The sequence below is a fragment of the Bufo gargarizans genome, chromosome 3 (genome assembly GCF_014858855.1).
Source record: "Bufo gargarizans isolate SCDJY-AF-19 chromosome 3, ASM1485885v1, whole genome shotgun sequence".
In the NCBI taxonomy this organism is placed as follows: domain Eukaryota; kingdom Metazoa; phylum Chordata; class Amphibia; order Anura; family Bufonidae; genus Bufo; species Bufo gargarizans.
The window spans coordinates 105,878,586-105,950,674 of NC_058082.1; the positions used below are offsets into that span (position 1 = coordinate 105,878,586).

Consider the following 72,089-nt stretch of genomic DNA (forward strand, 5'->3'; position numbering starts at 1 on the left):
GGGTGGCGGTTGAGAGGTGTAGGAGGACGATTAATGCCCGTATTTCCCGTTTTGTGAGGTCCCGGGGTGGTGTGGTTGTCAGACACCGGCAGCTTGAGGGCGATAACCGTTCGTTGATGAGGCCTGATGGGGTACACCTGAATGATATAGGTTTGGACATTTTCCTTTCAGGTATTCAGGATGGGGTGGAGCAGGCCCTGTTTTTGTTGGGTGGTGGTCGGAGCCCCGTTTGAGGGCGGTGCTCCTTCTTGGCGGCTAGTTATTGCATCGTAAAGGTGCTGGAGGAAAAATGGGCGGATCCGCCCTGCTGGGATACCAGCGGCTGGCGGAGAGCACGGCTCAAGGTTATGGTTTTGCCGTTTGAATAAAGCTGTGGCCGATTACCACCCAACAAAATAAAAGGTTAAAAGTTGAACGTTGTCAGTGTCGTTATTGCAGGGGTTAGTTGGGGTGGATATGCGGGGCTAGAGGAAGGCTTGGAGTTCCCCTTCCCATTCCCTATGGTGTCAACAGTCTGGTGGCCACCCGACGGCTTAGGGAGGGTGGACAGGGACTGGTGGCCCCCCCCCCCCCTGTTTTCCTCCCTCCCTTTAGTTATATCTCCTCTAGTGCCCGTTCCGTTCGGCATTCAGGGGTTAACATAGGGATCCGGTGGGGAGAGTGGGCGGTCAGCCAGGAGGGCATATATGCCGCTGTCCCGCCTTTCCTCTTCCTCTTTGAGCGGAAGCGCTTTGTCCCTCCCTCCCTCCCTGGTGTGTTGTTAGCGTGGGGCTTTGTTCGGATGGTGTACTCAGAAGTGTTTCTGGGGTACGGTTATGGGGGCAGAGTTCCACTCTGGAGTTGTTTTGAAGTCACAGCTGGCGGCTAGTTATTGCATCGTAAAGGTGCTGGAGGAAAAATGGGCGGATCCGCCCGCTGGGATACCAGCGGCTGGCGGAGAGCACGGCTCAAGGTTATGGTTTTGCCGTTTGAATAAAGCTGTGGCCGATTACCACCCAACAAAATAAAAGGTTAAAAGTTGAACGTTGTCAGTGTCGTTATTGCAGGGGTTAGTTGGGGTGGATATGCGGGGCTAGAGGAAGGCTTGGAGTTCCCCTTCCCATTCCCTATGGTGTCAACAGTCCGTGTGTGAAGAGAGCTCCGTGACTAGACTCAGGAGAACAAGCAAAGACCGCTCCCCTACTTGCCTCTCCTGGCCATGACTAGAGGGAGACGATTGAGGAGTCAGCCTGCGGTCCCCCCTGAGCAATCCATCGGCCGCTGCTTCCTTCGTTCCAGCCAGCAGGGAGGTTGTGACTCGCCCACAATGGCCGCCGCTCCCTCGTCTCTGCGCCCAGCAGCACCGCCGTTCTCACTGGCGCCAGCATTGGAGATTGCCCGCCCACAAGATCGGCACCTGGGCGATGAAAGTACCCACCATGCGGTCACTGTCGTGAGTAGCCAGGACGCCTGCCCGAGTCCTCCATGGCGCCACGCTGCACCATCCCAGCCGGATCCCGCAGGTACCGCCAATCAGGCCAGTTCGGGGCCTACTGAAACAGAGGGCCTGCGTACCACTGCCGCTTCTCCCTATGCGGTAAGCCGACATACTGCCGAACCTAGGCAGCCCATGGACAGGGCCTCAGCTCACTTGTTGTCCCCTGTTACTGACTCCAAGAAGAGCCCTACGGTGGACAAGACGCCGCCCTTGATGGCCGCTATCCACACTCCAGGCCACACTCCAGGCCGCATGGGCCCAGTCCCAGCTACCCAGTCCCTCAGCCAAAGCGTGCCGGCCATCTTCACCACGCTGACACAGCAACCAGAGGAGCCCCAGGGGTCCCCCCTACCCCCACCCTCCATTGATTGCACGCTGGCAGAACTCTGGGAAATGATAAGGGCACTGCCCACTAAATCGGACCTGGAGGCACAGGTGGCCCGCATTGAGAACAAGCAGGCCCAGGCCTTGCAAGCTGTCCGAGATGACGTCCATCAACTGGATGACCGCTTATCCTCGCTAGAGCACCGCTACGCAGTTACCGCTTCCGTGGTTCATTCCCACTCAGAGTCACTATCTGCACATACTCTTCAAATGCAGGACTTCTCTCTACACCTCGACGACGTGGAAAATAGAGGTCGCCGAAATAATCTTAAGCTTCGCAACATCCCGGAGTCTGTTCCTAATGACCAACTACACTCTGTCGTGGTCGGCATTTTTAATTCAGTTTTGGACAATTCTCCTCAGACCAAAATTGAGCTGGATAGAGTCCATAGGACTGCAGGTCCCAGAAACCGTGATGTAGACAGACCACATGATGTCATATGCCGGGTCCATTTTTATACAGTCAAAGAGCGTATCCTGCGCAAGGCCTGGGAAAAGAAGGAGATTTACTTTGAGGATATATCAATCTCCATCCTGCCTGATGTATCCCGTCTAACCTTATCTATGAGAAGAATGGTCAGGCCCCTGTTGGAGGCAATTAAGGACGCAGGAGCATCCTATCGCTGGGGACACCCATTCCATATTATTGTCAGATACCCTAACGGCCAATCCATGCAGGTTCGTTCTCCGGCGGACCTTCCGGAACTGTTCAGGTTCCTTGATGTCCGCCCCTTCACAGTTTCTGACTGGACACTGCCTCCGTCTTTGCAAGGTCTGCATCAGGATCTGGATTTTCCGCAAAGAGCATCATCCACCTCCCCGAGACGGTTGTCTCCTGGCCGTTCCAGCTCTCTCCGCGGCCACCTTTCCAGACCGCAATACCAGCCTCCACGGCGCCTTCCTCCACCTCCTCGCTGATCCACTGGGGTGACCTCGTCTGATGAGACTGTCTGTCTGCATTATTAAGGGTGGCCCAGCTGAGCTGTTCTCGACGTCCCTTTAATCTTCATGGACTCATGTGGTCTTAAGATAGTCTCAGCACCTCCTCTCATGTGTTTCTGTCTTGTCCTTGAGATGACTTCCATCCCTCTATCTTGTGTGTCTCTGCTCCTACCACTTCCCTCCTCTATTCCTCCTAGTTAAAGTTCCACAACCTCTGGGGAAGGGGTCTTTGGTATGCTATTCTGTCCTTGTTTTTTTTTCTGGTCACGAGTTGCTCTCCGTGTGACATGTGTTCTTTTTCCTTTGTAGACGCCAGCTGTTCCTCTCCCCCCACTAGGGCACTGTGAGTTCTTGCCTCTGTGAATTCTAACAGACAGGTTACTCGCAGTTACTTTTACCTTGATAAGTTTTTGTCCCTCGGCTGAGGGCTAGGTTTCCTCCTTCTCTCCGTCCCGGTGTTCCTACCCTCCTCCCTCGCCTCTCCCCTATCCCCGCTGTCAGCACTCCTTGCTCTCACTGAGAAATTCTGTTTGTCTCTGTTCTCTATCTCACAGTATTGCACCATGTATGATGTTTTATTGGTCTCCCTTAATGTACAGGGGTTGAACTTGCCTGAGAAGAGATCGTCCCTTCTGTGTCTCCTCTGGAAGAAACTGCGCGCACGTGGCGTTTATCCAGGAAACTCATTTTCGTTCATCTTCCACCCCGAAGCTCTCTGACATGCGCTTTCCACATGTCTACCATAGTACTGATCCTGATACCAAGACGAAAGGCGTCTCTATTCTCATCTCCAACGCTATCTCATGGGACCTGATTGACTCTCGCACTGATGGAGCAGGCAGGTACCTATTTGTAAAGGGTAACTTAGCGGGTTCTAAAGTTACATTGCCATCAGTTTATGCCCCCAACAATGGTCAGGTGGGATTTTTATCTAGAACCCTCAGGGCCTTGGAGGATTTCACGGAGGGTCTACTAATTCTCAGTGGGGATTTTAACATTGTCCTGAATCCTCGCTTGGACTCCTCCAAGGGCCAGGTTTCCTTCCCTCTCTCCGCCATTGCCAGACTTAAGGAGCTCTTATTTTCCCACCAACTTGCTGATACCTGGCGTATCCTTCATTCAACATCCCGGGACTGCACATTCTTTTCACATCCCCACAACTCCTACTCCAGACTGGATTATTTCTTCCTGAACCATGCTAGACTAGACCTTCTCTCTAAATCAGAGATTGACCCTATTACATTCTCGGACCATGCCCTAGTCTCCATATCCCTCTCCCTCCCAGCCCACCAATCCAGAGCCTGGCATTGGCAGCTAAATGACTCACTTCTCCAGGATCTAGTATTTTGCGACTAATGTAACTCCCGAGAGCGACCCTCTTACCATATGGGAGGCCCATAAATGTTATATCAGAGGCACCTTTATTAAACTAGGGTCTCGTTTGAAGAAGGAAAGGGCAGCAAAGATATCTACTCTCTTAACGTGCATACACGCGATAGAACAGCAGCATAAACGGACACTGGACTTGCAGCTGGGAGCGGAGCTTACCCAGCTGAGGGATCAGGTTCGCTCTTTATGCCTTTCAAAAGCCAAAGCGACCTTAATTAAGTGCCGTAGACATTTCTATGAACATGGTAACAAACCAGGCAGAACCCTTGCACGGGCGTTACAAAAGACCAGGCTGCGCTCCTTTGTCCCGAAGGTAGAAGGACCTCTCTCCCGAAGGAAATAGCAGAAGCATTCAGATCCTACTACCACACCCTGTACAATCTTGACGACTCTCATCAATCCGTTAGCCCTGAATCCAGGCCCTCAGTGAGAACTTATCTTGAATCTGCGGGCTTGCCATCTATGCCCCCAGAAACGGTTTCTGACTTGGAGTCACCCATATCATTGTCTGAGTTACAGGCAGCTATTAAGGGCTCCCAGACAGGGAAGGCGCCGGGTCCGGACGGACTTACACTTCCCTACTATAAACAGTTTAAGGACATTTTGCCTGCTCATTTTATAGCTGCCTTTAACTCACTGGATAGGGCCCGCACGCTTCCAAATGACACCCTTAGGGCGCATATCACAGTAGTCCCCAAGGAAGGGAAGGACCCCTCATGTTGCCAAAGCTACCATCCCATTTCCCTGATCAATGTGGATCTAAAATTATTTTCCAAAATACTCGCCACTCGCCTGCTACCTCACTTACAGAAATTAATCCATTTAGATCAAACTGGTTTTTTTACCTCTAAGAAGAAGCCCGTGATAGTACCACGAGAGCAATTAACATGATCTACCGTGCCGTTACTTCTAAGACTCCAACTTTATTCCTATCTACCGACGCCAAGAAGGCGTTCAATAGGGTCAATTGGGAATTTATGTTCGAAACCCTACGCTGCGTGGGAATGGGGGACAAAATGATGGCTCGAATTACTAACCTCTACTCCAACCCCACGGTGGTGGTCAAGGTGAATGGTCAGTTCTCCATGTCCCTGTCCATCCGTAATGGTACGAGGCAGGGCTGCCCCCTATCCCCTTTAATATTCGGGATTTGTCTAGAGCCGCTTCTATGTCATATAAGGGGGAACCCCGATATTTCAGGGCTACGGATTCATGAGACTTCTCACAAGGTTGCAGCTTACGCTGATGATCTTCTGTTCTTTCTTACCAATCCCAGGGTTACCCTCCCAAACCTTTTTCAGGAGCTAAAAATATATCCTCACCTCTCGAACTTTAAAATTAATTATCAAAAATCTGAAGCCTTAAACATAACTCTTTCCCCCTCCACGGGCCAATCTATTTCAGAGAACTTTCCATTTAAGTGGGCTCGCTCATCCTTGAAATACCTGGGGATTTTACTGACCCCCACACTCGCGGAGCTCTACCAGGTCAACTATCCACCTCTTCTTCGAACCATAAAAGCAGATTTGGACAGGTGGCATACTGGTACGTTCTCTTGGTTTGGTAGGATATCTATTTTTAAAATGAATATGCTGCCAAAGATTCTATTTTTCTTCCAAGCCCTACCGATTCACATCCCCAGACTCTTCTTCCACACTCTCTTGAAAATGCTGACCCACTTCATATGGGCAGGCAAACCGTCCAGGATAGCCAGGTCAATACTCTTTCGTCCCAAGCTGGAGGGTGGTCTAGGGCTCCCTGACTTCCTTTCATACCATAGGGCATCACATCTTCTTAGGATAGTTGATTGGTGTCGACACCAAGCATATAAACAATGGGTCTCAGTTGAGCAGTCTTTCCTGTCTGCTCCATTGTCAGCCATTCCTTGGTTGTCCACCCAGGTCCCATTGGAGGCTCGCCTACACCCAACAATTGGCCCCTCCTTGAAAGCCTTAGCCTGCATTCAGAATCGCCCGGGTATCTCTCCATCCCCCTCTCCTATGTTCCCTATTCTGGGAAACCCTCAATTCCCCCCAGGGTTAGAGCGCGGTCCTTTCAAAGAGCTAGTAAACTGCAATAAATTCAGGGCCCACCATCTGATTACCTCGAATCAATGGCTCACCCCACAACAGATCTCAGAGAAAGTGGGACTGCCTACCCTCAACCCGTGGCAGTCTAGACAACTCACACACTTCCTGTCTACACTTCCTCCTGCGACTACATACGTCCGTGCCAAGACAGATTTTGAGGCCCTCTGTGAGCAGTCTGGAGTGACTACACGTACCCTTTCCCGCACATATAGTTTGCTAATATCCCCCCCGGACCAACCTCCCCCCAATTTTGTCTCCCAATGGGAAACTGACTTAGAAATAACTCTTTCTTCAGAACAGCGGTTGAGATTATACACGTGCATTCACAAAACATCTATGGCCAGCAATGTTCAGGAGGCGTGTTTCAAACTCATGCCACGTTGGTATAGGGTCCCAACTAGACTCAACTCCATTTTTCCATCTACCTCGCCCTTGTGTTGGCGTTGTGGCTCTGAGAGGGGTACATTATTACATGTATTCTGGTCTTGTCCCCTTCTCTCGGCTTTCTGGGATTCTGTGTGGGGGATTACATCGAAGTTTACTACATACACCCTCCCGAAGACGCCGGCCTTTTTCTTGCTCCATCAGTGCGAGATTCCTCTGGCATCCTACAATAAATCTGTGGTAAGACATTTGGTAAACGCGGCAAGAGCTTGCATCCCATGCCTATGGAGGCAGTCTTCTGCTCCCTCCATATCAATGTGGATTAGTAGAGTCCAGGAGATTATGAGAATGGAGGATCTCACCTCTTCACTGATACACACTGAGAAAAGATTCTCCAAAACGTGGAGTCACTGGATGATCTTTTATGATTCGGCTGACTGTAAGGCGCTACTAGCACCTGAGTGAGAGTAGAGGTTTGCGAATGCTGTCCCCCCTCTCCTTTGCCCTTCCTCCCTTTTCTCCCTCTTCCTTCCCCTGTCTCTCCTTCTCCGTGTCTACATTATATTTGTATTCAGTTTGCATATTACTGTTCCACATTCGGTTGTGGTTTTCCCGCGTAGGGTTCTATAATTGTATGACCCGTCGATTGTCATTTATTTTGCCCATGCTTTGATACTGAGATGTATTCAACATCAGTCTCATTGCTTGTCATGCTTTGATCTGTTGAAAAATTTAAAAATTTAAAAAAAGAATTTACAAAAAAAAAAAAAATGGTACTCTCTCAGGTAGACATATAAGACAGACCGATATACTTGAAAAGTACCATCACTATGAAAATAGTTTCATGGAATGTGAAGGGACTGAGATCCCCTAACAAGCGACTAATGGTGCTACGTCACTTACAGCAGCTGAAGGCAGACGTTGCATTGCTCCAGGAGACACCTTTGACACAGCAAGACCTATAACACAAATAGGCTAGACTGGATAGAATTTAATAAGTACTTTTATTGTCACATGAAAAATATCACATAATTAAAACCATATTAAAATAGTTGGTGGTAAGAGCACATACAGGGTAATAATAAGCCCTCGCAGGAGAGAGGGACAATATTCCAAAACCAAACATCAGTCCAATGTTAGCAGCAACACAAATAGTTCTATATTCAATACATAAAGTGCCAAGTGCTTAACTCTGCATGAAAAGATACATAACCATCCACACCAGTCATTATGCAGTAATAATATGGTCGCATGCATATACAAACCGGATTCCCAAAAAGTTGGGACACTATACAAATCGTGAATAAAAACTGAATGCAATGATGTGGAGGTGCCAACTTCTAATATTTTATTCAGAATAGAACATAAATCACGGAACAAAAGTTTAAACTGAGAAAATGTACAATTTTAAGGGGAAAATATGTTGAATCAGAATTTCATGGTGTCAACAAATCCCCAAAAAGTTGGGACAAGGCCATTTTCACCACTGTGTGGCATCTCCCCTTCTTCTTACAACACTCAACAGATGTCTGGGGACTGAGGAGACCAGTTTCTCAAGTTTAGAAATAGGAATGCTCTCCCATTCTTGTCTAATACAGGCCTCTAACTGTTCAATCGTCTTGGGCCTTCTATGTTGCACCTTCCTCTTTATGATGTGCCAAATGTTCTCTATAGGTGAAAGATCTGGACTGCAGACTGGCCATTTGAGTACCCGGATCCTTCTCCATGATGTTGTGATTGATGCAGAATGTGGTCTGGCATTATCTTGTTTAAAAATGCAGGGTCTTCCCTGAAAGAGATTACGTCTGGATGGGAGCATATGTTCTAGAACCTGAATATATTTTTCTGCATTGATGGTGCCTTTCCAGACATGCAAGCTGCCCATGCCACACGCACTCATGCAACCCCATACCATCAGAGATGCAGGCTTCTGAACTGAGCGTTGATAACAACTTGGGTTGTCCTTGTCCTCTTTGGTCCGGATGACATGGCGTCCCAGATTTCCAAAAAGAACTTTGAATCGTGACTCGTCTGACCACAGAACAGTCTTCCGTTTTGCCACACTCCGTTTTAAATGATCCCTGGCCCAGTGAAATGCCTGAGCTTGTGGATCTTGCTTAGAAATGGCTTCTTCTTTGCACTGTAGAGTTTCAGCTGGCAACGGCAGATGGCACGGTGGATTGTGTTCACTGACAATGGTTTCTGGAAGTATTCCTGAGCCCATTCTGTGATTTCCTTTACAGTAGCATTCCTGTTTGTGGTGCAGTGTCGTTTAAGGGCCCGGAGATCACGGGCATCCAGTATGGTTTTACGGACCTGACCCTTACGCACAGAGATTGTTCCAGATTCTCTGAATCTTCGGATAATGTTATGCACAGTTGATGATGATAGATGCAAAGTATTTGCAATATTTTGCTGGGTAACACCTTTCTGATATTGCTCCACTATCTTTCTGCGCAACATTGTGGGAATTGGTGATCCTCTACCCATCTTGGCTTCTGAGAGACACTGCCACTCCGAGAAGCTCTTTTTATACCCAATCATGTTGCAAATTTACCTAATTAGTGTTAATTGGTCTTCCAGCTCTTCGTTATGCTCAAATTTACTTTTTCCAGCCTCTTATTGCTACTTGTCCCAACTTTTTGGGGATTCGTTGACATCGTGAAAATTTGAATCAACGTATTTTTCCTTTAAAATGATACATTTACTCGGATTAAACATTTGATCTGTTATCTACGTTCTATTACAAATAAAATATTGACATTTGCCATCTCCACATCATTGCATTCAGTTTTTATTCACAATTTGTTTAGTGTCCCAACTTTTTGGGAATCCGGTTTGTACCTAAATGGGTCCTTATCTCCGTTTCGCTTATTGCTTCATCAGGGGGATGTATGATAGTATTGTGTCCCTCAAGGTCTTAAATATCCACCCCGATTTTGTTTTATGTGGCTCACCTGGGATCGGAGATTAGGCAGGCATCATGCCGCTAGACCCGCCGGAAATGACGATTTTGCGCACCAACTTGGAACACATGTGTCATAGTTCACGGCCGAAAGTACATGAGGTCGGCGTCCCCTGCCTCTCACTCTACCATCGGGTGGATTCAGAAGCACTCCTGGCGCAAGACGCCCATACGGTAAGCCTGTTGCTTCCTCATGTTTGTTCCTATCCCTCTGTAGGGGGCAGACTCCTAGTTTTTTCCATGTTTGGCAGACCATCACCTCAGACAGGTGGGTCCTTTCCACGGTCGGAGGCTTCCAGATAGAACTAGTAGACACCCCGGACTGTATCCCCCCTCCCAATCATCCTATCGGCGTCCGACCGAGTTTTGGTCAAAGAGGAGCTCTCAACTCTGCTCCTCAAAGGAGCCATAGAACTTGCCCCTTTGAGCAATATTTTCTTGGTGGAGAAGAAGGGCGGTCAAATGCGACCAGTGATCAACCTTCACGCTTTAAATACCCTGGTACGTTATCGTCATTTCAAAATGGAGGGCATTCACCTCCTGCGGGATCTGCTCCTGCCCGGCGACTGGATGGCCAAATTGGACCTCCAGGACGCTTACTTGACGGTTCCGGTGGCGGAAGTCTCAAGAGACCTTCTCAGATTCCTCTGGGGCAACGAGATCTGGTGTTTCGCCTGCCTTCCTTTTGGCCTCTCCTCGGCTCCTTGGTGCTTCACCAAGCTTATACGTCCGGTGGTGTCCTGGCTGTGAAGCAGAGGTGTCCGGTTAATCATTTACCTGGACGATTTTCTGCTGATGGCCCAGAGTCCGGAGATTCTTCTGTCGCACACCCAATGGACAATAGATCTCCTTTCTCGGCTGGGGTTCCTTCTCAATTTGGAGAAATCGTGTCTGACCCCGTCCAGATGGATGGAGTTTCCCGGTCTCCTAGTGGACTCGGAAGAGGAATCCCTCAGTCTCCCGTTGACGAAGGTTCGCTCGATTCGCAGAGAGTTACGCCGTGCGCTTGCATGTCCCCAGCTGTCGCTTCGCCATCTGGCCCGCATTATCGGTCTCCTGGTGTCCTCCATTCAGGCGGTTTTCCCTGCCCCCCTTCATTTTCGGGCTCTCCAGCGCCTAAAGATAGCCCACCTTCGCAGAGGGGCCTCATACTCGGACATGGTGTCTTTAGATGTGGATACACAATCTGTCGGCCTGAAACGGCAGAGCCATTTTCGGTTCCCAACCGGATCTTACGGTAGACTCCGTTGCCAGCCTTGTTGGTTGGGGTGCCCACTGCAACGGGGTGTCCAAAGGAGGCCTGTGGTCAGTGGAGGAGTCGGACCTCCATATCAATGCCTTCTCGAACAACACGGTGAACGCTTGCATTCAACTCCGCATGGACAATGTGTCTGCCGTGCGCTACAACAATTATTTGGTTGGCACGCGTTCCGCTTTACTGGCTCGGCTGGCGAAGGATTTTTGGGAGTACTGTTTCTCCAGGAATCTGCTCGTCCAAGCACACTACATCCCGGGCCTCCACAATGTCCAGGCGGACTAGAGTTCTCGCCACTGGTCAGACAGCAGCGACTGGAAATTGAAAGTGGAGGTTTTCTCTGCGATCTCGTCGCTTTGGGGTCCCTTTACCGTAGACCTCTTTTCTTCCCGGCTCAACGCCCAGCTGCCATGGTTTTACAGCTGGCGCCCGGATCCCGCGGCAGAGGCGGTAGACGCTCTCTCTACTCCAGGACTGGTCCACCACGCTCCTCTACACGTTTCCCCTCTTCGCCATCATTCCCAGAGTCCTCCTCCAGGTTAGACGCCAGGAGGCAGAGTTAGTCCTTCTGACCCCGTTCTGGGGGTCCCAAGCGTGGTTTCCACAACTCCTAGAGTTGTCGACCGACATCCCCATTCAGCTAACGGCTCTTCCGGCCCCTCGGCCAATATCACCCTCTTCTTCTGGAGGCATGGAGGATCTCGGGGAACCCTGGGAACTCCAGGGCCTTCCGCTCTCGACTCGACACCTATTGGCGAGCGTATGGGCCCCCGGCACCAGACGTGCATATAGGTCCACATGGAAGGTTTGGGCTAGTTGGTGCATGGGACGGGACCTGGATCCCGTTTCGGCCCCTGTAACGGCCATGCTTCAGTTTTTGACTTCCTTATTCGAGGTCGGTCGGGCCTATTGCACCATGTCTATAGATCGGCCATCTCTTCGGCTCACCACAGGTTCTGGGGTTGTCTGGCGGGCCAACACTGTCTGGTACGCTGTCATCTTAAGGGTTCTCGCCTGGCACGTCCTCCTTGTTATCTGGCTACCTGGGATGTTTCTTGCGTACTGTCCCTTTTTTCTTCCTGGCCAGCTAACGCGGACCTATCCTTGCGCCAGCTGTCGGCGAAGCTAGTTTCCCTTTTCTGTCTGGTGTCCTGTAAACGGGTTTCCAACACACAAGCCTTGGATTTTTTGGCCAGATCCTTTACGCCGGAAGGGGTGACCTTCACAATTTCTAGACGCACCAAGACTGCGTCTCGTTTGGTTTTTTACCCCAGCTTCTCTGCTAGGTCCTGCCTTGTGTTCGGTCTCCTACCTCCGTGAATACGAGGCTCGGACGGCGGGTTATCGATCTTCTGTTTCGCCCAATCTTTTTCTTTCGTTCCGCCCGCCTTTTGCCCCAGTGTCTAGCGCACTGGGTCAAATGGGTCTTGTCGCTGGCGGGGGGGGGGACACGTCCATCTTCACTGCGCATTCCACCCGCAGCGCATCTGCCACCTCGATGTTGATTTCTGGGGCTCACTTACAAGACATCTTGAGGGCGGCCGATTGGTCACGCGAATCTACCTTTCGGGATTTCTACTTTCGCCCTCCGCCTCACGTTTTCTCTTCGGTAATCATGCAGCTTTAAACTTGCAATATGAGCCTCCGCGTCCGAGATAAAATTGTGGATTTTACTAGTTTCACGACGTAAAGTCGGGATTTTATTAAGGACACGGAGGCGAGTATTGACCCTCCCTTTACCCCCCTCTAATGTATGTATGGCTTTTCTGGGGTTCTGCTCCACTTTGCTTTCATGACTTCTCTTGATACTTTCAATAACTTTGTCCATGTATCTTAAGATGGCGTTGATGTTGGCATGTCGTTTCCGTTTCCCTTTCAGGCTGATTCTTCAGTGTTTGGACGTCCGTTGGTATGTTTCGGACACTGCAGTTATGGTCTGTTCAACTATGCAGGTTCCAGGGTCCATAGTTCCCGGTAGTTCCAGTGGAAAGTTAAAGTTGAGCAGTTCCAGTTTGGTGTTATCCGGATAGCGGTCCGTGTTTGCAAAGAAAGAGGAGGGTCGGATGGTGACAATGACTATTATACATGCTGCAGGGGGAGTGGCCTGTTACCTAAGTCACTTCTTGTTTTTTCCTCTTCCTGTTTCATTGCTGCTAATGTTGAGTAAAGAAAGAGTTAAAGCAATACTCGCCTCCGTGTCCTTAATAAAATCCAGACTTTACGTCGTGAAACTAGTAAAATCCACAATTTTAAGCTGCATTAATGCAATTCCTTTTAAATTGCATTACTGAAATAAATGAACTTTGCACGATATTCAAATTTTTCGAGTTTCACCTGTATACCTTGAACTATTCTCCAATAACTAAATCAATAGTGAAAGACCTATAAAATAAAATAAAAGTGGCAAAACTTACCCTTATCTATACTAGGAATTATGTCCTTTCCAAAGCTCGTAAATCCTCTTCTGACTATCCCCTTGCTACTGAAACAGGCTAACGTAGCCCTTCTTGAAAAAGAGTTCAAAACATTTATATGGAAATCAAAACGTAGTAGGATATCCTTATATAAACTGAAGCTTCCCATGGAAAGGCGTGGGATCTAGTCATTCTCAAGGACAACTGTTGGCTTTTGGCCAGACAAAACGTCCTACATGCACGACTTTTTGTTCAGGCCAAAAGCCAACATTTCTGCAGGAAAGTGGCCAGATCCCTGTCTGGTGCCACTGTAGTCAATGGGAATCCGGCAGTGCGCAGTATTATCAGGCTAGGTCAGATACAATGTCCATCAGCAGGCTGTTCCTCCAGTTCAGGTGTCACTGGAAGATGCAATGCTTAAAGATAGATTTTTGTACAAGGGGCCCCTAAGAAGTCACAAAGCCCCCATTTGCAACTTTTTAAAGCCAGAACTCATGTGCAGGGCTTGATAAATTTCCCCCCATGAGTCTGTTTTCATCAGCAAGGAAAGATACCACTCCCAACTCCAGGGGTCTCAGCACGCAGACACCCACTGATCAGAACTTTTGATACAATCAGATTTTACACAGATATCCCTCAGATACCATGGTCATTGGCATCCACAGCATGTGAGCAGCCATTTTGAGGCCGGGGGCTACCCCCACACGAGACGGCAGGAGCTGTTTGGTTGCAGTATGGGATCTTGTGAAGGCTCCCTGGGCTGCATAATAAAGCTCCTAGTAAGGGGCTGTTCACATCTCACACATGGATACGTTTATGCATTTGTTTTGCAGGACAGAAAAGCCTGGAATGCTACATTCAGTCCAAAAAACAACAAAAAACACTATAGAAACGTAAGCCATGACTAAAGTATGTACTTTTTAGCTATGTTTGTCCAATAATCATTTACGGGTACATAAAGCCATACATTTCTATATGTTTTTTTTTTCTGTTTGACGTACAGGAAAAATCATGATGTGAACAGCTCCTAAGCAGTTCTCAATCATTTAAATACTTGGAGGCCACAGACAAAAACTGCTGCATGAAAGTGGTCAGGCAGAGGGTGCTCCTTTTTTCTCCACTTGGACATCCCAGCACAAAATATCTGGTCTCCGTGTGGTTACTATGGCAGCCTTGTGGCAGCTCCCAGGTCTGCCATAGGAAACTGCCTGTTAAGCCCTGTTGGCAAAAATCCCACAGATTGCAATAGAATAAGTAAAGGATCACATATTCAAATCCATTTACAGGACAAAAAAAATCTATGTAAAAAAAGTTACTGTAGACATGTTTAATAAAAACTTGACCCCTATACCAATTTTACATATAAAACTACAATATATGCTATACCAAACTACATATACAGTATGCAGAAAAAAAAGGTTTCAAAGAATTCCAGCCCATTGTCTCTGGTAGCCCGAAACACGTAGACGAGACTGTTATTTTTGTAACTCTATGGATAAGATTTTATCGCAAGCAAAATAAATAATATTCCTTTATCAAAGTGGAGCTGGATTCCTTGAAACCCTTTTTTCTGCATATTGCCGCCCAGTACCTGACTTGGGTAATCCGTGCTCACAGCTGAAGGAAGGGGCAGGTGAGAGCTGCTAAACTTTCCTTTTCTTTATATACATATACAGTATATACTCACAGTTCTCCCAATTATATTTATATATACAGAACATATGTATCAAGTGTGGCCTCCATTATATCTCTGCAGAGGCTGTTAGGGCTCTTTCACATCTGCGTTCTTTTCTTCCGGCATAGAGTTCCGTCGTCGGGGCTCTATGCCGGAAGAATCCTGATCAGGATTATCCCCATGCATTCTGAATGGAGAGAAATCCGTTCAGGATGCATCAGGATGTCTTCAGTTCCGGACCGGAACGTTTTTTGGCCGGAGAAAAAAATACTGCAGCATGCTGTGCTTTTTGCTCCAGCCAAAAATCCTGAAGACTTGCCGCAAGGCCGGATCCTGAATTAATGCCCATTGAAAGGCATTGATCCGGATCCGGCTTTAAGCTAAACGTCGTTTCGGCTCATTGCCGGATCCGACGTTTAGCTTTTTCTGAATGGTTACCATGGCTGCTGGGACGCTAAAGTCCTGGCAGCCATGGTAAAGTGTAGTGGGGAGCAGTATACTTACCGTCCGTGCGGCTCCCGAGGCGCTTCAGAGTGACGTCAGGGCGCCCCACGCGCATGGATGATGTGATTGCATGGCTTGTCATCAATGCGCATGGGGCGCTCTGACGTCATTCTAGAACGTCCCGGGAGCCGCAGATTGTTAGTATGCTGCTCCCCGGCTCCCCACTACTACTATGGCAACCAGGACTTTAATAGCATCCTGGCTGCCATAGTAACACTGAACGCATTTTGAAGACGGATCCGTCTTCAAATGCTTTCAGTTCACTTGCGTTTTTCCGGATCCGGCGTGTAATTCCGGCAAATGGAGTACACGCCGGATCCAGACAACACAAGTGTGAAAGAGCCCTTACTCAGCTTTCCCTTATTTCTGAACTGCAAATTTGCCTAGCTATGTAGTGATCAACCCCATTATACAGACAGACCAACTTGCCGCTCAGTAAAAGCTAGGTGGCAATGATGTAGAGGGGCATTGGTGACAAGGTGGTGTTGCCTGGTACCATATGACAGATTCATGTAATAGGACAGCATGGTGTGCATTTTACAAAACCAATTTGTCTCCTTAGTTACCCAGCTTCCCCAGACTGCAAGATCAGCGCATTTATGAACTGGTAAATCCCCCCCCAGAGGATGGGAAAAGCTGAGTAACCTGAGACAGTCAGGTCCGTAAATATTAGGACATCGACACAATTCTAAGATTTTTGGCTCTATATACCACCACAATGGATTTGAAATGAAACGAACAAGATGTGCTTTAACTGCAGACTGTCAGCTTTAACCACCTCAGCTCCCCTAGCTTAAACCCCCTTAATAACCAGACCACTTTTTACAATTCTGCACTACACTACTTTCACGGTTTATTGCTCGGTCATACAACTTACCACCCAAATGAATTTTACCTCCTTTTCTTCTCACAATAGAGCTTTCATTTGGTGGTATTTCATTGCTGCTGACATTTTTACTTTTTTTTATATTAATCAAAATTGACCGAAATATTTTCCCAAAAATGAAATTTTTCTCTTTGTTGTAAAATTTTTCAAATAAAACTACATTTCTATATACATTTTTCTCTAAATGTATTGTTCTACATGTCTGATAAAAAAAAACTATGCAATAAGTGCATATTTATTGGTTACCCAAACCAATACCACCAAAAGTTATAGCGTTTACAAACTATGGTGCAAAAATGTGAATTTACGCACTTTGACTTTCTGAGCACCTGTCATGTTTCCTGAGGTTCTACAATGCCCAGACAGTAGAAACACCCCACAAATGACCCCATTTCAGAAAGTAGACACCCTAAGGTATTCGCCGATGGGCATAGTGAGTTCATGGAAGTTTTTATTTTTTGTCACAAGTTAGCAGAAAATGTTTTTTTTTTTTTCATCTTACAAAGTCTCATATTCCACTAAATTGTGACAAAAATATTTTTTTTACATGAACTCACCATACCCCTCACGGAATACCTTGGGGTGTCTTCTTTCCAAAATGGGGTCACTTGTGGGGTATTTATACTGCCCTGGCATTTTAGGAGCCCTAAAGCGTGAGAAGTCTGGAATATAAATGTCTAAAAATGTTTACGCATTTGGATTCCGTGAGGGGTATGGTGTGTCCATGCGAGATTTTATTTTTTGTCACAAGTTAGTGGAATATGAGACTTTGTAAGAAAAAAAAAAAAAATATATAAATTTCCGCTAACTTGTGCAAAAAAATTAAATAAATATAAAAAATAAAAATCGATGAACTCGCCATGCCCCTCAAAAGTGATCTTTATAGCGCCGCAGCGATTTTACGGTGTTTTGCAGTGATCAGAAAAAAAAAATTCGGTCACTGCGGTGGGGCGGACTGAACACAAGTGTGCGCACAAGATCAGGCCTGATCGGGCGAACAGTGCGTTTTTTGTAGAGCCTATAGAACATGTCCTATTCTTGTCCGCAATTGTGGACAAGAAAAGGCATTTTCTATTTAGTTCTGGCAATGTGCGGATCCACAAAATGCGGAAAACACATTGCCACCGTCTGTTTTTTCAGATCCACGGATCCGCAAAACACATACGGAGGTCTGAATTGAGCCTTACAGGGGGGTGATCAAGCCTGCCAGCGAATGATCGCCGCTGGCAGGCTGTAGATCAACTGGTTTACCTTCCGATCCTGTATGCGCGCGTTCACAGGAAATATCACCTCTCGCGACATGACCCGATGGGTCCACGAGGAATAACCCAGCCGCCCGCAGAGGCGGTTAATTTGAGGGTATTTACATCCAAATCAGGTGAACGGTGTAGGAATTACAACAGTTTGCATATGTGCCTCCCACTTGTTAAGGGACCACAAGTAAGGGGACAATTGGCTTCTCTGCTTTTCCATGGCCAGGTGTGTGTTATCCCCTCATTATCCCAATTACAATGAGCAGATAAAAGGTCCAGAGTTAATTTCAAGTGTGCTATTTGCATTTGAAATCTGTTGCTGTCAACATTCAAGATGAGATCCAAAAAGCCGTCACTATCAGTGAAGCAAGCCATCATTAGGCTGAAAAACACAACAAACATTAGGCGTGGCTAAAACAACTGTTTGAAACATTCTTAAAGAAGGAACGCACCGGTGAGCTTAGCAACACCAAAAGACCCGGACGACCACAGAAAACAAGTGTCGTGGATGACCGAAAGAATTCTTTCCCTGGTGAACAAAACACCCTTCACCCTTCTTGGCCAGATCAAGAACACTCTCCAGGAGGTAGGTGTGTGTGTCAAAGTCAACAATCAAGAGAAGACTTCACCAGAGTGAATACAGAGGGTTCACCATAAGATGTAAACCATTGGCGAGCCTCAAAAACAGGAAGGCCAGATTAGCGTTTGCCAAACGACATCTAAAAGAGCCTTCACAGTTCTGGAACATCCTATGGACAGATGAGACCAAGATCAACTTGTACCAGAGTGATGAGAAGAGTATGGAAAAGAAACTGCTCATGATCCTAAGCATACCACCACATCAGAGAAGCATGGCGTGGGTATGTATGGCTGCCAATAGAACTGGTTCTCTTGCATTTATTGATGTGACTGCTGACAAAAGCAGCAGGATGAATTCTGAAGTGTTTTGGGCAATATCTGCTCATATTCAGCCAAATGCTTCAGAACTCATTGGACGGCGCTTCACAGTGCAGATGGACAATGGCCCAAAGCATACTGCAAAAGCAACCAGTTTAAGGGAAAGAAGTGGAATGTTATGCAATGGCCAAGTCAATCACCGGACCTGAATCCGATTGAGCATGCATTTCACTTGCTGAAGACAAAACTGAAGGGAAAATGCTCCAAGAACAAGCAGGAACTCAAGACCATTGCAGTAGAGGCCGGGCAGAGCATCACCAGGGATGAAACCCAGCATCTGGTGATGTCTATGCGTTCCAGACTTCAGGCTGTAATTGACTGCAATGGATTTGCAACTAAGTATTAAAAAGTGAACGTTTGATTTATGATTATTATTCTGTCCCATTACTTTTGGTCCCTTAACAAGTGGGAGGCACATATGCAAACTGTTGTAATTCCTATACCGTTCACCTGATTTGGATGTAAATACCCTCAAATTAAAGCCGACAGTCTGCAGTTAAAGCACATCTTGTTTGTTTCATTTCAAATCCATTGTGATGGTGTATAGAGCCAAAAATTTTAGAATTGTGTCGATGTCCCAATATTTATGAAACAGAATGTGTCGGCAGATAAGAACCATTTGGCCCATCTAGTCTGCCCAATATACCAAATACTATGGATAGCTCCTGGCCCTATCTTATATGAAGGATGGCCTTATGCCTATCCCATGCATGCTTAAACTCCTCCACTGTATTTGCAGCTGCCACTTCTGCAGGAAGGCTATTCCATGCATCCACTACTCTCAGTAAAGTAATACTTCCTGATATTACTTTTAAACCTTTGCCCCTCTAATGTAAAACTATGTCCTCTTGTAGCAGTTTTTCTTCTTTCAAATATTCTTTCCTCTTTTACCTTGACTCCCTTTATGTATTTAAAACCTGACTGAATGTCCTCCAGGTCCCCAGAAAACACATTATGTGAAGCTGTAAATAGGGACTATTATATAAATACCAAGTAGCTAAATAAATTCCTCCTTACTCCTACATAGCACTATAAGCTAGGTGGATCTGGCTGTCATCATCTTGACCGTGTCTACAGATCCACAAGACTTGTAATCCAGTTTTCCCACTCTAATGCATGCCAGATTTGCAATGAGAAATCGTGCCCATTTCAGCAAGCTTCATATTCAGGCACCTGGGTAGTACTTTCTGTAGAATGTCAGTTTAAAAAAATAAAAAGTATTTCTCCTTTAATTGCAGCATGCAGAATAAGGTCGTGTCATTTTTAAACACAAGTAACGCCATAAAAAAAAAACCTATGTCAGAATTGCACTTTTCCGTTTCACACCAATAATTATTTTCCCATTTTTCAATACAAGATATGGTCAATTACATGGTCTTTGTCATGTTAATTGTTTGGCTCTTGGTAGACAGGAATGAAAAAAAATAAATAAAAAATACCAATGTCCTTAAGAGTGATTGGGTAAGGTCACAAGCTCTGCATTTACTTACATTTCTATTGTATGAACATTTGTTGCACTACCAATTGCACCACAATACACATTCCAACAAAATAAGTCAGGAGCAGTTAGGGGAGAGGGAAAAAATAAAATAAAAAAATATGTACATTTAAAAAAAATAAAAAATAACGCACACAATTTCAGTCCATCTTTATTTGTTTTTTGAAAAATTCCTGACATTACAGAACTAAATTGAAATGCCTTTAATACCCCACTCTTTACATTGTGACTTAAATTAAAAAAAAATATATATAGGTAACAGGACAAACTTTTATAAAACTAAAATCTGTATCAGCAGGTTTTTAATGGCAGGAAAAGGAGAAACAAAAACTGAGTTAAAATGCAGTCAAAAAATTTTTTTTTATGGACGAGTGGATAAGGAAAAGCACAATGAAACTGAAAATTTGCAAACTAGTTAAAACATGGAAGAAAAAATGAAAAAAAAGAAAAAAAAAAAACTGTTTGTAGAACTATGCAGACTGACATGATCTAAACAGGGAGAAGAGATGTTGGAAGATGTTTAACTGCTTCCCATGCCGCCAGCTTCTGAAGACAGCCTAAACAAGAGAAAAATAAATAAAAAGATTTAGTGTAAAACCAATAAGCACAAGTTCAACATATACATTTCCACAACTACCTGAAGCCCCTGCGCCAATAGACATATAATCCGTGTACAGCACCTGCACAGCCACTACAAGACAGGTATTCCATCTTAGACATGCAAGGCATACCCATAGGGGTCCCATGATCTGCTCATCACCTGGTGAGGCAGCCAGTGCATCCAAAAAAGGAGAATAAATAGAGATGGCCATGCTTGTGCACAGCTTACTCAGCTCACTTCTGCAGGCTGAGCAAGTGCACGCACAGAAGTGAAATGAGAGACCGGCACCCATGTCGCTCAACCCACATCCTGCCTGGCAAGGTGGCCACTGGCCGTCTCAGACTGAAGAATGGAGAGGTGACTGCACAAATGCAAGGCACTATAGTGTCACTTTTGTGGGGGTGACCGAGAACAGGTAAACATACTTGCTCAGCCAACTTTGCTAGAAAAGAATGGAGAGCCATTGACTGAACACCTCACCTGGCAAGACATGGATCGAGGGACTGCAGCAAGCTCGAAGGGTAGAACCCACATTTATGGTATACCCTGTAGTTATTCGTATAAATATTTAAGATGTGAATAGGCCTTTACTGCTTCAGTAGATGCTTTAAAGCGAAATTCACAAATTTCCACATGGACGATCAGGTAGTTCACATTCCTGTGAGAATGCCAACTTCAGGATTTTAATTTTTGTAACCAAACCTAGTATAGAGCCCCTTTATACCAGGCAAGTGTGGATCACTCATGAGTACGAGTATAAATCCTGCCAAGGTGTTTCAGTGACTTTCCATCCCTTTTTTCCCTAGGCCTCATGCACATGACCTGGTCTGTATTTTTTGGATCCGTTGTTTGTGCACCAAACTACAGATACTTCAGTGCGCACCATTTTTCTCACTCCCAAAGCTATTCTTTAAATCTGACATGTAATTTGCAGAACAGAAAACGGATTCAATATAAAATTATATATATCTCATGTGCAAGGCTCCTTAAATGAATGGATCAGTGTGCTGTCCACATGCACAAGGATCACAGATGAGAAATCTAGGATTTCAGCAGCTGTCCATATAACAGCTAAAGCCACAGAGCAGTATTTTGCATTAGTATTTGTAAGGGAAAACCAGGAGTGAGTCCAAAACACTGAAGTACAGAGCTTTCCAGTATACATTCTCCATAGGTCACACTTCTGGTTTCAGTTTACAATACCGATTAAAAATACTGACCAAAATATTGATTGCGGGAAACTGGTCTTAGAGGAGAAAAGCATCTGATGAGTGGGGGTCAGCTGCTGGGTCCTCACTGGTGGTGAAGGTCACATTATGGCAAACCCTAAAATGGTGACAATGTCAACAGCTCACAGGTAAACATTGAAGAGGCTGCAGCACCCAAGGGCAACAAATCCCCTTCAAACAGCTAATCGGTGGGGGACTGACACCCGGCCAATCTGATATTGATGACCCATCAGAACAGGTCATCAATATCAGAAAACCAGACAATCCCTTTAAATAAAAACCTCTTTTATAAAACATTTTATGAATAGAATCAGAATAGGGAAAGGTGACTGATGTCTATAGCCAGATGTAAAAGATAAAAAAACAAAAACATGACATTTCAAGAAATGCTTTCAGGCAATGTATAGCAACTACATAAACAAGATACAATGTACAGTGTACAACACAGACTGCTCATAAATAACGCATACGAGGGTTTGCCAACAAACTATTAGCCGTTTTATTGAAATACAGTGAAGGCTGATCAAAGCTATAAAGACAGCTAACACTATTGGTAAGGTAAAAGATGCACAAAGAGGCAGCAAACTACCCTTTAAATCAGTAATCATTAGAACCCAAAATCATTTAGATTGCTTAAAGGGAAGCTGTCGGTGGCATCACTCTGCAACCAAGCATAGTGCCAATCAAGTCCGACTCCCTTGCAGATAAAAATCTGCTTTTTTGAAATACACAAATGACACCTATAGTGTAACCAGGACAGCGTCATTACCGTCAGAGCACACAAGCTCTGCTCCATTCACAGCCAAACTCCTCCCCCAAACAGACGGGACCAGGAGAAATTACGTACCCATCGCCTAGTCCTGTCAAAGGCCGAGGGAGGGGCTGGCAGTCAATGGAGCTTCTGTGCAATGAGTGTAATGGTACCACCCTCACTATACGGGAGGCAGCACCTGCATATTAAAAAAAAAATGATATGCAGGAAGTCCACGATGGCCCCAGGAATGGCACAGCTGGAATCAGGTAAGAAAATCAGGCCAGCATATGGCAGTATGCTTGGTTGTACAGTGACGTCAGATGACAGAATACCTTCAATTTGCAGCATTATGGGGATTTACAGCAGGTCCAACATGATAAAGACAGTCCATTAAATTGTTACATAGAGAAGTAACCACAGGCTACTCAGTAGGGAGAGAAGCGCTGCTTGTCCGATTTCACTTTAGAGTATTGCTGGGCGGCAGAGGCAGGAGCAGCAGAGGAGGATGAGGTAGAGGAGGCTGTGGACACGACATTTAGAGCCAGGAGCGGGACAGGTTTCATGTCAAGCAGATTGGAGACACAAGGGGCAGTCGAGGGATTAGGGAGGCTGGAAGGTGTGTCCGAGGAGGAGGAAGAGGATGTGGAGGCTGAGGAGGGTTCGCCACCCCCGGCCGTGGAAGCGTTCACCAGAGAGGGGGCAGCGTTGGAAGAGGAAGAAGGGGTGGAGGGCTGAGAGATGCTGAGAAGGTCAGGGGTCGTGACGCTCTGGGAAGAGGAGGGTTTAGCAGTTTCTAGACTGAAACAGAGGAAAAAAAGAAAAAAAGGGAACAAAACTAAACGGGTGGGTGGGAAAACAGGAACAAACGAAGGAGTACAGGAGGACAACAATGGAGGCTGAGAGAAAGCTAAACCCAGATATTACACAACTTAGATCTTTTTGCTCAGTTTCTAAACAAAGCAATTAAAGACTAAATTTGAAGGAACACTCCAGGCATAATACACATTGTTCTATTTAGTGCAGGGCCTGAGAGGGCAGAGCATGACAAGGAACCAAGTAATGCCAAAGAAAATCCCTGTGTCATATCCAGCCCTTCACACCCTGCGCTAGACAGAGCTAGGAGACGTTTGTGCAGTGTTACTTCAGATATATTTTACCACCATGCCAATAGAAAATGCATAGTAAAAACAAAAGTTTAGTCAACCAGCCATCAGTCTGTTGCCCATGGTGGAACTGCATGAGAGGTGCACTTAAAAATGGGACACAACCGAGGGCATTTTAACACCAGTATACTTGTATGTAAACAATACCAAAAACTAGTCAACTGCAGAGCAAGCACAGGCAGGAGCTCTGCCAAGCACATCACTTCTACCTGTAACAACACAACTATAGCCTGCATTAGCAGTGGTGTGCCATGCCAGGCTTTAGCAGAGCTGGCACAGGCAGTGTTGTGTACTCCTGGCTGCACATTGCTCACCGCAGCCCCACAGTGGAATCCGTACACCGCTTACATGTTAGTGCTGTATAGGAGTACGGATTCCAAAGAGCTATAGAAACCTGAACTTCAGGTGCCTATTTTGTAATTATATATAATTTTTTTTTTTTAAGTACCGGTATATTACAAATTCATTTCATGACATTTAGAATAGGATTTAATAAAGTATATTACAAAGGTAAGGTACACACTAATTATGTGGTCAGGAGGGGGTTTACTATACTTGCCTAGTCTAAAGGGCCACAATGCTGCAAGTCTACATTTAAAGGGGTATTCCAAGTATAACAAATCACCAATCACAGGAATATCCCTTTTAGTTAAGCTTAAAGGCCATGTCCATTTTATTTATTTTTTTGTGATTGCATTGTACTTTTTAGCAATTTTTTTTTTAAATTGGTCTATTAAAAATGTGGAGTCTTGTGTACAGATCTGACCTGATCTAGGAGCACCCTTTGGATTTTCTGTCTGACTCCTCATCTCTGCCCTGACATTATAAACACTCATAGCTCAGTTCTTATCTCACGGATAAGAATGTGGCATAAGTATTTTAGAGATAGATTTAGTAGATGACCAGCACAAAGTAAAAGTACCAGTGACAGCTAGACAAAGTTAATGCTTTGTGACAGAACAGCTCAGTATTTTTTATGGGGCCAATTGAAAAAACAATTAAAGGGGTTTTCCCCATCTTAGACAATGGGGCATATCACTAGGATATGCCCCCATTGTCAGAGGTGAGACCCACAACTACAAGGAGAACGGAGCTGCGGAGAGTTGTGGCTGGAGGACCCTGGGTTTCCCAGGGTCCGTCCACCACCAGGCACAGCTCCCCACCTCTCCCATTAAAGTGAATAGGAGCGCATGCGCGGCCCCAGCTCCCATTCATTTATATGGGGCCGACTGAAATAGACAAGCCAGCTCAGCTATTTTCAACAGCTGCATAGAAATGATTGGAGGGTGGCTTCGCATGCGCCCTCCTCAACTTTCTCCTTGTAGGTGCGGGTCCCATTCTAGCAATATGTCCCCATTGTCTAAGATGGGATAACCCCCTTAAGCCAAAAATGAGTAACATTCAATCAAAATAAAATTGCCTCCGAAGGTGTTCATAGCGAAAGAGGAACTTTCACGGTTCTGTCTTATTCTAGATAAATACCTTTACTGATGCTGCCACCCTGCCTGTTAATACTGAGCTTCGGTACAGGGAGGAGACGCCAGGGCTTCTCAATGGGAGTCTCCTTCTCCCTGGCTGTGCCGCGATCCAATCACAGCGGAGAACGCCACAGCCAAGGAGAAAGAAAAAAAAAAAAAAAAAAACATCTCCCTGGCTGTGACCCTCTCTGCTATGATTGGATCGCAGCATAGCCAGGGTAAAGACTACACCTATTGAGAAATCCTGGCATCTCCTCCCTGTACCGAAGCTCAGTATTAGGCCTCATGCACACAACCAGTGTGTTTTGCGGTCGGCAAAACACAGAAGGCGTCCATTCCACAATTCTATCAGCCATTGATCTAACTGCCTATTCGTGTCCGCAAAATGGACAATAGGACAGGTTTTTTTATTTCATTTTTTTGCAGACCACAAAATGGCGCAACGGATGCGGACAGCACACGAAGTGCTGTTCGCATCTTTTGCAGCCCCATTGAAGTGAATGGGTCTGCATCCAAGCCTCAAAAACTACGCTTCAGGTGAGGACCAAACAACGTTCGTGTGCATGAGGCCTTAACATACTGAGCAGGAAAACTACAGGGAGCACAGGAGAAATCTTTAAAAAAAAAAAAAAAAAAAAATTAATAAAAAAATAGGCAGGGTGAAAGCATCAGCAGGGGGGTACCCTGCAAGTAAAGGTATTTATTTAGAATAAAACAAAAAAGTGATGGTCCTCTTTAAGATCATTAAAATATACTTTAATCAAGCGGCTGTTAGGTGTCCTACGGTCACATTTAGTGCAAAATTTCAGCAGAGAAATGCAGATGCAGGCATTTCAATGGGTAAATATCCGCTGTAGTAGATATTGTCAGCATTAATTGTAATGCTGAAAATTTAAAATTCTGCAGTGTGTGGACCAGATTACTTAAAATCTCATACATCTAGAGGATTTGCCACACACAAAAGCACCGCATTTATGCTACATGGAAAACGCAAGACCACCCCCTGTCCATATGCCCCATGAGGGTATCTGGACATTAAAATGGCTGGACTGTACAAGTGGCTCCTGCTCTGGCAGTCTTGAGCGTGTTTTTTTTTTTTTTTTTTTTTTATTATTATAAAGTGCCATTCAACCGAATGACCACCTTGTAATTGTAATACTTCATTTATACTGTGGATTCCCCAAGGCAAAACAGCTGTTAGCTTAGAATGTATCAACTAATTGGCCCAGGGCAGCATTTTGAAAGGTCACCTCGAACAGAAATCCCTTTCAGAAGGTAATATTTTATACAATCAGCAGCTTAGACTACTTTCACACTTGCGTTCGGAGCGGATCCGTCTGGTATCTGCACAGACGGATCCGCTCCTATAATGCAGACGATGGGATCCGTTCAGAACGGATCAGTCTGCATTCTATTTCAGAAAAAAAAAGGGAGGGGAGGGGCTGGGGAGGAGCGTAATCTGAAAAAAAAAGTCTAGTTGTTAGTCAGACGGATCCGTCCAGACTTTACATTGAAAGTCAATGGGGGACGGATCAGTTTGAAATTGCACCATATTGTGTCAACGTCAAACGGATCAGTCCCAATTGACTTACATTTTAAGTCTGGACAGATCCGCACGGCCAGGCGGACACGAAAACGCTTGCAGCAGCTGAGCCGCCTGCTGAGTGGAACGGAGCCATACTGATGCATTCTGAGAGGATCCGCATCCACTCAGAATGCATTGGGCTGTATGGATCCGTTCGGGGCCCGCTTGAGAGCCTTCAAGCGGAACCCCGAATGCAAGTGTGAAAGTAGCCTTACATGTCCACTGTAAAGGTGCAGCACAACTTATTGGACCCAGGTGACTAACAAAATGTAAAGACAAAACCTGTGCAATCTGTATAGGCAAGATATGAGTGCCCAGGAAAACCTCTAAGGTTTCAGGGCCTTGTTTTTAAAAGTTGGCCAATGTGCTAGCATCAGCATGTACATGCAGCTAGTAATAAGCACTATTAAACTACCACAATTAATGTCCTATAGTTAAATATGAATAACTCATGCTTACAGGCAGGTCCACTGACCTGCGTACCAGTGCTGCGCTGGAAATGTGGTCGCTGATGCATAGACTCCTCCATCAGAGGCCTCTATTCACCTATACTAGAGACTGATAAGGAACTAGTGCATGTGCAGTCTGTCCCCAGTGAAAAGTAAAAGGAGGAAACTGGACAGCGGCCATGTTCCCAGTGCAGCACAGCAGAACTGCATGTAAACATGAGTTATTCATATTCAACTATGGGACATCAGTGGCGATGTCATACTTATTACTAGCTGCATGCATGTGCTGTTACTACTACATGTGCAGCTAGTATTATTAACCAATTCATTTAAGACTCACTGTAGTACTGAAAAGATAAGTCTCCAAAATGTCTTACCTGACATTGATAAGGTATTGGGCCAAACTAATGCTGGCTGTTGATCCAGTAATTGTAACCTGACGATCAGTGGAACCTTCAACGGGGTTGGCGATCTTGATCTGTGCTCCAGACATCTGGCGGATCTCGTTTATTTTCGCTCCCTGACGTCCAATGATGCAGCCGATCAGCTGAAAAACACAAAGCTGTACTGTTAACCCAGTGCTCCAGACTAAAAAAAAAAAATACCTGGTAGCCATTGGCTCCTGAACTGAAAAATTTAGGAGCCAAATCTAATTTTTAGTCGCCAAATCGAAACCGAATCAAAATTTTGGTATCGTGACAACGCTACTCCGATCAGATCGGCATAGGGTTGTTTTGATACCAAAATTTTGATTTGCTTTCGTCACCATAAAGTATTGCGATACTCAATACCACGCAAAAAAAAAAAAAAAAAAAGCTGCGTGCATTTTGCATATTATGAAATGTTCGGCCCATAATAGAGCAGTCCTATCCTATTTTTTGGGGTGACAAGGTGACTAAAAAATGGTGAATGCTCACCGCATAGGAGATATTTTTTAATAATTTAATAGTTTGGACAGCGCTATGTAATATGTTTATTTATTCTTTATATATTTTATATGTAAAATTGGGAAAGGGGGGGGATTTAAACTTAATATTTTAGGGTACTTTCACACTAGTGTTTCTTTTCCGGCATAGAGTTCCGTCCTAGGGGCTCAATATCGGAAAAGAACTGATCAGGCATATCCCCATGCATTCTGAATGGAGAGTAATCCGTTCAGGATGCATCAGGATGTCTTCAGTTCAGTCATTTTGACTGATCAGGCAAAAGAGAAAACTGCAGCATGCTACGGTTATATCTCCGGCGAAAAAAACCTGAAGATTTGCCTGAATGCCGGATCCAGCATTTTTCCCATAGGAATGTATCAGTGCCGGATCTGGCATTCAAAATACCAGAATGCACCCGCACTAAATCCGGACCCATTCACTTCTATGGGGCTGTGCACATGAGCGGTGATTTTCACACATCACTTGTGCATTGCGTGAAAATCGCAGCATGTTCTATGTTGTGCATTTTTCACGCAACGCAGGCCCCATAGAAGCTAATGGGGCTGCGTGAAAATCGCAAGCAAGTGCGGATGCAGTGCGATTTTCACTCATGGTTGCTAGGATGAAAGTCTATTCACTGTATTATTTTCCCTTACAACATGGTTCTAAGGGAAAATAGCATTCTTTAATACAGAATGCATAGTAGAAGGTCAATATAATAAACATTGGTGGCGCGAATGCATAGTAGAAGGTCAATATAATAAACATTGGTGGCGCAGTGCCGCTCCCCCAACACCCCAGTATAATAAACATTGGTGGCGCAGTGTGCCCCCCTCAATATAATAAACATTGGTGGCGCAGGGCGCACCCCCCCAACACCCCAGTATAATAAACATTGGGGGGCGCAGTGTGCCCCCCTCAATATAATAAACATTGGTGGCGCAGTGTGCACCCCCCCCCCCTCCAACACCCCAGTATAATAAACATTGGTGGTGCAGTGTGCCCCCCCTCAATATAATAAACATTGGTGGTGCAGTGGGCAGTGCCAATGAGGGTTAAAAAAATAAAATAAAAAAAATTAACTCACCTCCTCCAATTGATCATCTCCTGTTCTTTCTTCATGGCCTGTCAAAGGACCTGTGGTGACATCACTGTGCTCATCACATGATACATCACATGATTCATCACCATGGTAATGGACCATGTGATGAGCTCAGTGACATCACCACAGGTCCTGAAGCAAGAACAGGAGACCGGCAGCTACTCAATCAACTGGAGGAGGCGAGTTATTTTTTTAAATTATTCTTTAACCCTCATTGGCACTTCCCACTGTGCCACCAATGTTTCTTATGTTGGGGGGGGGGGGGGCACACTGTGCCACCAATGTTTCTTATACTAGGGTGTTGGGGGGGGCGGCACACTGTACAGAGAGTCTAAGAAAGAATCGAATGAGTCACTAACTAAGTCGGATCTTTAGTTCTTTTCACCTGTGACTTATTCGATTCTTTCTCCCTGTACTTGTCAGTGACTCAGAGCTGCTAGTGCTCGCCTTGCCTTAGCTCTGATTGGTTGGTGGGCGGGGAGGGGAGGGGCTGGCAGAAGCAGCTTCCACTCTAGGATCAGATTACGCTCCTCCCCAGCCCCTCCCCTCCCTGCTGCCAGCGTCTCTGCTGTTGTGTTCTGTGACCGAGCTGACTGAGACTGAGGAGAACATCGGCGGCGTCAGAGAACTATCAGCTCCTGTGCCCGTCGCTGTTCTACTGCAGAGCTGCCGCGGAGGGTCTAGTCGCAAATGGCGACAAGACTAAAAAGTATTGTCGCCATTTGTAAATTCTAAGTCGCATTGGCGACCATTTTGGTCGCCATCTGGAGCCCTGTTAACCCCAAGCAGAAATCTATTTAATCACTAGAACAGCCTAAATAAATCCATCAAAAAGGCAAAAGGTACAAGTGGTGTTCAGTAGAGGTGCTTTTCCATCAGGAATTGACAGCATCTTGCTAAGACATACAATGTCTGAATGGAAGGGGGTTCGACTACTAGGATCTTTGAGAACCCTCTTTAGCTTTTCTGACAAAGCATCACTTAGGGAACAGAGATCCATGACTGGTACTGAAAAATGGCCCCATTCATCTGAATGTAGCTCTGCCCCAGATCATACATGGGGTGGCTGTGTGTGGAGTAGTTTTATGTCTGAAACCAGAACTGGTTGCTGCACTGTGACCCCTTTGTACTAGTTCTGTTTTTATTTAAACAGGTGGCATTGGACTAAACGCCGTGTGTGGCACTACTACAACTTTACAAAACACTAGAAAAAGCTTCAGCACGCACATTGCAGTATACAGGTAAAGTTCACCTAAACCCGTCAAAAAATAAAAATATTTCACTTGAATATTTCTATAAATTACACTTCCTTTTTCAGTACAGCAACTTATCAAGTCTTTGCCAGGTACTTCCATACATTAGTGTCATCCAGAAAAACAGATTTGGCATTTATTTCGGTCTGCGCATGCGCAGACTGGAAGGACGGATACGGCATTGTAGTATTTTGAATGCCGACCCGGTGTTCTGCCAGATCTCTATAGATTGCCGAAAGTCTATAGCGGAAGTCACGTGGTGCGCTGCACAAGCGCACTTCCACGAATCATCATCTTAAAGTGACAGTCATCTGCAGTGAAATACAGCATTTACATAAATTTCTGTGCTCGGCATTTAGTAAAACTAACTATGCCGCCATTGATAGTAAAGAAGGAAATGGATGGTAAAGAAAGAGGCTCTCTTTCTTTACCATCCATGGTGGCATAGAGTTAGTTTTACTAAATGCCGAGCGCAGCGAGGCAGACCCCGATTTGTGGCGTGCGAAGCGAGCCCGCGAGGGTACAAATTAATGTAGATAAATGAGCGCGGGGTGGGGGGTGTATAGAGACTGTCACTTTAAGAAGTCTATACCCTTAAGTGTGCACACGCGCGGTGTGCAAACTACTGCAGTGGAGGCTGCAGGAATGATTCGCGGAAGTACACTTGTGCAGCGCGCCACGTGACTTCCGCTATAGACTTTTGGCAGAACACCGGCACTAATACATTCCTATGGAAAAAAAAAAATGTGTTCCGGATTTTTGGCCGGAGATAAAACCGTAGCATGCTGCGGTATCTCAGTCGTGAACAGTCAAAAAGACTGAACTGAAGACATCTTGAACGGATTGCTCTCCATTCAGAATGCATGGGGATAAAACTGATCAGTTATTTTCCGGAATATAGAGCCCCTAGGACAAAACTATGCCGGAAAAGAAAAAACAGAAGTGTGAAAGTACCCTTAAGCAGCCAGTGTTTTTTTTTTTAATCTATGCAAACATGACAGTTCATCTCGGAGCTTTAGTACGTACATCGTTTGGAATGGTGAGTTCATGAGAGGTTGTCTGAGCTGAAGCATCAATACCTCCTAGAATACAAAAAAAAAAAAAAAATATATATAAGTGTATTGTTAGTTTATTCAAAAGCTGATTCTCTTCCCCCCCCAAATGTTTGCATATAAAATGTCTCTAGAGCAGTTTGTTGTGTAGCAGTGTTAGATAGTACTGCAAAGGCATCCAGAAGTGTTATCACTAAAGTAATTCAGTTAGAATTACTTACCGATAGGACTGCAGTAGGTGCAGTTTTACTATACCTGTTACCCATGTTTTACGAATACTATAGGGCTCTATAAGACAGCCAAAATGACGTGCCTCTGACATCACTTACTGCTTGGCAGCCATTAGCTGAAGCTTCACCTCACAGGCTTCCTGCTCTGTTCACCCCCTGGATACACTCTGCACATAATACTCTTAAAAGCCTTCTCAACCATTTTAGCAACTTCCTCATGCATTTGGGCCAGAACACAGGAGAACTGTCTAAAAGAGCAGATATTACCAGTAAAGTGTGCAGTGGATTAAAGACCAATCTGCAGGAAAGCAAAAACCAGCAGCGCATAAGTGCTTAGAGGGGTGTCACCAGTACAAGCCCCCAACTCCCAGCCATTTTGCTTCCAGGGGTGTTAAGGGGTTCTACTGGACTCGTGATCCTGCAAAGCCACCTTAAAACAAACGGAACACCTGCAGCAGATGGTAAAATACTTATTTCTGAAGCTGCACGGATCAGCCCCCCTTCTGGAAATACTGCTTCCTCACATCACGTCCATTTCAAGGTTTCTGGCCTGGGCCATGGACAGGACTTCACTTCCAATGTGGACATGGGCAGAGCAATTCCTCTCCGTGATGTATGCAGAAGCCTGCAACTGCTCTTGGGAGATGAATATTTCTGTCACTAACCACAGTGGAAGTGAAGTCTGGGCCATAGTCCAGGCCACAAAACTTGGTAAACTATGCAATGTCAGAAGAAGCTGGATTTTTCAGAAAAGTCACGGAACTGGGTTCCTTGGAGGCCACTCAACACAACTTCAGAGTGTTAAGTATATTAAGAAGTTCCTCCAAGTGTGATGTACAATCAATTAAGGCGGGTTTGCAGCCCGCCTATAAAAAGGGTTGTCTCACTTTAGCAAGTGGCAATTTATCATGGGCGAGCATTTACTAATGTATTGCGATTGTCCATAATGCCTCTTGCTGGTTGGATTAATTTTTTTCTAACATTATACATTGCTCGTTTCAATGGTTCTGACCACCCTGCAGTCCAGCATCTGTGGCAGTTCTTGCACACTCTAGGAAAAGGGGAGGGGAGAGATTGTACACCGTTCCATGAAAACATTTATAAAAAAAAAAAAAAGGGCGGGGGGGGGGGGGGATTGTCCTGCCTAATTAAAAAAGACAAAAAGGACAGGCAGCAGAGTCTTTAAAAATAAAAACCCTCACTTACCTTTCAAGACCGTCAGTTCCAGAGCCACAGTTCCTGCCAAACCACAAGCGACAAGGACCAGTTTTGTCACAAGATCATTGCCTCAGTGGTCACATGCAAGAACAGCATGTCACTGCTGAACCTCAGCAATGATTTGCTCTTTCCCACATGATCGCTTAGGCCACTGAGTGACTGCAGTGGTCTTGTGCCCAAGAACAGTTCCCCACCACTTCCAGTCCAGCGGGACCATGGCACTGCAAAAGAGGGAGTTTGAGGTTTTTTATTTTTTGACTTGTAGTATGTTACAAAGCAGGCAGTGAGCTATGTGGCCATCTAAACTGAAAAAAAGGGGCAAGCGTAGATTCCTTACCACTGAATCCGGTGTTGCCACTATGGGACATAGGGAAGTGTGATTGCTGCATTGCCAGTTGGTGTAACTTGGTCAGCTGAGGAAGAAAAATAAAGCCGTTCTACATAGGTGCAAGGCAAATGAATTAGATGGCTACTAACTGTGAACAATGTGCACAGCATGGATTCCAGGCGAGACAGGTAAAAACCGACTTAAGTATTAGCAGTTATAAAAGACACAACCTTAGAGAACAGTGCAAAACTGTCCTGAGCAGAAGCATATGGCTGGGGCACACCATGAGCATAGCAGGAGAGAGCAAAAAGGAAGACAGTTTAGTGTGAAACAGTAAACTACAACCAAAGTAAAAGAGAAAAAAGCAAAAGCACACTTACATCAGGCTGAGGAATGGCATACTGTCCTTGAATGGTGTAGGCCTATAAAAAGGATTAAAAGTAGTCCTATTAAACCCCTGTGACAGCCAGAAAACTGAAAGTGTGAATGCAAGTGACAGCCAGGCAAGACAACAGCTGGAGGCCAAAACTGGGATAAGACCCGACAGACAGAGCTAGAACAGTTCGCTTAGACACAAGACATCCAAACCAAATGAATTCATTGCGTAATCAAAAATTAACACTGTTGATCTGCATTTGAGCTGGACACGATTGTATCTTCTGACCACCGGTTGGAAACAAGGTACAGTGGTGCTTACGCCATTTCACAAAGATGCATGGTCTTAAAAGGGAACCTAAAGCACTGGCTGAAAATACGATAGTGCAGCAGCAGCACGTCTAACGTTTCCAGCACGCAGAGTACGGATCCACAGAGTATAGGGTACCCATACTCACATGGTGGAAAGGCGAAACGGAGCAGAGCAGTCACATTATCTTCAATAACAGCTCATACATCTGCATAAAACTATAAGACTTTGAAGCAAAGTATTTAAACAGGTGCCAGTAGCCTGCCTCCCCTACCCAAAGGATCACACTTAACTGCTCCCCACTGCTCTACCTCTACCTTCTGTTCCAGGGTTTGTTTTCTTCCTCCTTGGCATGGTCAGCTGACCCTCTTCAGCCAACCACTGACTTCATTGGCGACGTGTCTCTAGTGGACAAGACACTGCTGAAGAGGATTAGGAGACCATGCCCACGTTAGGAAGAAAAAACTCTGGACCGCATGATTATTCCTTCGGTAGGGGAGGCAGACTGCCAGCGCCTGTTAGAAATTAAGTACTAATGGACAACCACTTTAAAGGATCTGCAGCCGTTCTGTCAAGAGCAGGTTTAAAAAGACTTTGGCTCCAAAGACAGATTAACAGACAAATGTATAGCGGAACAAATAAATCCGATGTGTCCAGCAGCCCCTCTACTGAAATAACCTGCAAAGTAGGGCTCATTCAGGAAACATGAGTAAGTCTGCATCTGCAATTTCGCAAAACAGGTGCAGACCCATTCATTTCAATGGAGTCGCAAAAGTCGCACAGCGCGTTCTGTCCACATCTGTAGTTCTGTTCCGCTGCCCCACAAAGAACAATGTCCTATTCTTGTCCGCAATCGTGGACAACAGGCATTCAGACGACCAGCCATGTTCGGTCTGCAAAACACTACAGTCATCTGAATGAGCCCTTAATGAGGGAGTTAGAACAGATGGTCGGTCACCTCTTTATTTAGCAACAATATCAGAAGACTGCACATGATCTGAGATAAAGGCCAAGGCCCAGATTTTTTATTTCAGCTTCCCATATTTAGCATGCTGCAGCAAATAAGTTTTCAATCTATATAAAAAGGGCTTAAGGGGGAGAAAAAGAAAAAAAGTGACACGAAGAAAGGGGTAGATATAAAGTGATAAAATATCAGGACCTACCCCGTGGAGATCCACAGCATCTAGGGAGACTCCCCCTGTGTGGGACCTCCGCCCCTCCCACAGGTCAGTCTCACATGCATGCCCTCCGGCCTGGCGCGACACCTGTTGAACAAAGCGAAAATGGGGTTCAGTCATCTCTGATAAAAGTCACAGCCTCAGTCCTCAGACATGATAACCCAACCACTACACCGAAAACATGAGGAGCAAGTTGGGTCATGGATCCAAAATGAGGCTACAGTTTTACTCTTCCTTCCACCCATTTCACTCACACTAAAACATGTCACTGAACGTACAGTGAACTGCAGGCACTGCCCATGCCCCAAGTACATTCCATCATTACAAATACCAAATTATAACTATGATCTCTGTAAAATAAAAGAAAGTTATTCCACTAACAGATTACAGTACTGTATCAAAATTATAATGATTGGGTTGGCTTAAGATCCAATCAAGAGCAGACCTATAGTAAAAGGGCCATTACTGTTGCTTCACTACTGCCAAAAATACTAAACATTTATACACGGGGTGCAACATGAGCTGCATGGGACCTGAATAGTAGCAGGAGGAAAAGAAGAGTGTTTATTCTCTTAAGAGATCACTAGTACACTAAATGACAAGTACTGATCCTGCCAAAATGCAATGCAAGTGCCTCAAGGTAGCAGTATGGTGTATGTGGACATTTTTACAGCTTGCAGTATACGTGGCATTTCGGATTAATAAACCACTTGCCATCAACTAGGTTTCTCATAATCACTGTAACTTGCTCAACTTCAGATGTAATACGCTAAGTAGTCATTTTGGATCCATGGTTACAACCCAGATTGTGGGGAAAGCCACAAACTGAAGACTTTCAGGCAGGCACTTCTATCAGAGACACTTACACTTTGTCCAAAAAGGTGAGGCATCAGCTCGGCACGCGCAGAATCTTTACATACACTGACTGCCTAACAGCTTAAATCCCGTGGAGTAGGTAGATTTTTGGAAGCCAGAAGGTTTATGCATAGACCACAGGAACTGGGTATGCTCAAGAACTTTTACAGTTAAGGCGTTTCCAAAATAACCAGCCCAATCCAATGAAGGTTTTGCGTCTGCCTTAGAATTGCTTTTCTTCAAATGACAGATTTTCGAGGTGGTGCATGGCTCAGACTGCATCTTCAACAGATGTAACAATGTGTATCCACCCTTTATACAATGTAGATTTGCACCCCAGTAATGGTTTCTTTGTAGACAAGTTAAACATGCTTCTTGGTTCCTTAGGTTAAGATCTTATCATTTGTGTAGAACTTTACATACATGTTAAAAGGGGTTCTGCGGTTTGTTTAAACCGTCACTGGGCCTGCGGTAAACAGCGAGAAGGCTGCAGCGCTGCTGTCTTCTCAAACAACTGAACGGTGGGGTCCCAGGTGTCTGACCCACGCCGATCAGATGCTGATTATTTATCCAGAGGATAGATCAGTTTAAACAAACTGTAGAACCCCTTTAAGTAACCAGGTCAGCAGCTTAGTGAAAACTTTTAGAGGTTGTGGCAGAATGGTGGGTTTTTGGCAAACCCCCTAGTTGGCTGGACCTGTAAAGGGAAGCTTTCTTACCCGCTTTCCCAGCCACAATGTTCCACTGGGCTTCCCTTGCTGTAAACATCTGGGGGCCAGCGATTGGCTGCAGCAATGTGAAATCTGATATTTACAGCAAGGGAGGTCAGTGGAGCATTGCATGCCTGGGGGAGAACGAGTGGGGAGCCAGTGCCGAGAAGCCTTGTGTAACATCTATGGGGCAGTGTATTTTAGAGGGGCTATCCAGGACTAGAAAAAGATGGCTGCTTTCTTTCATAAACAGCATTGCACCCATCCACAGGTTGTGAGGAGTATTAGAACTCAGCCTATTTACTTCAACTGAGCTGTTTTATGAATTAAACAAACAGTCATGTCTTCCCAATTCTGGACAACTCTTACGCCCATTGGTCATGACCATATGGAATGAATCCACAATACAGTTTCCTATAATCCATAATAAATCTTGTATATCTCATTGTGGAGCACCATTGCTACTAGTGGAAAATATAGCACCATTTGGAGGTTCCAAATAGCAGCACACAGCCAATCTAGAAGAGCACCACAATGCACTTAGTTCTGCAACAGTTTCAATAATCAAACTCTAACATAATCACAGGCAGCAACATCCTCTGGGGAGTGTATGAATTGGAAAGTTATTTATAGTCACCAATGTAGGATTCACAGGCAAGCATTTGTCACAGATCATGTGCAAAGCTCGATAGTGGGACATAAAAAGGCACACCATATATGTTGAAAGCAGAAATAAACTTGCAAGGACTTACCTGACCACCGGCAAATATCACAGGAGAACTGGAGGGCTTGGGCCGGTATGGGATGGTAACCCCCTTGGGAGGAGACTTAAAAAAAAAATATTTTTTTTTTTATAAAAACCATATTTACTTTGAAACCAAATCTGTTGAGGAAAAAAAATAAACGCAATTCCACCAGTTTTATGGGTTTTGTCTCTATGGCATTCACTAGGCAGTACAATAGACCTGTTCCTTTCGTTCTCTTAGTCAGTACAAAAACAAGGACACCATATTTATATAGTTTTAAAACTAAGAAGAAACTTATGGCTTTTTTTTTTTTGGTGTCTTAGGGTACTTTCACACTTGCGGCAGAACGGATCCGGCAGGCTGTTCACCCTGTCGTATCCGTCCTTCCGCTGTTTCGCTGCTCTGTCCCCATTGACTATAATGGGGACAAGGGCAGCGCTCCGGCACAGTACGGCAGTGCACAGCGAAAGGCCACCTGACTAAAAGTCCTGCATGTCCGACTTTAGTCCGGCGGCCTCTGACCGCGAACTGCCGTACTGTACCGCCCTGTCCCCATTATAGTCAATGGGGACGGAGCAGCGGAAGGACGGATCCAACAGGGTGACCAGCCTGCTGGATCCGTGCTGCCGCAAGTGTGAAAGTAGCCTTAGCTGTCTACAGAGCTGGGGAGGGGTCTCAATTATTTTAAGGACGATCTCTAGTTTTTAAGAGATACAATTTTGGAGTGTTTTGTGTAAAGTGAAGCAATGGGAAAAAAAATAATTACGAATCAGCCCCCCACATATGGGATAAATATTTTTATATTTTAATCGTTCAGGCACTTTGGGACGTGGCTAGAATATGCAATCTGGTCTTCAGATCGCTCTTAGGCTACTTTCACACTAGCGCTGTTTGAATCCGGCGTTCAATTCCGACACCGGAACTGCCCGCCGGATCCGGAAAAACGGATTACATTTAAATCCTTTTGATCACAATGAAAAAATGCATTGGAAAAAACAGAGCCGCCATTTATGGACTAACTTTTTTTTCCACATTTTTTAGGTTCAACATACAAAAGCCGGATCCGGTTTGACTGAACACACGGCGCCGGATCCGGCGTTAATGCAAGTCAACAGGAAAGGCCGGATCTAGCGTTCAGGATTTTTGGCCGGAGGTAAAAATACAACATGCTATGGTTTTCTGAAAAGCCTGGTCAAAAAGACTGAACTGAAGACATCCTGAACGGATTACTCTCCATTCAGAATGCATTAGGATAAAACTGATCAGTTCTTTTACGGATTTGAGCACCGGAAAAGAAAAACGCTAGTGTGAAAGTTACCCTAGCTTACATTGTAGTTCAAAGCTACAATGTAAGCCTTGTTTGCTGTTATCCTATGGTGCCCTGCCACCTGCAGGCCTCCAGAGGAACAGGAGCTCTGATATGCTGGTCTCTTCAGAGAGACCCAGTGCATTAGAGCAAAGCAACTGCTCCCCCAACCACCATATACAGCGATTTGGGGGGGGGGGGGGGGGGGGGGGGGTGAGAGAGCAGGCCTGGAAGTGCACACTTCTGGGCTTTCCAGCATTTAGATGCCATCAACACATTTGACGACGACATCTAAAAAGGGTTTAATCTCTGCAATCTGCATCATCTCTGGTCACAGACATTAACCCCAAGCCTCTGCTGTTTGAAACAGCAGAGACACAGCTATTATGGTGCCGAGTGGGCACAATATTTAAATTCCTTCCGTCTGCCGTACATGTACGGTGCTGGGATTCTAGAGGTTAAGGATGGAGACTGGAGAGTAAAGGAGCCATTTAGAGCTCATTCAGACAGCTGTATGCCGTCTGCAAGAATGCGGATGCGTTTTTTTTTTCCGGATCAGATGCTGTCCTATTCATTTCTATGGGGCCTTTTCTTCTATTGCATGGCTCAGCAAAACACCGTCCAGTGAAAATCAGGACATGGCTCCATTGAAGTCTATGGGTCAGCAAAAAAATGGAATGGAATTTTTTTTGCGGACATGCTGAACTGTCTGCAAGAAAAAAAAAAAAAAAAAAAAATCTGCATTTTTGCAGGAAGCTTACAGCCATCTGAATAAGCCTTTATTAAGATCAGCGTTTTGTACGCCAGTCAATCTTCCAGTCATGGAATCTGATGCGTCACATACTATGTGCACGCACTACAACTGAATTCTTGGCAGATAGTGTAGCTTTCAGGTATAATAAAATGCCCTGGGCCAGTATATTTTCAAAGAAGTGGCGAGTGGCACATAACCACTAAAAAGTTGCAAATCTCTTTGGAAACATGGGCCCGCGCACTGATGGAGGTTTGAGATAAACCCCCCTCCCCCAAGCCCTAGATTGCATGATACTCATGTTTGCAAAGTCAGAGCATCCACAGAATACTCACCTCTAGCATTACCACACAGATCTGCTTGACACACTCTATGATGGACTGCGGAATACCAGCAATAGTGATAGCACGCTCTGTGGAATTAGGCAGCATATCTCCTGCAACTTGTACCTGAGCCCCTGTGCTCTGTATAAAAAAATATAAAAAATAAAAACCACAGAACTTAACATAAAAGGATTTGTTACATTTACAGCAGATCTGTTAGCTGAATAAGCTACCCTATGTGAGAAGGCATAGTTTGCACTAACTGGAGATGTAAAATACAGTGGACCGCTATTAGGGATTCCCCCGTTTATGAGGGGAGCACTCCCACAGCTCTTTAGGGGTAGCATAGTCATCTTACAGACCCACTTTAATATTTAGTTGTAAGACAGGGGAATGTGTTCGATACTATGTAGGGGGCAAATGGGCAGTGTTCCCATGAATTGATACAAAACTCACCTCTCTGATTTCCTTTATTTTACAGCCTCCTTTTCCAATTAGGGATCCACATTGGCTTGCAGGAACTACCAGACGCAGAGTAACTGGTGGTTTGCTGGATGCTGTACTGTTGGTCATGGAGCTGCTGATATCCTAAGCAAAATAGTTAATGAAAATTAGTCTCCTAGAACAACCTGTAAAAAAAAAAAAAAAAAAAAAAAACTTTTCCATCATCTCCTAGCAGAAGATCTAGTTCTCAGTCCTCTTACCTCTTCCAGTTTATCAATAATCATTGAAAATGCTTTGAAAATGGCATTTGTTGGGCCTGCTAATGTGATAATACGTTCAGGGCAATTGCCTTCTGAGATGTTTATCCGTGCCCCACTCTGTAAAGTAAAAAATAAAGACTTGAGAGCAACGCTAAATAAACTCAGCACCGAGCAAACAGAATGTGAGTGTGGGGCATGTGCAAATAGTACATGAAAGGATTCAGAGCCGTTTCAAACTATATGAAACATTTTAACAAGGAAAGAAAAAGTCTCTAAAAAGTGTGTGTGTCTTCCAGACTGCAATCAGTGGGTCTGGCAGCACTAAACCCTTTTACACATCATTTGACAACGTGTTCAGTCACAAAAAAATAACATTTATCCATAGCTGCTCAGTTCTGCTATCTCACCATGTAGGACCACAGGGATTAAGGTGTCCAAATATATTGTCAAATTTAAGTGGCATTTACAAGATGAAGTTATTTATACATGTATCACCATCTGCAATAGCCTGGTGCATCGCTGAAACACAAAAATAAAAACCGTCCAAACTCAACTACTGAAAAGCTGCGCAAGCTGGATGTTGATTGCTTGGGTTCCTGGTATGTAGGGATAGAGAGCACATGCACCTCTTACGCAGCTGGCTTGGATTCAAATCTGGAGAAGGTGGCACGCAACACACCCTGATCCTGTGCCAATATCACCAAAATGGTATGAGAGCCATGGGAGCGTCCAAATTTCCCAGGCATGAAGCTCAGGAGGAGACTGGTCAGTGCTCGTGCCAGCTATCCTCAGATGCTACAAGCCTACAGCATCACTGACTGCAACTACCAGCACCTTGACCTTAGCAAGCTACCTGGACACAGAATGCTGATTGGTGAGGAGCAGGAGAGGGCAGGATGCAAATATCTAGGGTGCATTAACAAGACCAGAACATTTGCAGACCAGAAACTAGGGATCTGTAAAACAATGGCCGTGTTCACCCCCCGCCGGGGTGTGGACCCATTAACTTAAAAAGGGAGTCCACGATCCACATGCGCCAAAGACAGGACATGTCCTATCTCCTGCAGCACGGCTGTATGAACCTGGAAGCACACGGGAAGTCAATGGGTCCACACCGAGATGTGGGGTGCACACAGCTGGTGTCCGTTTTGCAGTCTGCAAAACAGACATGGCTGTGTGAATACACTACAAGTCATACTTGCTATAGAAATATGAGAAGGATGGTTTAAAGAGCACTATTACAAAGTGTCAACATTTGCCATGTAGCCAGTTCATTTTTCCCAGCCCTTAACCGTTTAAAGTTGAGAGATTGCTGAATGTAGTGTTCCTGCACATGAGTGGCAAAATCCCTGCCCCCATCACACTGCTTTGTCACATTCCAACTTGTGAACTACAGGACATGGCTTCAGATGGTGACACTTGTGGCAATACCATATCTTACGATTAGGACAAACTTACCTCTTCACGCATCTTTTTAACAGACTCTCCTTTCTTGCCAATGATGCTACCAACTTCCTGAAAGACAAGGAAATCCGAGTTGATGCCATATATACACATTTAAGGAAATTCTGAATTTGGGTTTGTCAAGACTAATAGAGAGTGTGTGTATATATTTTATCTCTCTATCTCCATACACACACACACACACATTTCTTGCACCCAAGTTCTGCTTGATATCCCACTGCATTCAGCACCAGATGAAAGCTGAAAGCTCAAAGCTCAGTGGGCTCTTCCCAACTATTACCTCCTTTTACCCAGGGCAATTTTATCCCAGAACGATCACCCATCAAGGATATACAAGTGAATTGCCAAATGTTTTTCCTGCTGCCCAATGCAAAGTGAATGAAAGATGGACTTTCGATGATCATTCGGACCCATTCAGTATATATACTGTTGGTGGCACATGCCCCATTTACACAGTGCAATGTGCTATCAACAACATTTTTTAGGCCACATGAAAAGCCATCACCCAACAGTTGAGCGATTGTGCAGGTGTCGGGTGGCATGCTTAGACAGGGCAATGAGTATTTTTGTTCCTTATGAACAGCCCACACAAGAGGGACATGACCAAATATTGCCACTGGTCCTCCTCAAGTCAGGTGGATGCAGCACTAAAGCTGGTCATTTAAGGCTCCAAGAACAAAGTTTGTTGAGTTTGGCCCTAACCAGCACCATTTTTCTTTTAGGCTGTGTTCAAGTGCATTAGAATTGTCAGATTTTACTGAAAGAATAATGCTGCATGCAGCTTTATTCTTCACAAGCAAAAACACCATGACAACAAACCAATGGTGTCTGTGGTAACCTCAATGTGTCTAACCCGGGAATTTGTCAAACTTAAAAATAATGCTAAGGCTACTAGCGTTATTTTCCCGGTATTGAGATCAGTCAGGGTCTCAATACTGGAAACCGCTTCTGTTTTGCCCCCATTGACAATGAATGGGGACAAAACATAACTGAATGCTCCAAAATGCATTCTGTTCTCATAGAGAGCAAACCGCAGCATGCTTTCTGTCCTGGGATGCATAGCAAGACAGATCAGTCATGACCCACAATGCAAGTCAATGGAGACTGATCCATTTTACCAGACAATCGAAAACATGTCCACCCCCCAATGACTTTCAATGGAGTTCATGACTGATCTGTCATTGCTATGTTAGATAATACAACCGGATCTCTTATGAATGGATCCGGTTGTATCATCATTAACGGAAGCGCTTTTGCTGAACCATACCGGATCGAGCAAAACACTAGTGTGAAAGTAGCCTTAAATAAACTATACCTGAGTCGACTACACAATACTTCACGGTCTTCCAAAACGCATTTTAACAGCAAAGTAAAGATGAAGACACCTTAAAGGGGTTGTACAAAACTCATCCACACGATAAATCTGATGACTTGGGCCTCCCACACTTCAAGATCGCTGATCTGTGTTCCCGTGGGGAGAGACTATCATACATGCTGCTCCAATTTAGGTACGGGAACACAGGCCCCTGGTTTTCCTGAATGTGGGGGCCCCAGCGGTCTGACCTCCTCCTATAAACAGGAAATACTGTAATGTATCAACCACACTTAAGTGACTGTAGATTGTGGCATTGCAGTAATGTGTAGAGTACACAAAACAATAAGTAAAAAGGAAATTGAGTATTCTCAGCCTAGCCATCAATGAAGATGGAATCTGATGCCTGGGTAAATAGTGATTGCAATCTGTTGCAGCACAAAAAAAAAGCCCTGGCAGTTGTAATTAAATTGTGGCTGTCCATATGGCCTAAGAGAGACATATGGACTTCACAAGAGGGAGGGGGTACTTAGTTTGACAACCCCCATCTAAGCCACAGCAGGTATCAGGAAAGGGACCTGAGGCAGCAAGACCACCGGTCAGGACAGCTTCCTTTGAAATAACCATTTACAGGTTACACAGGCATGTACTAAAAACTACACTGGTTAAAAACACCCAATACATCCCCAACCAGATTCAAAATGTATATACCTTGCCATGCATCAGCAGTCTGATTGTGAGGGTGACGTTCAGGCCTCCTTCAATAACACCAGTGTCCATGATGAGACGAGGCCTGGTATATCAGGGCAGCAGCCAGACGATGAACAATGCAGTCTTTGGTCACAGGAGAAGACAACTGGAAAGGAAAAAAAGAGAAGCTTTATTTACAAAAAAAAAAAAAAAAAAACACAAGTTGTGACTGTGTATAGTAGGGAGTGCTGAAGATACAGCGGTGTATGAATAGGATTCAATATTCGGTTGCTTCATAAACCCTCAGTTTCCCACACAACCAGCGAGTGAATGGCTAAAGCTGCTTTCACACGGCTGTGTCTGGTCTGTGTGGCGGCCTGGTTTCCCAGACTGATCGCTGCTCATCGCCCCAAACTCACTGCATTCGCAATTTATGATGCCTCGAGTTCCAGCCGGACACTGGTCTATTGTCCCATGCTCAAACAATGCTGTGAGTACCATGTAGTATAGGGTACCATCGGTCCATACAGGTAACATTTCACAGACCACACCCTGCCATGTGAAAGACACGTGGTTTTTTTTAACCACACACTAAACCACCATCTTCCCTTCCATCTGCAGGTCCGGTATCCTGCATTATTAGATGTTGTGCTTGGAACCTTGATCCAGTCAAAAAAAACAAAAAAAATGCAGCACACAGAGCTACCTTTTCTGTGGAAATGACAAATTCCACGATGAAGACCCAAGAGACCCTCAGCTGGTTTTAGGAAATTGTCAAAAATCTCTGAAAGATCAATTGTCTGAAAGTCTGTATTAGATGTCACCGCCATAAGAGGTCTCATCTGGGATGAGCTCCCTCTTAAGGCTCATTCAGACGGCTGTATGTTTTGTTCCGTACCCGTGTGTGCTGTCCGCATCAGTTGTTCCATTCCCCAGCCCCACAAAAAAAAAAATAAATATATAAATATATATATCCTATTCTTGTAGACATTTTCTATGAGTGACAGCTGTGTGCGGTCCACACATTGCAGAACGCATACAGGCCGGCATCTGTGTTCTGCAGTTTGCAGACAGCAAAACACATACAGCCGTCTAAGTGATCCCTAACTCAAGGGGAAGACATGTATTGTGATGGTCAGGGCAAGCAGCATTTAAATTTAACCAATACAAGACTACCATAGATAAGGTTGTACTGCTCCTAAAAGCTCATTACCTCATTTACAATAGACGAGGGCAGTCATTTAGGCAAGAGGCCATGCCACGGGAGAAGTTCGGCTTTCATGCAAGCCTGCCATTGTAAAGTTCCTATCAAGCTCTGCCACGGTGGCTTACTATTACGGCCCCACAGACAGTAAGCCATCGCAGGCCAGTATATAAGCAATCTAACCATCACATGTTGAAGTCTCCTTGGGGGGGGTGGACGAAGTAAAAGTAAAAAAAGGTTTTTAAAAAAGGTAAATCTGCTCCATTCCTATTTTTACAAATAAAAAAAGATCATTGGTATTGAACATCCCTACGGTATGAAATCAATGTCAGATGGGAGTGGGTCTCAGAAGCAGGACCTGCACTGATCCGACATTGCTTACATATCCTAGTGATATGCCAGCAGTTTCTCAGATAGGAATACCCCACTAAAAAGGGGTACTCATTTTATTGCTAAGATATACCAGGATCAGTGGGGGGGTCCACAGTATTTTTTATTTATTTTTTTAAACTTCAGTGTGGCCGCCTTGAGGTGAAGGGAGGCTGCAGCTCTCCGCACACACAGAAACACCATCATGAGGACCATGGAGGCATTATTCTTAGGATCACAGGTCCGATCTCTTGGACCAACCGAGCCCATTGAGTGTAAACTGATGGCAGATCAGTCACCTCCACCTTATACGATGAGAACACCCAATAACAATCTGAATACTAATATATCAGAACTGAAATTAAAGCACTGCTTCTGGTCATTTTCATGCAGCACTGCAGGTAAACTTCCTGAAGTATCCAGAATTTGCAATCCTCTCAATCATGGATGTGAGGGCATGCTCCATCAGACCGGCAGACCGTCTTTAGTGGTTTGGCACCGCGCAGGATGTACGTAGGGGAAATTCACACACGACAGAGACCAACAAAAGTGGGCGCAGCAGAAAAGCATCACGGCACGTCTTGTAGGTGCATCACTCAGGACAGAATTTACATTTAAAAGCCCTTCTACACACAGATAATCAGGGGATAAGCGTTTGCAGAAACTGTTCTCAATAATCTGCAAGTGTAAAAGGTGCCAGCAAGCGCCCAACAGGGGGAGCTTGTCTTTCAGCAGACACCAGAAATAATAGTTTTTGTGCAGTGCATGTACCCATGTAAACAGCAACCTATAGTTCTCTGGAGGTGAAGTGCCACACAGAGGAGATGACTCCAGGTTCACCTCCTCTGACAACCAGGTACTGGCCTGTGGTCTGTCAGTTATAGGTTACAGCCCCGTTACTTTAGGAATGGCTGCCGTGTACCAGCCCAGACTGGGATACAAGGGAGCGAGGCTTCTTTCCATCAGCAGACCGCTCACGCTGATAAATAATGAATGAGGCTTATGAAAGCATAAGAATGCCAGATCTACCCAAGTTCTCGGGTCACAATGTTCAGACTATGAAGTAGCAGATTAAATTCTCTTAAAATGCTGCTGACTATGGAGAACAGGGGCGGCTTTGTTCTCTGCAGCACAGCCGTACAGTAAATGAACAAAAAGCTCTATGAAATCTGATTAAAGATGAACCTTTGTGCCAATGGCTGCATGGTGACTACTGTATGTCATGATGGCCGACCAGAACACAAGACGTAGTTCACACCACTGGACCATACACTGCCAGGCTTCACACGTCACAAGTCAGACTGGGTGACAAAGGCCACACGGCCCTAATAGATTCCTAAAATATCACTTAGCACTGACTATGCCACTTATCTGAGCACGAAAACCTCCCCCCAAGTGTACAAGGGCTGAGCTTGCGTAGAAGGGTTTGCTTAATACAAAGTGATTAAAGGGTTTGTCCAGGCTACAGATATGGGCGACCTACTGCGTCCCCAGGATAGGTCATCAATATCAGATTGGTGGGGGTCTAACTGGCACCAATCAGCTGTCTGAGGGGCCACGGCATGAATGCCAGCACTGCGTCCTCTTCATTGTTTACCTGCACCCAGTACCCAAACTGTTCTAATTACCCTACATGTAGACTGTGTGCAGGTGAACCCCAAAACCTGCGCCGCTTCAAAAGGCTGATGAACATGGGAGCCGGAAGTCAGACCCCCGTCAATCTGATATTGGGGGCTCGATCCATAACTAACCCCGCCAGACAACATACTATGACCTCAATACAAATACGCAGCAGCCAGCCAAGATCTGTCCAGTCCTGGACCATGACTGTCAGCTGGGACAGTCCTGGGGGCCATACTGGCAGAGCCCCTGTGTACGACTTAATGTAAAGCTCAATCTTTGGAGCCACTGTAAAGACCATTAAAGGAGTGCATTAACAGCAGGTTCTTCTCAGACCTCTTACTAATGGCCGGGTCACTACTGACCAGTGACTGGCAGCCCAAGCCATTTCCTGTGTGCCTAGCAGGTAGCATGGAGGAGGGGGTTTGAAGGGCGAGGAGTCGTGATTTTTTATTTATTTTTTAACCTTTTCTGGCAACGACCCATCTCACAAGCATACAATCAAACTGCACAATTCTCTCTCTCCCCCCCCCCCCCCCCCCCCCCCATTATACATGGTCAGCTCATACCGCCAAGACTGGCAAGTGTGGCTTACAGACATCTAACGTGTCAATTCTCACACTGTAAATCTGGGCCATACATATTAATTGGGTCACAGATTTCAGGAGGAAAAAAAAAAACTGCATGTGAAGATTCTCTTTAGAGCTAATCCTAATTTTGGCTTATGAAGGGATTTCTGAGATAACTGAACAGTTTGATATAAAGAAATAAGCCACAGGCCCCCGGTTATCCACCAACCATATGATTACTGCTGCAGCCAGTCACTGGCCTTAGGGGTATAACGGCACGAGGTCATGTCATCACTGCAGCCTAGTGAATGGCACCAGTAGGGAGGGGCAGCGTGGCAGAGCTGGAAGTGGCAGGGGATTAATATGGCGCACTGAAGCCCTCATTTGCATAAATATTAAATTGTCTCAGAATTGCCAACCCCAATTTTCAGGAGACAGGAATCCTCTTTGGGTACGGGCGCACAGCGCGGGTCTAGTACCAGGCAGGGGACTAAACTAATGAAGACCTTACTGTACAGAGTCTAGTGAATGTGTACAACTGTGACAGGTCCATGCCATGTGGGCAACACCTTCAATCAGCAGGAACAACCCTACCAGGCAGCATGCAAAAAACGCCCCCTGTTGGAATGCTTTTGGTTATGACAGAAAACCACATTATATGGAAACGGTTTAGGTTTCATTCATACTTACAAACAAAGGTATCTGACCAAACTTCTACAATATTCTTCCAGGGTGCGTACCTGTTCCCATGTCAGATCTACGTGCATTTAGGTCACTTCCCCAATTGTGAACCAGAAAATGGAAGACCTGCAAATCTTTCCATGACACCTAATGCTCCCATTCTGTCCGGTGGGAGCAGCGCTGCAGTAACCAGCTCCGGCCACTGCACAATGGATGGAGCGTGTTGTTCTGGCACCAGAGCTTCTCCGAAATTGCAGATGGGTGGGGTGCAGGGCGTTGGACCCCTACCGACCAGATATTGATGGCGTATCCTGAGAATAAGCCATCAACATAAAAGGAGTAGACAACCCCTTTAAGGCTCTGCTCCCCTCTGCGTTGTGTCTTGTGTTTACAACGGCAAAGCTTTATCAGATCTGTCAAAACTGGATCCCAGCAACACCCGACGGACCCCCAGATTCTGTTACGTACCCCTTAAGTTCCAAGGGCTGTATGAAGTGCTAGCTTTCCTATCAAGAGGGACGAAAGCTGCGAGGGAGAAACTAACGCAGATGCGAACAGAGACGACCCGCCCAAGGTTAGAGGAGCGGACGGAGATCTTCATCAGCAACACGAAGTATCTTCTAGTGGTGCACAAGTGGAACCATACACAGCCACTAATGAAGATATCTATTGTGGACAGGACACTGAGCAGTGGACTCTCCGAGCAGGTCCCAGTGTCACCATTCATGGCAGCTGGCCGGGGTCACTTATAGCATCACATTCCACACAGACAATGCGTCCCATCAGAGACCCCGGTCATATTACAGCCACCTGCTGCCCTCCAGCCCACCCTAAACCTCAGCCTAAGACAAGGCAGGTGGAATCCTATCCGATGACAAAGCGGCACAAACCCCTTTGATGCCCTGGTGCGTGCCAGCCATCAATCACTATACATTCTGCCTGGAACTAGGTCCAGATATAGCATGAGAAAGCTGGAGCCGGGCCAGAGCGCCTGCAGGCTAACCAGTCCCTGTGACCTGCTCACCACAGCACACCATGCCAGGTACAAGGGTCTCCAAACTCAGAGGTCAACCCAAAAGTCACCCCCACTGACCTCCATTCGGGTTCCAAGAGGTGCCCGGGTGACGAGGAGGGCTCATTAATTGTATTGCCATATGCTGCGCAGATAAAGATTCCCTAATGCAATTAGGCCGCTTTACTGGCATTAAGAGGCCCTCGACAGAAGCGCTGGGGCCCAGAAGTCGCACCATTTATCAGCACTTTCTAATGGCTCACCATAGGGCAGAACATCAGGTAGACGCCCAGTGGGGACCTCTGTATGCCCAACTGGCCTGGCCCTGCAAAAACTGACAGGCATATGGCAATTAGTAACCCCTCCCCCCACTGGGTGGCAAAGTTGTGTGGCACTGGCGTTAACACCTCACATGTGGGCACAAGCAGCCCAGCAAGACTGGGGGCAATCAGTAAGGTTGTCTCACCCCTAATATAAGACTGTGCACATCAGCCTCCATGCCCTGTAGACACCTGGCACAGGGGATAGGATAGCCATACATCACCTATATCTCCAGCCCTGAGGCGCAGTAGTTTCTCCTCACACAGGAGCGCCACAGGACATGCAGCTGCGACATTACACAGCAGGAGCCCCCAGGTCTCAGAGATACACAGTCATGGGGTGGGGGCCGGAGGATGACAGGGACTGCTGCCTGGAGGGAGGCTTCACCCGCCATATGGAGGTGCAGGCCGGTCACATGGTCACTGCCGGTGGAGAGGGGGTTAACAGGAGGCGGCCATGCTCAGCGCCTCACATGGAGCAGTCACTACAATAAGTCTCGGCCTAGCCAGCCACAGCTCAATAACAAAGCCCGAGCGCGGCCTCCGGGACTTACCTTCCGAGTTACACAGGACGAGAGGTGACCGCCGAGAGGACGGGATGTGCGGAGAGACCGGGGAAGGGAAGAGAGGGGGAGGAAAAACAAGGGAGGAATGGGGAGGAAGGAGCGGTCCGGAGGCGAGGGGCCCCGGGGAGGGAGGGAAGGAGAGAGCCGGGCGGGCGAGGAATGGCGACGGCGGGAGGGGCTGGCGGGAGCTGCGGCTTCTGCTGCTGCCTCTGCTGGTCTGGGAGGTGGAGAGGAGGCGCGGGCAGCTATCAACCCGCCCTCACCGGAAGCCGGGAAGGGAGCGCCTGTCAGAAATGGCCTCCAGGGGGCGTAGACCAGAGGAAAGGAGCGAAGTCTCGGCTCCGAAGGGCTCGCGGGTTCTGAGGGAAGTGGCGCAGCGTCGTCCCTTGTGTGCGGTGGAACATGCCGGTTACCCACGTCTCCTCTTACCGCGATGAGAGGGGAGGGCCCGCGGGCGCCATGCTGGTACACCCCCTTTTCGGCGAGTACTAACATGGCGCCAAGAAATGACGCGCTTTTCCAATTAACCGTTATACGCTGCCGACGAGGAAAACGGCGGTTATTGTTGTATCGCGGCGGCGCGTAGATGGGATTATTTAGCGGTTTTAGCGCGTTATTCAGCAGTTGTGATTTTGTTTTCATTCAATGATTGTCTAAGATGGCTGTGCCTGGGCAACGATGAGAGGGAGACAAAATGGCTGCCAGGGCACTTCCTGCGTCCGAGGAGGCGTGGCAGGGAACGTTCCAAGATGGCTGACGGAGACGTAGTAGCTGTGGGAGGACGCACGTGTGGCTTCTGCTCAGTCATTTGCCTGTCAGTTCTGTCCTTTAGGAAGATGAAGCGGCTCTTGTGTTATCTGACTGGACTTTCCAGGCAGACATGACAGAGGAGAGCTGCATGAGTGTGACAAATGGGGGCTAAATGTAGAACTAGAATATGTCATGTGCTGCGCACTTACGTATTGTGGTTCAGCAGAGACATTATTCGTGGACTGGTGACTTCTATGTACAGGTAGAGTTTCAGAAAATACTACATTTCAGGACAAGGACCTCAGACGTAGTACTCTCAGAAATACTACCGGTACCGTGAGCCTCGCCAGAAGGGTAGCGGGAGATTAGGGCGTTAGTGGCTCAAGAACTGGTTACTGGAGAACTGGCTGTACTGTAGGGATGGGCTGCACCAGGGGCAGACTGGGAGCTTAAAGTGGTCCTGGGAAAAAACGTAAATATGGCATCACGTTGTAGGTGGGGCAGCACAAGTAGGCGTGGCCAGCAATACCATGGCAAAAAATACAGTCCCATTATAACTATATACCACGATGCTGCACGATATATTGACCGAAAAAATGTGGCCATCTATAGATGCCATTTTATGTCCTCCAGTCATCTCTGATTAAAGGGGTTGTCCAAATTCTAAAATATTACCACCCCCCCCCCCCCCCCCCCACAATGCACCTGCCTCATTCTGGATCTGCTTAGACTGCTCACAGTAGAAGGCCACTCTGAAATGTGCAGTTTGATCACACAGCACAATGCCACAGATGTCGCCAATGTTTGAGGGAGCGTGCAATTGGCATGCTGACTGCAGGAATGTCTACCAGAGCTGTTGCCCGTGCAATGAATGCTCATTTCTCTACTATAAGGCGTTTCAGAGAATTTGGCAGTACATCCAACCGGCCTCCCAACCGCAGACCATGAGTAACCACACCAGCCCAGGACCTCCACATCCAGCATGTTCACCCCCATGATCGTCTGAGACCAGCCACCCGGACAGCGTCAGCAAGTCTGATTGCATAACCAAAGAATCTTGGACCTGACTGCAGTTCATTGTCTTTACCGACTTGAGTGCTTACATTCAATGGCGTCTGGCACGTTGGAGAGGCGTTCTGTTCACGGATAGTCCTGGGTTTTCACTGTTAGGGGCAGATGGCAGACAGCGTGTGTGGCAGTCGTGTTTGAGCGGTTTGCTGACGTCAATGTTGTGGATCAATAATCTGACCCAAGAGAGAGTCAAAAGAGCCACCCCATAAATGCACATCCGACCATGAAGGGATACAAAAATATATATAAAGTTTATTTAGACACAACAACACACACGCATTAAAAAATTGTATAAAATATGAAACAAAGTGCGGTATGCAAATACCGCACTTTGTTTCATATTGTATACAATTTTTTAATGTGTGTGTTGTTGTGTCTAAATAAACTTTATATATATTTTTGTATCCCTTCATGGTCGGATGTGCATTTATGGGGTGGCTCTTTTGACTCTCTCTTGGGTCAGATTATTTGTCATATGTAGTTTTACCACCCTTTGCACTCCTTTAAGTATTTGGTGTGCCCCCTGTCTCTTTAAACTAATGTTGTGGATCAAGTGGCCCATGGTGGCGGTGGGGTTATGGTATGGGCAGGTGCATGCTATGACAATGAACACAGGTGCATTTTATTGATGGCATTTTGAATGCACAGAGATACCGTGACGAGATCCTGAGGCCCATTGTTGTGCCATTCATCCACGACCATCACCTCATGTTGCAGCATGATAATGCACAACCCAATTCCTGGAAGCTGAAAACATGCCAGTTCTTGCATTGCCAGAATACTCAACAGACAGGTCACCTATTGAGCATGTTTGGGATGCTCTGGATCAGCGTATACGACAGTGTGTTCCAGTTCCTACCAATATTCTGCAACTTCGCACAGCTATTGAAGAGGAGTGGACCAACATTTCACAGGCCACAATCAACAACCTGATCAACTCTATGCGACGGAGATGTGTTTCACTGCGTGAGGCAAATGGTGGCCACATCAGATACTGAATGGTTTTCTGATTTCCCCCCGAGCAAGGCAAAACTGTGCACATTTCAGAGTGGGCTTTTATTGTGGGCAGTCTAAGGCAAACCTGTGCAATATTCATGCTGTCTAATCAGCACCTTGATATGCCACACCTGTGAGGTGGGATGGATTATCTCGGCAAAGAAGTGCTCCCTAACACAGATTTAGGCTACATTCACACGTCAGTATTTTTCTATAATCCAAATTTCGGTCCGTATTTTGCGGATCCGTTCCTGAAAATGTTTCCGTATGTCATCCGGTTTTTGCGGATCCGCAAAAAACTGAAACATGTATACATTCAATAATCAAATAAAGTTGTTTGGATTTCTTTGAAAAAAAATTGGAAAAAAAATAAAAAATAATTTGCTATGTGTTTCCAGGAACGGATTCCGCAAAAAACGGAAGACATACGGAATGACATCCGAATGTCTTCCGTTTTTTGCGGATCCATTGACTTTATATTGTACCAGGATCCGAATTTTGCGGAAAAGAATAGGACATGTTTTATATTTAAACGGACATGCGGAACGGAAACGGACAGCACACATTGTGCTGTCCGATTTTTTTTTTTTTTTTTTTCCAGGACCCATTGAAAATGAATGGGTCCAGATCTGGTCCTGATCTGTTCCGCAAAAAATGGAACAGATCAGGAAAGAAAAAACGGACGTGTGAATGGACCCTTAGACAGATTTGTGAACAATATTTAAAGGGAACCTGTCACCGGGATTTTGTGTATAGAGCTGAGGACATGGGTTGCTAGATGGCCGCTAGCACATCCGCAATACCCAGTCCCCATAGCTCGGTGTGCTTTTATTGTGTCAAAAAAAATCGATTTGATACATATGCAAATTAACCTGAGATGAGTCCTGTCCCTGACTCATCTCATATACAGGACTCATCTCAGGGTAATTTGCATATGTATCAAATCGATTTTTTTACACAATAAAAGCACACAGAGATATGGGGACTGGGTATTGCGGATGTGCTAGGGGTGATCTTGCAACCCATGTCCTCAGCTCTATACACAAAATCCCGGTGACAGGTTCCCTTTAAGAGTAATGTGTCTTTTGTGAATGTAGAAACTGTTCCAGATCTTTGAGTTCAGCTCATGGAAAATGGGAGCAAAACCGAAAGTGTTGCGTTTTGTATTTTTGTTCAGTGTACATAAACCTCTTAGGCTACCCGGCAGGCAAGTGGAGGATCGGCCGGACACAAAAAGCAGCATGTGGACCCCATTAGACTTATAATGCTTCCTGTGCTGGCTGGATTTATTTTTCCATCACATTATACACTGCTCGTTTCCATGGTTACAGACCACCCTGTAATCCATCAGAGGTGGTCGTGCTTGCACACTGTAGGAAAAATAAAAGCCTATGTAAGCTCCCGCGGATCCAGCCACCAGAGAGGCTGACACTTTTTTTCTGTAGTGTGCAAGCACAACCACCACTGCTGGACTGCAGAGTGGTCTGTAACCATGGAAACAAGCAGTGTATAATGTGATGGGAAAATGAATCCAGCCAGCAAAGGAAGCAATATGGAAATCACAGTACATTAATGACTTGTATTAACTTTCTCTATATGATAAATGCCACTTAGGCTACTTTCACACTAGAGTTTTTGGCTGGATCCTGCAGGGTTCAGCAAAAACGCTTCAGTTACTGATATTACAACCATCTGCATCCATTATGAACGGATCCGGTTGTATTATGTTTAACATTGCCAAGACGGATCCGTCATGAACTCGACTGAAAGTCAATGGAGGACGGATCCGTTTTCTATTGTGTCAGATTGTGTCGGAGAAAGACACAAATCCGTCCCTTTTGACTTGCATTGTGGGTCATGCCGGATCCGTCTTGCGCCGCATCCCAGGTTGGAAAGCAAACTACAACATGTTGCGGTTTGTTCTCTGGTATGGGAACGCAACTAAACGGAATATAATACATTCTGGTGCACTCCGTTTCGGTTAGTTCAGTTTTTTCCCCCATTAACAATGAATGGGGACAAAACGAAAGCGGTATTGAGCCCCTATGACGGATCTCAAAACCATAAAACTAAAACGCTAGTGTGAAAGTAGCCTAACTGAAGTGAGACAACCCCTTTAATTTTTATGTATACTGATGCCACAAGCCTGACTAATTAAACTGATGAACTGGAATTAGTGATGTGTGAGGAGGACTATGACATAGTGGGAATAACTGAGACATGGCTGGATGATAGCTATGACTGGGCGGTTAATGTACAGGGTTACAGTCTGTTTAGAAAGGATCGGAAACACCGGAGAGGGAGAGGGCTCTGCCTTTATGTAAAGTCCTGTCATCATGTTCATCGTTTACATGGCCTAGGCACAGCTCAGCCACATAGAAGTGAATGGGGCTGAGCTGCGATACCAAGCACATCCGCTATACAATGTACAGCACTGTTATTCACTTTAGAAAAAAGACGACTGAGGGGAGATCTAATTGCTATGTATGACTATATCAGGGGTCAGTACAGAGATCTCTCCCATCATCTATTTATCCCCAGGACTGTGACGAGGTGACATCCTCTGCGTCTGGAGGAAAGAACGTTTCTACACAAACATAGAAGAGGATTCTTTACGGTAAGAGCAGTGAGACTATGGAACTCTCTGCCTGAGGAGGTGGTGATGGCGAGTTCACTAAAAGAGTTCAAGAGGGGCCTGGATGTATTTCTGGAGGGTAATAATATTGCAGGCTATAGCTACTAGAGAGGGGTCGTTGATCCAGAGAGTTATTCTGATTGGAGTCGGGAAGGATCTTTTTACTCTAAAAAAAGGAAAATTGGCTTCTACATCATGAGGATATTTTTCCTTCCTCTGGATGACAGACTGAACTGGATGAACATAAATAATTTTTCAACCTTACAGACTATTGTAGGGGTTTTCCCATGACTAATGTAAAAAGTAAAAATCTCTTTCTAACAAAGCTAGAACCAGCCCTGTGCCTCGAATAGACCCAGAGATCTCCGCAGTCATTGCTAGATTTATATTAAGCTGGCAGCTCAAGGGAAGTGTCTTTTCTGCTGCAGCTTAGGGGGCGTGTCCATGCTCTCCCTATCACAATTCGGGAGGCAGTTGAGGGATGAAACTCAGCATGTGCGGCCGTCTCAGTAAGCAGGACAAAGAAATAAGAATAAAAAACAACCAGCAGGTGGCGCTATACAGAGATTTTATTGAATAACTCAGTGGCTATAGCAAAAGTTTTAATTATGTGCAATCATCAAAGAATTAAGATCCAGATGCTGGTTTGAAAACTGTAGAATGTTTTTCATGGGACAACCCCTTTAAGTTACATTGGAGACATCAATATGGCTGTCACGTGTACACAGACTAACATTAAGCAAGATGTGAGAAACCCAGAGATTGGCTTTGTTGACATCAGCAGCGTGTCTTCCATTTATAATAGTGGGCAGATGTTATCATTTCACAGATCCAAACCATGCCCAATGGACCCTGTTGATGGTACTCCATACTGCGCTATGCCTGACATCTGGATTGAGCCCCTAAATTGAAAGGCAAAATCAGGTGTGAACTTACAGTACTGCAGCTTTAAAGCCATTTAACAATTAATGACCTATCCCTAGGATAGGCCCATCAGTATCAGACTGGTGTGGGTCTGACACCCCAAACCAGTTTGGGAGTATCTTAGGCACTTGGACTGCACAGCTCTGTCCACTACGCAGTGGTTGAAGTTGTGTAGTTCCAGAGCCTATTTCTGGAGGACATCTCTCTCTCATCTCTGATCCCTGCCACCAGGTGGCGACACCCGCTATTGTCACAGATGTAGTAGGGGAGAACACCAAAAGACAACAAGAAGGAAGGGGAAAGACACTAGGCCTCACTGCTAGGGAAGAAAAAAAAAAGGGTCACCACCTATAAAACCCTGCTCCTGGCCCTAACTCCTATCCGTATGGGCACCTCTCGATGGTTGAGATGCCCATACACAGGAACCTAGAAAACCCTGGTGACCCTCGGACGCCCTAAAGGTAATGACAGGGCAGAGACAACCCGTTCCTTCCCTGGTGAAGGAACCAGCATCTCGCTGAGGCCTAGTAAACAACCGGGGGGGGGGAATACAAAACACAAGTGGAACACTCAGCTTCTGAGGATGATGGATGAACAGGACTTCAACAAGAACCACACTCCAGCTCTTCTAAAACCAAATAAAGCTATCCAGAGCAAGGATTGATGGGTAATGTCAGACTAAATAGGGATAGGTAAAGGTCACATGATCCACACCTGAACAGGTGTGAACATACCAGCAACACCCAGACAGTGAAACCAAAAGAGGCTGTCAGATCACTAATGTGCAGATAATCTTTCAGACCTTCTAAGACCTGTCACAGTACCCCCCCCCCCCCTTCTACAGGTGACCGACCATATCAGGATGAGTTCTGTGGAATGGTCTCACCAGATGACTAGCATCGGTTACGATTAACATCGGTTGCTGGAACTCACATCCTCTCCTCTGGTCCATACCCTCTCCAATGAACGAGATACTGGAGGGATCTCTGGAGTCCAAAATCCTGCTGATCAGAAATTCTAAATTGCCGTCCACCATGACAGGAGCGGGAGGTAAGGAGGACGGTTAAATAGGTTCGACACATTTCTTTAACAACGATTTATGAAATACGTTTTGGATTTTCAGTGCCTGAGGAAGTTTAAGACTGCTACAGGGTTATCAATGGCAGTGATCTTATATGGACCAATAAATCTTGGGCCCAACTTCCAAGAAGGTACCTTAAGTTTTAATGTTTCTTGTAGGCAACCACACAGAATCACCCACTCTCAGGTCCGGACCACTCATACGTCTCCTGTGAGCTGCACGCTTATACCTGTTGCCCATATTTTTCAGGTTATTTTGGATTTTCTGCCAAATAGGAAAATAGTTCCTCCTCAGGAATACCGGAATTTTGAGCACCAGTATATGTACCAAACTGGATGGAACCCATATGCCCCAAAAAACAGCGACTTACCAGTGGATTCCTGTCTACGGTTATTTATAGCAAACTTAGCTAACAACAAAAATGAAGCCCATTCTTCCTGATTCTCTGAAACAAAACATCTCAAGTAAGTCTCCAGATTCTGATTAGTGCGCTCCGTCTGTCAGTTCAACTGAGGATGAAAAGCCGAAGAGAAGAACAATTGTACACCCAGTCGAGTACAAAACGCTTTCCAGAATTTGGAAATAGTCCCTATATCGGACACCACATCAGAGGGAATACCATGTAGTTTCATGATGTTGTCGTCAAACACCTGTGCAAGAGTTTTAGCATTGGGTAGACTAGGTAATGCAATAAAGTGTGCCATTTTACTAAATCTATCGACAACCACCAGAATCACGTTTTTTTCCCCCGAAGAATTCGGTAAATCCATGATAAAATCCATGGACAAATGGAAGCAGAGATCTGGAAGGCCGAGTATGTGTCACCTTAGCACGTGCACAGGCTGACACATAGTCCCAACCCCAGCCACCAGAATCTGCGAGAGATGAGATCGATCTGTGCCCAGCAAGCACCGTACAGTGATGTTCCTCGAACACCTTGTGACGCAATTGGGATAGAACAAACAATTTCCCCGGAGGACAAGAGTCTTCAGATAAAATGGGACTAGGGTCATTAGACTCCCCCCCCCCTCCCCGGAAAGCTACGCGACAAAGCATCCGCCTTCCACCGAGCATCCACTGAGTTAAATCTGGTGAAAAACAATGACCATTTGGCCTGCCTTGGGTTCAGTCGCTTAGCCGACTCCAGGTAGGCCAGATTCTTGTTATCCATAATTACCGTAATTTCTCGAACGCCAACTTAATGGCCAGCAATTCCCTATTCCCCACATCATAATTCCTTTCGGCAGTCAAGAGTGGGTGAAGGACCCCCCGACAAGATTGCTTCTACCTCTGACACGTCAACCTCAACAATAAATGACTGAGACACGTCCGGTTGCACCAGAATAGGGGCCGAAGGAAAACATTCTTTCATAGCAGAAAAGTCCTGTAATGCCGCATCAGACCAGATAATGGCACCCTTCCTAGTCATGTCTGTTAAAGGTTTAACACCGAAGAATAGTTCAAGATAAATTTATGGTAGTAGTTGGTAAACCCTAAAAACCGCATAAGCGCTTTCAGATTTTCGGGTCGATCCCAGTCCAACACGGCACGGACCTTCTCGGGATCCATACAAAAACCTGAGGATGAGAGCAGGTAACCCAGAAATTTCACTTCCTGTACAGCAAATACACACTTTTCCATCTTAGCATACAACTTATTCTCTCCTAGAATCTGTAACACCTGTCTCACATGATCCTGATGAGTCTCCATATTAGGCAAATAAATTATTATGTCATCAAGGTATACAACAACAAACCTCCCCACCAGATCATGAAAGATGTAATTGACAAAGTGTTGAAAAACCACAGGAGCATTGGTTAACCCAAAGGGCATGACCAGGTTTTCAAAATGACCCTCAGGGGTATTAAATGCGGTCTTCCACTCATCCCCCTCCTTGATCTTTACCAGATTATATGCCCCCCTCAGATCCAATTTAGAGAACACCTTGGCACCGACAATCTGACTAAATAAATCCGGAATCAAAGGAAGGGGGTAAGGATTACGGACAGTAATACGATTGAGCTCACAGAAGTCCAGACATGGTCTCAGGGTACCATCCTTTTTCTTTACAAAGAAAAATCCAGCAGCCACTGGGGACTTGGATTGTCTAATATGTCCCTTTGTCAAACTCTCGTTAATATACTCTCGCATGGCCTTTCTTTCGGGTTTCCGAAAGATTATACAACCGAGATTTGGGCAATTTAGCGCCGGGAATAAGATTGACGGAACAGTCATACTCCTGGTTCAGAGGCAACTCCTGATTACCACTCTCAAAGAACACATCAGAAAATTCAGAAATGAACGAGGGTACAATTTTAGTGGTAACCATAGAGAACGATGCATTAAGACTTAAAATCACTCCAATCGAGAATCTGTCTCTCGCTTGCCAGTCGATGTTAGGGTTATGTTTGCTTAACCATGGTAAACCCAACACCAATGGAGCGGACCCTCCAACACATAACAGAAGATAGATTCCTGATGCAAATCACCCACTCTTAAATGAATGTCATTCACTACCTGCGACAGGCAATTTTGGGTGAGAGGTGCAATTGCAAAGACAGAAATACTTTTCTCTAATGCATTAGTAGTCAACCCGTGAATGCGTACAAACAAACATCAATCAAGTTAACTCCTGCCCCACTGTTGATAAATGCCTTGATTTTCCAAGTTTTGGAATCTAGCGCCACCTCGGCAGACAGGAGAAAACGGGTACTACCAGTTACAGACAAAAGTAGGTTTTATTGCTCCCCACCCACACCACCAATAGTAATTTGGGGATTAATTGTTTTTTCCCTTTTATTTACACCTTGATGCCACAAGTACGGACAAATATTCACAAAATGTCCCTTCTTGCCACAACAAAAGCAGACTCCTTTCACATGACCAAAACTTTTGCCAATAGTTCCAGGAGTAGCTCCTACTAACTGTATAGGCTCCTCACAAGGCACAACCACGTGTCTCTCCACCATAAGTGTCAAAGGAAGCAGTACCCTTATTGGACAGTACGTCCTGAAGGTGAGGACCCCTTGATCTCTCCTTCGGGCGTCTATCCAGACGTACAGCAAGGGACATAGCTGCTTCCAATAACTCAGGATTTTTATGAAAAGCCAACGCTTCCTGCAGTCTCTCAGAGAAACCCTGACATAATTGGCTACGGAGAGCAGGATCGTTCCACACTGTATCGGTAGCCCATCTCCTAAATTCAGAGCAATAGGTCTGCCGCAACCCCCCTAACTTGGTCTCGGCCTAAGAGATCCGATCTAGGTCATCGTAGATAAGACCCAAGGCTCTAAAGAATTCATCTACCGACCGGAGAGACAGTGATCCGGTCGGCAGAGAAAAAGCCCAAGATTGGGCGTCCTCTTTAAGCAATAAAATAATCATACCCACACGTTGACACTCATCCCCAGAAGAGTATGGACGCAGCCTAAAGTATAATTTACATGACTCCCTGAACCAGATGAAATTCACTGCCCCCGGAAAACCTGTCTGGGAGAGCCACCTCCGGTTCAGGGCAGGCCTGGGACCCACCACCGGAACCAGCAGCCTGTGGACTCTGAATCTGCAAGACCGTCACGCGGAGGTCTGCTACTTCCAAAGTCAGATTCTGCAGCTGTTGGACCAGTGCAGACATAGTATCCATAGCTGCACAGATCAGAACAAAAATGGCGGTATTGGCTCTGGATAATGTAACGGATGTAGTAGGGGAGAACACCAAAAGGCAACAAGAAGGAAGTGGAAAGACACTAGGCCTCACCGCTAGGGAAGGAAAAGGGTCACCACCTATAAAACCCTGCTCCTGGCCCTAACTCCTATCCGTATGGGCACCTCTCGATGGTAGAGATGCCCATACACAGGAACCTAAAAAACCCTGGTGACCCTCGGACGTCCTAAAGGTAATGACATGGCAGAGACAACCCGTTCCTTCCCTGGTGAAGGAACAAGTGTCTTGCTGAGGCCTAGTAAGCAACCGGGAAGGGGATACAAAACACAACAAGCGGAACACTTAACTTCTGAGGATGATGGATGAACAGGACTTCAACAAGAACCATATTCCAGCTCTTCCAAAACCAAATGAAGCTATCCAGAGCAAGGAGTGATGGGTAAAGTCAGACTAAATAGGGATAGGTAAAGGTCACATGATCCACACCTGAACAGGAGGCGTGGACATACCAGCAACACACAAAGTGAAACCAAAAGAGGCTGTCAGATCACTAATGTGCAGATAATCTTTCAGACCTAAGACCTGTCACAGGTGTGACAGCTATATATGGAGCAGGCTCAACTCCTGAGCCTACCCTATGCATTCCCTGCGCACATATGATATTTTTTGTGCAAAGGAGTTATCACACAGTGGCAGGGCTTTGAAAAATTTAAGTGTATAAATTGTTGTCTGAGTATGTGTCCTGCCGCTCCATTAACTGCATGTGGCTGATGCGAACAGCTAAGTACTGTCCTCACTGTCTGCAACAGTCCCATAGACTTTGAATAGAGCAGCACTGCCATGTTCTCCTGACACTTCTGATATGGTAAATATCTCTGTTTCACTGATTACCATGTACTCTGCCTGACCTGATCTCTTCCTGTTTCCTGACTATTTGTATTGCTTGATCTCTCAGTGCTTGGCACCGGTGTCTCTGACCCCAGTGAGTCAGCAGCCAACCACACCGGACCTAAGATTTAGTGACCTTGTGGCTCCTCTGAAGTGAAGGGCAGATGCCTGTGTAGGGGTAAAAGGGGTTCTCTGGGAGTTAAGAAAATGAAAATACTTAAATATTACTTTATTATAAATATATTCCCAAAAACCTTTTATTAACCCCTTAAGGACTTAGGGCGTACTGGTACGCCCTGTTTCCCGAGTCCTTAAGGATCCAGGGCGTACCGGTACGTCCTAACTTTAAATCATGATTGCGGCGGGGGTTAATCCAAACAGGATGTCCGCTGAAATCATTCAGCGGGCATCCTGTCACAACGCCTGGGGGGGGGGGGTCATGTGACCCCCCCCCCGCATCGGCGATCGCAGAAAACCGCAGGTCAATTTAGACCTGCGGTTTGCCTGGTTTCCGGTCCATTCGGGTCTCCGATGAACCGGAAAAAGACTGTGATCGGTGGTGTGATTACACATCACCAATCACAGTCCGTGCATTTGGGAGAGGCGGTACTGGCCGTGGTGCTGATGCCTGCGGTCCAGGGTGCTGATTGGTGCAGGGAGAGAGGCGCGAGATTCAAACTTCCAGTGCTCCTCTCTCCCCTCCTCTTCCTGTTCAGCACCTGCACCCTGCAGCACCGTCCTCACCAGGCTCCTGCGATCCCCCCATCGGCACCCATCACCCTCCAGGTAGGTTAGGGTCAGTGAGGGAGAGGCACCGTTAGGCAGGGATAGAAGGGAAAATCACTTTTATCTAAACTTTTTGTTTTTCAGCTTTGAGACCCTCGTTGCGTTCAAGGGGAGACTCAGTTTCCGCCAATACATTACCACTAAGCGGGCGAGGTATGGCGTGAAAATGTACAAAATTTGTGAGAGTACCTCAGGGTACACTTACAAATTTCATGTGTACGAGGGGCGAGATTCCCATATTGAACCCCCAGAATGTCCCCCCACTCTGGGTGTTAGCGGGAAACTCGTGTGGGACCTTATGTACTCACTGCTAGATAAGGGTTACCACTTGTACCTGGATAACTTTTATACTAGCATTCCCTTGTTCAGGTCCCTTGCCGCCAGATCCACGTTCGCTTGTGGGACCGCGCGGAAAAATCAGCGCGGCCTCCCTGCCCACCCCCTCCAGGTACCTATCCCCAGGGGTGAGACCCGTGCCCTTACCAGTGGAAACCTGTTGCTGGTCAGGTATAAGGACAAGAGGGATGTCCTTATACTGTCCACAATCCACGGTAACAGCACCACCCCCATCTCTGTGCGAGGTACCGCGGCAACAGTCCTCAAGCCCGATTATATCGTCGACTACAATCGGTATATGGGAGGAGTTGATCTCTCTGATCAAGTCCTCAAGCCATATATTGCCATGCGCAAAACCCGGGCATGGTACAAAAAAGTTGCGGTCTACTTGGTGCAGGTTGCCATGTACAACTCTTTTGTACTATCCCCAGGCGCTGGCAGCACAGGGACATTCCTCCAATTCTGAGGCAGTCCTCAAGGACCTGATCTTTTCGGACCGGGAAAGAGCAGGCCGGAGTACCTTGGGAATTGGAGGCCTCCGGATCGTCCCTGGCCAACATTTTCCAGGTGTGGTCCCCCATACTAGAAAGAAGGGACAAACCCCAAAAAAGTACAGAGTGTGTCGCAGGAGGGGGATACGGAAGGACACCACCACTCAGTGCGACACGTGCCCTAAATTTCCATTTGAATCCTTTTTTTCCGGTAATAAAGCAAGGGTTAACAGCCAAAAAAACTAAATATTTATTGCCCTGATTCTGTAGTTTGCAGAAACACCCCATATGTGGTCGTAAATGGCTATATAGCCACACGGCAGGGCATAGAACGAAGGGAACTCCATATGGTTTCTGGAAGGCAGATTTTGATGGACTGGTTTATTTACACCATGCCCCATTAGAAGCCCCCCTGAAGTGACCCCATCTAAGAAACTATACCCCTTAAGGTATTCAAAAGTTAATTTACAAACTTTGTTAACCCTTTAGGTGTTCCACAAAACTAAATAGCGAATGTAGAAACAATTTTAGAATTTAAATTTTGTTACCTTGCCTCAAAAAAGTGTAATATAGAGCAACCAAAAATCATATTTACCCTAAAATAGTCCCAAAACAACAACCACCTTATCCCGTAGTTTTCTAGATGGGGTCACTCTAGGGGTGCATTAGGGGGGCTTGAAAGGGTACATGGTGTAAATAAACCAGTACAGCAAAATCTGCCTTCCAAAAACCATATGGCGTTCCCCTTCTTCTATGTCCTGCTGTTTAGCCAAATAGTAGTTTAGGACCACATATGGGGTGTTTTTGCAAACTACAGAATCAGGGCAACCCATATTGAGTTTTGTTTGGCTGTTAACCCATTTTTTCCAGTAATAAAGTAAGGGTTAAAATGGGAAATTTTCCAAAAAATAGAAATTTCTAAATTGTTTCTCCATCTGCCATTAACTCTTGTGGAACACCTAAAGGGTTAACAAAGTTTGTAAACCCAGTTTTGAATACCTTGAGGGGTGTACTTTCTTAGATGGAGTAACTTTTAAAAAAAATTCTATTCTAGGGGTGCAACGGGGGGCTTGAAATGGGACATGGTATAAACAAAACCAGTCCTGCAAAATCTGCCTTCCAAAACCCATATGGCGTTCCCCTCCTTCTGTGTCCTCCCATTTGGCCAAACAGTAGTTTACGACCACATATGCAGTGTTTCTGCAAACTACAGAATCAGGGCAAACCATATTGAGTTTTGTGTGGCAGTTAACCCTTGTTTTGTTTCTGGAAAAAATGGATTATATTGGAAAATTTTCCCAAGAATCTAAATTCTTTAATTTTATGTCCATTTGCCATGAAGTCTTGTGGAAGACCTAAAGGGTTAACAAAGTTTGTAAAACCAGTTTTGTACATACCCTGATATTGGCAGCAAAAAGATGTCTTTTTAGAGATTGGCTAAGCAAGAGCGTGCCCACTGCTGCTGATATATTTAAGCACACAAAAATGTGCTTTGAGATGGAGAAACTGCAGGCAGAGCAACTAAAGGGAAAACAAATAAACGCATTTTTCCACAAATGGGAAGTGTTTATAAGCACGGTCTTCTCGGATGAAGAAATGAAAGGTGTCATGAGCCCCTTTGTACAATCAGAATGGTACCTTAAGGAAAAACTGGCCAAGAGATTAGGTAGGCTTCTGATAGATTGAAGATGTAAGGGAGGGAGGGTGTGCAAGAAGTGTACCTGAGGTGGGGGGAGGGGGGAAGGGTCATTGGGGAGGGAGGGAGTTTAGGGGGTGTTCTACTGGGCAATAAGTAGGAAAAGTATACTCGATCAAAATCTGGATATGTATAACTGGATTGTTGCTTGCTATACCTATGTGATCATTTGATATTGTATACTGTCTCATGATTGTAAATGCTTACAAAATCTCAATAAAAAGTATATTTAAAAAAAAAAAAAACAGTTTTGAATACCTTGAGGGGTGTAGTTTCTAAAATGGGGTCATTTTTGGGTGGTTTCAATTACGTAAGTCTCACAAAGTGACTTCAGACTTGAACTCGTCCATGAAAAGTGGGATTTGGAAAATTTCTGAAAAATTTAAAAATTTGCTTCTAAACTTCTAAGCCTTGTAACATCCCCCAAAAATAAAATATCATTCCCAAAATGATACAAACATGAAGTAGACATATGGGGAATGTAAAGTCATCACAATTTTGGGGGGTATTACTATGTATTACAGAAGTAGAGAAACTGAAACCTTGAAATTTGCAAATTTTTCCAAATTTTTGGTAAATTTTTTATTTTTTAATGCAAAAAGCAGTGTCATAAAGTACAATATGTGACGAAAAAACTGTCTCAGAACGGCCTGGGTAAGTAAAAGCATTTTAAAGTTATCAGCACTTAAAGTGACACTGATCAGATTTGCAAAAAATGGCCAAGTCCTTAAGGTGAAATAGGGCGGAGTCCTTAAGGGGTTAACTATAACGGTTTATTTTGTCTAGAGAGCAATCCTTAGGAGAAATAAAATGGCCACCGTCCTATCAGTACACACAAAACCTGTCCTAATCACACAAGAGGACAAGTTACTTCAGAGCAGCATGAACTCCATTCCCACAGAGATTCAGCTGAAGATTTTATTAAACTGTATTCAGGATCATAATCCCTGACAAGCAGAGCAGAGAGGAGGATGAGGCAGCTCTTTACCTTAGAGTTGTGAAGAAACTTGTCCTGCTGTGTGATTAGGACAGGTTCTGTGTGTGCTAATAGGACGGCGGCCATTTTATTTCTCCTAATGATTGCTCCTCTGACAAAACGAGACATTATAACTAATGAAAGGTATTTGGGAATATATTTATAATAAAGTAATTAAGTATTTTCATTTTCTTAATTATCGGAGAACCCCTTAAAAGGGTGAAAACCAGGGGACCACCTGGATAACAACCTAAGGATTGGTTGGTTGACCGTTACGACCAAAAATAAATAAATTTGAAAACATAATTTTCTCTGGAAATATATGAGACTTTCGCCAATATATTCTTATATCAAGAACATACCGGAGCCCACGCACCTCGTCAAGGTCTCTCATGATGACACGGGACATAACGCTAACCTACCTATAGGCAATTACAGGAGCATAAGGTCCGACACACAGCAAACAACTCCCAGTTACCTCCAGTGTGAAATCACACATACAATGAGAGGAGGAAGGAGAATATGAGTCCCAGGTTACCTCCAGTGTGAAATCACACATACAATGGGAGGAGGCTGTGAGTCCCACCTATCACTGAGTCATGTGACACAGCCTAAATGATACTCAACCTCCAGGATTTGCTCCCCCAGCTAGAAATGCGCAACAGCATTTGGGGTCCTGAGCATTTCTCTGCCTCTTAAGACCACTTTACTTTGTTTGTATATGTGTACCTGGAGGTGCTGCAACTCCAGGTTGAGTATAATTTAGGTGCACCTGTGTAGCCTGCGTCACATGACTCTCCTTTTCCTTCCATTGTATGTGTGATTTCACGCTGCAGGTAATTGGGAGTTGTTTGCTGTGTGTCGGACCTTAAGCTCCTGTAATTCGCCATACGGCCCCTGTAATTGCCCATACGGCGCAGGCAGGTTAGCGTTAAGTCCCGTGCCATCATGAGAGACCTTGACGCGGGCTAGAAATTCACAACAGCATTTGGGGTCCTGAGCATTACTCTGCCTCTTAAGACCACTTTACTTTGTTAGTTTGTCTGGAAATATATGAATAAATTGACACTTGGATGTTAACAGGATGTTTTTACAATGGTGGCTGGGAGCTGTCCTTGCCTGGCAGACCAGACTCAGCTCCTGTTGCCATCCTCCGGGCAGGCTCAGCCACTGGGCCTGCTCTGTGTCCCTTTGCAGGCTTCTGCCTGCTTGTCAGCCCGGTTGCTCCTCCAGTGGCCGTAGGGTGGATGCTCTTAATGGGCCAGCATGTATGCCCTAATCGTCTGTCTATCACATCAGGACTATTCCAAGAGGTAGCTGTCTGGTCCGTTCCCTGCACCGAAGTCCAGATCCCTGTATAGGGGTTAAAGGGTGAATACCATGCTAGGATAACACCCTTAGGTTTAGCTCAAAGTCAAACCGGTTGATTGACACAGTGATTCTACATCCCCTGCCATGACAGCTGTGTCCCTACAATCTGCATTCACATGTAGCAGCCACAATACCGTTAATAACAGTGCAACATGTGACCTTACAGAAAATCGGCACAGTGTTAAAACCGGTTAAGTCCATAAAGTTTGAAAATCACGTTAATTTGCTGCATGACGACATATTTGCGCAGTCTTCAGGCGCATCACGGTTATGCCTTGGTCTTTAAGTGTGAACTGACACTGACAATGAGGGACTTTTAACAGGGTCTGTCAAGTTTGGGCTCATGAAGATGAGCAATGTGAAACTCGTCCATGTTCTGGCTAGTAAGCACGGATGGCTTCTGTCTGTGGTCCATTGTTGTCGCAGACCTGTTCATTTGAATGAATAAGTCTTGCGGAAACATTGGTGCTGGATGGCACACGCTGCCATTCTCTCTGCACGGACTGTCAGTGTGGGTTCTGTCTGACTGTAGAACAGATGGTGAGATTATTCGTCTGAATGACCACTTTCTTGTTGTCCTTCAGCCTTCTATATCAAAAATGGCTCTTGAGACTGCAAAATTAAAGGGGTTGACACATTTTAGTCTTTCATGGCCAAGATGAGAATGACCCACAGTAGGTGCTGTCCCGCTGTCTTTGTAACTACCATAGCAGTAAATGGGAGCTACACAATCAGCACAGCAGGCTATGCTGTTTGTGTAACTGGAGAGTTACGCAAACAGAGTAACTTGCTGTTTGCATACCTCCCATTCACTGCTATGCTATGCATGCACAATGTTATTCATTGGAGGGCACCGATGGTCACATACCCCTCCATCAGCAGCCATGTATAGAATCAGTGAAGAGACAGTACTGAAATAAGGAGACGGGGCTTCCGATATCAGGGCAGATTCTGTGACATTGTAATATGGAGAAAAACCCCTTTAATGGGTGTGAACAATGTCTAAAATACACAATGAAGGTGCAATGCAGTTACATTAGGCAGCTGCCATGTAAGGTGCGTTTACACAGCTGTTCTCTTTTTTTTTTTTTTTTTTTTGTCTTTTTGTTTGCTGAAAACTGGACCAGAGAAAGGCAAAAGAAAAACCTATTTTTCTATTAGGTTATTTCCACATGGGCAAAATCTGCCAAGCTTCCTCTGTCTGATCAACAGCTTCCCATTGACTTCAGTGTAAAAAGAAAAACTCCACCGTATGCGCAACAATGTTTTTTTTTTGTTTTGTTTTTTCTCCAGACACTGATTTGGAAAATGCTCTAGAAGTGGCATGTGAGGCTGGGGCTATACAGCAATGTTGGCTGTAACACCCATCGTGTGACTGAACCTTCACTATGCCACATCTGATTCAGTACAGTCACAAGAAATCCGTCAGGGTTAGGGTGCCTTTACACGCGAAATCCACGTGCAAGCTGCACCATTCAAATGAATGGAACTGATTTTCAGTCGCAGACAATTCTGTAACAAGATCTGCAATGTATGAAGGTAGGGATCGATTTTTTAGAGCCAATATTGATAATTTGTGAACTTTCAGGCCGATAGCCGACAACTTGGGCTACTTTCACACTTGCGGCAGGACGGATCCAACAGGCTGTTCACCCTGTCGGATCCGTCCTTCCGCTGTTTCGCCGGACCGCTGCTCCGTCCCCATTGACTATAATGGGGACAGGGCGGCACAGTACGGCAGTTCGCGGTCAGAGGCCGCCGGACAAAAGTCGGACATGCAGGACTTTTAGTTAGGCGGCCTTTCGCAGTGCACGGCCTCTGACCGCGAACTGCCGTGACTATTATAGTCAATGGGGACGGAGCGGCGGCACGGCGAAACAGCGGAAGGACGGATCCGAAAGGATGAACAGCCTGTCAGATCCGTCCTGCCGCAAGTGTGAAAGTAGCCTTATACCGATATTCTGTGCATTTTCATTAAAAAAAATATATATATATATATACTTACACAAATCTGCTGTTTTATAATCTAATGCAAACAATTACACCCAAAGCTTTATAATAATATATAGTGCCATATCCAGCAGCACCCCCCCCCCCCTCACGGACTACTATGGCCTGCTTGCTTATTATCATTTAGTATAGTTGCTTTATTAATTTATAATTTACATTTAGAATATACTAGTGTCAAATGCCAATTTCCACCACCAGCCACCCCTCCCCCACCTCAGTGACTGAGTGAGTAACTACTCCAATAAACAACATAGTATTAGATGAAAGAAAGAAGAAAAGTTGACAATTTGGCAAACCAAGCGGTCCAACTGGGCTGGCACACAAGCGTCAGAGCAGACTTGGACGGCACACGGCACTGCAGCCACTCCTCCAGACAGCACTACTTCAGGGCCGGAACTTCAGCTCCTCTCCAGAAGTCCCGCAATTCGTGCACACGCCTTGTTTTGCCGCGCTGAGCCGTGAGACTTCGAGACAGATTGGGGGCGCGTGCGCTGGACGTATTATCGGCAAGGTTAGATGCCGATACCTTAGAAAATCACAAATATCGTCCGATAACCGGTAAATCCGATATCGGTCGATCCCTAGAAGGCACCCCTAGATTTCTTGAGACTGTAGTATGGTGGTTGCAGAAATGAGACTCCGTTCACTTTCACTATGCTTTGATGTACTGAAAGTGCATCCTCCAGTCACGCGATGGGTGCCATGCCAAGATCGCTGTTTAGCCCCTGTTTCTCTGAAGCAGATTTGATAGCGGTTTTCCATAGAAGTCAATGGGGAAGTCAAAAAAACCTCACTCAAAAACACTTTTAAAAATTGCAAAAGCAACCATTTTCAGCTGATAATTCTAATCAACTTCCACTGATTTTACTTTTGCAGATTCTGCCCCTTGAATCTAGACTCCAGTTCCCTTCTCACAGTTTGTGTATTTGAAAAAAAAATATCTAAGAAGACAAAATCAAAAATACAGTGTGAAATAAATGGGCTTTAGTGCAGTTTTGGCAAATTAGCAGAAAAGAAAAATGTCACACCTGGAGCAAACTGCTGACTTAGCCGTTTTTGCTTTGGCTTCAGTAAAGCAATATAAATTGTTGCTGCAAATAGATTTTAATATCCTGTATATACTGTGTTTTCTTGCTTATATAACATAAAATTCTTTTTCTAGTGCTGAACAAAGACTGTCATCGCTTTTATCAGTGCCTGTCGGGCTCACAACATACCGGAAGGCGTACACACACTAAAATATACACAACAGGGGCAATTTCATAGAAAGCAGTGCAATTTAGTATACATTTGGAGTATAGGAGCGATTACTTGAGAAACCCATTTAGATATCAGAAGAAACCTATAGACTCCATGCAGATGTCCTTGTAATAAAACTAGGAGCACATCATGTCATGCAGAATGTGACCACCAGCCAAGCATGTAAACACGGCTTAGGGACAGTATTCCCTTTAGGGCTCATGCGGATGACCGTGGTTTTGGACCGCATCCGATCCGCATTTTTTGGCAGATTGGATGCAGACCCATTAATTTCAATGTGGCCACAAAAGATGCGGACAGCACAACGTGCGCATTTCACATCCATATGTCTGTTCTGCTGCCTCAATAAAACATTTCCCATTCTTGTCCGTTTTGCAGACAAGAATAGGCAGAGCTAAAGAGGGCATGGCCTACCGTTCCACAAAATGCAGAACGCACACGACTGGTATCAATGTTTTGCGGAATGCAAAAATGTCTATGGCCATGTCTATGACGACTTAAGCTGTATGGCTCAGGCAAAGTCTGATGCCGAGCAGACTTTCTGAGCTCTCCCTTAATAATCGAGCAGTGCTCTTTTGCATTGTTCTGCGAGATCATAGAATCGTGTAGTTGTACAGTTACAGCTGCATGGCCCTCTCTTTACATCTC

At 45.4% G+C, this 72,089-nt stretch overlaps 1 protein-coding gene across 6 annotated transcripts; it reads right to left on the bottom strand.

The window, feature by feature from the left end:
- Nucleotides 1–20,208: 20,208 nt before the first annotated feature.
- Nucleotides 20,209–50,929, bottom strand: PCBP2 (poly(rC) binding protein 2). Of its 6 annotated transcripts, none has more exons than XM_044287911.1 (13): nt 50,495–50,913; nt 44,187–44,331; nt 42,158–42,214; nt 40,700–40,816; nt 40,452–40,583; nt 40,008–40,136; nt 37,622–37,696; nt 35,290–35,391; nt 33,822–33,863; nt 33,451–33,526; nt 31,640–31,695; nt 27,710–27,879; nt 20,209–20,630 (listed from the first exon to the last, which is right to left on the bottom strand). In XM_044287911.1, the coding sequence occupies exons 2-13, from the start codon at nt 44,253–44,255 to the stop codon at nt 20,594–20,596; spliced, it is 1,062 nt and encodes a 353-aa protein (XP_044143846.1). In that variant the 5' UTR covers nt 44,256–44,331; nt 50,495–50,913; the 3' UTR covers nt 20,209–20,593. The 6 variants fall into 6 exon arrangements, with proteins under 6 accessions (XP_044143846.1, XP_044143848.1, XP_044143842.1 ...); XM_044287907.1 differs by lacking the exon at nt 20,209–20,630 and adding an exon at nt 22,379–23,455 and having other exon boundaries at nt 50,495–50,924; XM_044287913.1 differs by lacking the exon at nt 35,290–35,391 and having other exon boundaries at nt 50,495–50,916.
- Between the last annotated feature and the right edge of the window lie 21,160 nt (nt 50,930–72,089).

Bases quoted from the DNA above. Each gene is read 5' to 3' on its own strand.
- PCBP2 (XM_044287907.1), bottom strand. From the start codon at position 44,255: ATGGACACTGGTGTTATTGAAGGAGGCCTGAACGTCACCCTCACAATC. The intron at 40,817-42,157 runs GTAAGTTTGTCC...TTTACTTTACAG, and splicing joins TTAAAAAGATGCGTGAAGAG to AGTGGGGCACGGATAAACAT. The intron at 27,880-31,639 runs GTACGTACTAAA...TGTGTTTTTCAG, and splicing joins AACTCACCATTCCAAACGAT to CTGATCGGCTGCATCATTGG.